A 71,355-nucleotide genomic window follows, 5' to 3' on the forward strand; every position below is an offset into this window, starting at 1 on the left:
GGCAACTGCTTTAAGGAGGGAGAGCAAATCAGAGAGCTAAGCGGATCATTTCACTATTTCATCTCATGCAATTGCTTCTTCGGGCAGAACGCAGCATCTCTTTAGCCATGGGAGAGATTTCTTTTTCAAAGAAGATGCAAAGATTAATTTAAAGAAAGGGGGCTTCAGAAACCCCTGAGCGAGGAGGAGGAAGAGAAAAAGAGAGGGAGAAGGAGAGGGGGGGGGAGGTATGGAGAGAGAGAGAGAGAGAGAGCACAAAAACAGGATCAGTGTTAAAACAAACAAGGAAAAAGGCTCAAAACTCAATCTAGTACCCAAAACTGGGAAGGGCAGAAAGAGAGAAAGGAAAAAGGTAAGTTTGGTGATGAAGGAGAGCATAAACTGAACACAGCAAGAGTTAGTGTGTTGTGTGAACATGGCTATTATGGTTGACCACAGAAGGGAACCGTCTTGGTGACAAACTGTCTACCAGTCATATGTCACTTTTTTCAGTGCTGTTATAACTTCAAGCAATAGCACTAGCATTTAGACTTATATACCGCTTCACAGTGCTTTACAGCCCTCTCTAAGCGGTTTACAGAGTCAACACATTGCCCCCAATAATCTGGCTCCTCATTTTACTGACCTCAGAAGGATGGAAGGCTGAGTCAACTTTGAGCCGATGAGAATTGAACTCCTGGCAGTGAGCAGAGTTAGCTTGTAATACTGCATTTTAACCACTGTGCCACCACAGCAGTCAGTAAACAAATGGCTGTAAGTCAAAGACTCCTGTAATGTGGAAAAGATTTTGGTATTACGTTTAGGGCATATATAATGATTTAGTTGCTTCTTCATTTCTGCATTTTCCTTCTAACCCGTTTGCACTTTAAGTATATGAAACATCAAATGCTCTCCGCAAACAGGGAGCTGTAATAAATCAATGCACTCAAGATCTTCAAATGCTTTTTAAACGAGAGGAAGAAATTGAATTATCCTCCTTTCTCGCATGATGAAGGAAGTGTAGGCACAGCGAGAGTTCAAGTGGTTTGACCGACTTCCCTGACAACCAAGTGCTTGTTGGTCAGCTCAAGTTTCTACTGACTGGTTAGAACTCAGAAATGGGCCAATATTTCCTCTACCAAAAGAGACCCCAATATTTTTTTAAATACAAACCCAACTTCACACATCCCAGGTGAATTCAAATTTGGAATGCGTGCTCAGGGTTTTTCTAGAATCAGGGCCAAAGGTCAAGTCTTCACATGTGATGTAATGAACACAGGAGAAACCTGGTATCCTTGTTGCGTTGCATGTACACCAAGAGCTTCTGTAACGGAGACAAATTTTATGTATCTAATCACACCTGGCCAATAAAGCTCTTCTCTTCTCTTCTCTTCTCTTCTCTTCTCTTCTCTTCTCTTCTCTTCTCTTCTCTTCTCTTCTCTTCTCTTCTCTTCCCTCCTCTCCTCTCCCATCCCATCCCATCCCATCCCATCCTTTCAGCTGGCAATCCGTTTGGACTTTGTGGTCTCAACCTAGAGGAGGACAGCTTGACAGATGCATACTGAAGTGTCACCTGCAGAGAAAACAAATCAAACTTATTCTTTCTCATGCATTTGATTGGCAACTGATTTCCAGGACAGGGGAAAGGGCCACAATTCCTCATTCAGCCCATGACAGTAACTGGCACCCATTTCCCTAGAAGTCAAATAGTGTCAGGCGCAAAGAATCAGGACCACGTTGTTGCAGTTCAGAATTTTTGTGATGCCTGCCTATACACAAGAATATAGTCAACTAAAGTTCAACACTAAAGTGGCACCAGACAGCAGAATAACAGAGTTGGATGTTTTCTAGTCCAACCCCTTGATCAGGCAGGAAGCCCTATACCAGGGGCCCCCAGCCCCCGGATCATGGACCGGCACCGGGCCGCGGCATGCCAGCAACCAGTCCGCACAAACAAGCAAAGCCCCATCTGTGAGATGCAGGCAGCACACAAAACCACACACCCTCCGGTCCACGAAAAAACCTCTCTCCATGGAACCGGTCCCTGGTGCCCGAAAGATTGGAGACCTCTGTTCTATACCATTTCCAGGAAATCCTATACCATGATAAGGGTCAATGGAATTCAAGAGAAGTTGGATTTAGACGGTTTGCAGGAACATAGCGACTCTAGATTAACGGCTTGTTTAACTCTGCAGAATTGGTCATAGTCATAGTCAATTCACCCAGTACTCTCCATCGACGTTCTGCCTGCCCTGCTATGAAAATGCTCTGCTGTCTGTTGATCCATGTGGTGATACACCTAGGCATCAAAATTAATCGCTGTCTTGTGTCATTCTCCAAAATGAAATTAAGCTTTCTTTGAAGATCAAAGGGAAATACCTTTTGTATCCATTATCTGGATTTTTCTATTTCTTTGGGATTCGGCGAGAAGGATGGGGCATGTTTTAGAAAGGTCCAAGTAGCACCCATTGACACACTGTGTTTTTTCCTTTAAAAAAACAAACAAACAAAGGTTTGTTGCTGTTCGCTTTAGTGTGGCTTCTTCACCTTCACCGTTTCAACTTGCTCACATGTGGGCACTCAGTTTTAAGGCCTCCAAAAGGGGATGATGTGCTTTAGAGGCAGTAAGAAGGATTTCCACATCAGGAGAAAGGGAGCCCAGCTTCTGCTTTTAAATTGGAGATTACATTTGGCAAATGCTGCTTTTGTCCATTTCTAAAAAAAAAAAAAAAAAAAAAAAAAAAGGAGGCTTCTCACATGATATAAGGCTGAAGGCTTATTTTCTTTGACATTTGAAAAGAAACGGCCTGTGATCTTCACTGACAGTGCTTCAAAATACTCCAGAAGTTAAATTGATACGCTCGCTCAACAAATAATATGATTGCTGTGTTATTCGGAGCCTTCCTTGTACTAGGGAAGCTGTAAAAACTGTAGCTTTTCCTGAGATGCTTGTAGGTGATGGATAAGATAAATGGAACACCAGAGATCTGGGATAAAAGCTCTGGAATAGAGACATCACCAGCAAATTAAATCTGGAAATGTTAGCTCACATAATTTATCCCATTTTTCCATTCTAGGCTTATTCTGCAGTATGTTTGGGGTTCTTTTTTTCAATTGATTTTTTTTTCAAGCTTCTTGAACAGAATAAAACAATACATATTTAAAGACAGAAGAAAGAAAAGCAAGAGAAAAAGGAGTGAATAAAAAGGAAAGGAAAAAAAAGACAGAAAGCAGAAAAAAAAGAAAAGAAAAAGAAAATAAGATTAAAGAACTGACTTCCAAACTTCTTTACGGCAGTTATACATTCATTTTGTAACTCTATCTCTAAGGTCACATCATGGTTCCCTACATTTCATGAGCCACTCTTTCTAATCATCAAACTTATAAATCATAAGTTTATTTTTTTCCTTTTAAGCAAAAAGTCCATAAAGGGTTTCCAGTGAATTTGCCTCTTGGGTTGACAATGATGGTTAAAACATCAGTAGAAGTCAAGACTTGTATTTAAACTCTTTTTAATTATTAAACCTTTAAATTACAAGTTTAGTTTTTTTTTTCCTTTTTAGCAAAAAGTCCATAAGGGGTTTCCAGTGAATTTGCCTCTTGGATTGACAGTGATGGTTAAAACATCAACAGAAATCAAGATGGTTTAAATCAGCATGGCTGGCTGGGTATTTTGGGGAATTGAAGTCCACACATCTTATAGTTGCCAAGTTTGAAAGATACTAGTTTTCATTTGTGTAAAAAGTGAGCTTTTTCTGCCAAACAACAGGACTAGAGTACACTTTGAATACTGTACACTTTTTAATTTTTCACAATCTAGGATTTTAGCTGCATGCAAAATCAAACCTTGATGTAAAATTACATCATCTTTCCTCTGTCTAAACACCTCCGCAAATAACTATTTTGATTACAAACATATAAAAGGACCGAATATGCATATGATATCTTCTCCAAGGGAGTTTTATCCCTATCTTTTCAAATAATTGTTCATCCTTGCCAACTGGCACATTGCATTTGTTTAGCCTCGTGTACATTCACAAACGTTCTCCATCACATTGGCTGGGTTTTATTTTGGAAAGCATTCTGGTGGACGGCATTCACAAAAGAATATTAAATGCTACAGAGGCTGGCTAACATTCCCCCCCCCCTTTTACTTCTAATCCAAACACTCTGAGAATGGAGGAGACAAAATACCTTGGCAGAGAAGGCCGCGCAACAGCACAACATTAAGAATAAAACCTTCCACTTAAATACTTGAATGAAAGCATCGAGACACTAATTTATCATTTTGCAACCACATGATTTAAGTAGAAGCAGGTTTAATTTCCTTCCCGTTTCGTTCATATTCCATAGCAGCCCACATTAGATTTCTGCGATTCCAATCACTTAAAGGTGCTTCCATTTTCTGGCTGATGAAATAATTGAAATTCTTGTCACTACCTGCACTTTCGGCGCGCACAAATTTTCGTGTAAGGACAAATGCAGTCCTCCACTCAACACACACACACACGCACGCACTCACGCACACCCTTTCCCCTCGCTTTCCATTTCCAGCAAGTTCTCCCCACTGTGGAAAAGAGGTTTCTTTAGGGGCCTAATTTTGAAAGCAGCTAAGCTTTCATTTATCAAACGGTTCCCTTCGCCATCCGCCTATTTGATGGATAATATAGCTCTCATTAAGTGATTGTTTGGAGGAATTAAGCAAACCCGCCTCGCCTAATTTAGCCACCGTGATGAAGAAGTGGGTAGGTGGGGGCTACGGCTATCTGCTGCTGCAGAAAAGGCAGAGAGAGAGAAAGGGGGGGAAAAGCCCCCTTTGGTTTATGGGCTGTTTTCTTCCACCTAATCTATCCATTAAGCCTTGATTGTTTTTATTTGTTTTGTATTTCAATATTTCTTCCAATTAGGTTAACAACTTTCTAATAACACTTCCCCGGGACCGACTCTGGGCAAAACGTACAAATGCTTCAGAGTCATTGAAAACAGAGCATCAATGTTTGCTACCTGCCCCGTAATAGACCACATGGTTCAAGTGCTTCTTTTATGGCGTTTAATATGGCCTTCAGCTTCTTTCCTGAGATGCATCTTAAGTTCACCTGCCCTCTCTCCCTTCCACTTTTTTTTAAATTTATTTACATCCAATTTGGGGCACTTTAGGATATGTTGTTTTTCTCCCCTGCTGAACTGGATGGCTTTTGAATAATAATTAAAAAAATGGCGATCTAAGCAGTGGCCATCTTTGTGTTAGATGGTGACATTTGGTAACTTGTGGTGGATACCATCTGTCCTTCAAGGTTGGGCAGGATGCAGCCCCCTCAGAAATTACTGGAACTCTGTTGAGATAGGCTACGCCAATTCCTTCCTTCCTTCCTTCCTTCCTTCCTTCCTTCCTTCCTTCCTTCCTTCCTCCCTCCCTTCCGTTCTCCTTCCTTCCTTCCTCCCTCCCTCCCTTCCCTTCTCCTTCCTTCCTTCCTTCCTTCCTTCCTTCCTTCCTTCCTTCCTTCCTTCCTTCCTTTCTCCCTTCCTCCCTCCCTTCCTCCTTCCCTTCCCTTCTCCTTCCTTCCTTCCTCCCTCCCTCCCTTCCCTTCTCCTTCCTTTCTTCCTTCCTCCCTCCCTCCCTTCCCTTCTCCTTCCTTCCTTCCTTCCTTCCTTCCTTCCTTCCTTCCTTTCTCCCTCCCTCCCTTCCTCCTTCCCTTCCCTTCTCCTTCCTTCCTCCCTCCCTCCTCTCCCCCTCCTCCCTCCCTCCCTCCGTCCCTTCCCTTCTCCTTCCTTCCTCCCTTCCCTTCCCTTCTCCTTCCTTCCTTCCTCCCTCCCTTCCTTTCTTCCTTCCTCCCTCCCCTTCTCTTCCCTTCTCCTTCCTCCCTCCCTCCCTCCCTTCCTTCCTCCCTCCCTCCCTTTCCTTCCCTTCTTCCTTCCTTCCTTCCTCTCTCCCTTCCTTCCTCCCTTCCCTTCTCCTTCCCTTCTCTTTCCTTCCTTCCTTCCTTCCTCTCTCCCTCCCTCCCTTCCCTTCTCCTCCCTCCCTGCCTCCCTCCCTTTCCTTCCTTTCTCCTTTCTTCCTTCCTCCCTCCCTTTCCTTCCTTTCTCCTTCCTTCCTTCCTGTGTGATCTTCAACTCCCAGAATTCCCCAGAAGTTCACCCATCATAAAAGTTGCCAAGGCTGAAAAGCACTGCCTTAGACTTAATGTTAAGAAAATGGACGTCACACGGGTTTTAGCCTTAGGAGATAAATCAGATGTTTTCAGGTCAGAAGCCAGAAAGTACGGGGAAAGCAAATTCATTTCAGATATTGAATTCAGACACGGAATTCCCCGCTGTTAGAACTAAATGATCTTCTGATTTTTTGCTCTAACCCCCAAAAGACATTAACTCTCCAACTTTTATGTTTATCAAAGATACTATCAATTTAGTTATGAAGACGTTATGAATTAGCAAATAAGGCGATTAAAAATAGAGCAGAGTTTTTTGCATTCTGAAGCCCTAGGTTGACTATTTTAACATTATTATCTTAGGGCGGGCGATGGATGATAATGATATAAGAAACTTGGCACTAAATTATATCTGGGACTTTGAGTAATAAAGTTTAGAAGTCTCATAAAACCAAGCTCACGCCTTGATTTCTGCAAAATTATATTATAATTCTGTTTATATTTGTATGCTATATGATTGGGTTCTGCTTTCAATCTTATTATTGCTTTGGAGGTCTGTAGCCTGCTGAGAGTGATGCGTGAAGTAAATAAGCTGAGTATTTTTTGAGCAGGGAGGAAAGAACGATATTTTGTAAACATCTAACTGCATCCTGTGGGTAATTACTACACAAAAGTCACCTATCTGGCTTTCATGCCTAAGGTGGGACTAGAATTCCCAGTCTCCTGCTGATTGGCCCAAAGTCACCAGGCAGCATTCATGCCTAAGGTGGGACTGGAACTCAGAGTCTCCCAGTGATTGACCCAAACTCACCTAGCTGACTTTGTGCCTGAGGCAGCACTAGAACTCACTGTTTCCTGGTGATGGGCTCAAAGTCACCCAGCCAACTTTTATGCCTAAGGCAGGAATAGAATTCAGTCTCCTGGTGGTAGGCCCAAAGTCACCCAGTCTGCTTTCATGCCTAAGGAGGGACTAGAATTCACAGTCTCCTGGTGATAGGCCCAAAGTCACCCAGTCTGCTTTCATGCCTAAGGAGGGACTAGAATTCACAGTCTCCAGCTAATTGGCCCACCTAGTCAGCTTTCATGCCTAAGGCAAGACTAGAACTCACCATCTCCTGGTGAGTGGCCCAAAGTCACTCGGCTGGCTTTCATGCTTAAGACAAGACTAGAACTTATGGTCTCCCAGCTTCTTGCCTTTAACTTTTTATGTAATATGCTAGTTCAATAGTATTTATTAAAACAGGCTGATATGTGCTGTAATACGGGATTTTTGATAGCTGATGAGTAGGAAGGAATCAATCTCTTTTTAAAGGATTGTCTGGGGATCTATATATATAGCCAAGGTGGCTCATGGTTTAGTTGAGGCTTGCAGCCGTAATCAAAAGAGAACTGTCAAATCTTTTAAAAGCTTTCCTTTTTCCCTTCTTTGCTTCCCACCCCTCCAGCCCTCGAAAAATATCCATTGCTGACAGATGTAAGCTATCAATAAGAAATTTAAAAACTCAGTATGACAAGTGGCAAGTGGAAGAGGTCTTGATCAACATCACAAATAGGATTTTACCCAGCAGGTAACTACTAGTTTATATTGGTAATTGTAAAGGGCATTTTACACGGGAATCAATTAAATGAAAATCTTTTAAACCCTTTTTAAAAAGGACTTCTTAAAGTTAACAGGTGATTTTAATTGGAACCAGAGGAGATGCATCTTTTTTCCCCCCTTCTCTGTTCTTTCTGAAGCATTCAGAAGGGGAACAAAAATCAATACATTTCCATCAACCGTTGATCTCCTAGTGTTTTTGTAAGCCAAATACTGAAACTTAACAAATACAATGCGGTTTGGTGTGTGTGTGTGTGTTTTAAATTACCCTCTTTTGGTGATAGAATGAGAAAGTAAAGATAAATTAACGGAAGAGCTGTAGATTGTAGATATTTTCCTTAACCGATCTGAAAAGGATAGAAGGAAGAATAAAGAGAAAACATATAAGTAAAGTGCTAAGGAAAAATGTACCAACAATATGGTTTAACCCATTTACTTCTGAAGCTATTGTTGCTTTCTATTCCTGCTGCAAAGAGGGTTGTTTTTTTTTTTTCCCTTATTGGTACTCCATCTTTACTTGTACTTATTTTTCAGCCTAATGCAACAGATGTGAACATGTAAGTATGCAGCGGTTAGTTGCTGCCAGATACAAAATACTATTGAAAAAGCACCTTTAGGACTTGGATTAAAAAATGACCTTCAAAGAAATTTATTTTATATATCTAAATCAGTTGTTTGCAATAATGATTGGTTGAGAAAGTTTACATATGCACCAATTATTTTAAGAAGATGCTAAGTTGGGATTGACTGCATGGATATATCCATTTAAATTTCTTAGCAACACACAGAAGGGGTTTTCCCCTGTCCCTTTCCAATCTCTCTCTCTCTCTCTCTCTCTCTTCCTCCCTCCCTCCCTCCCTCCCTCTCCCTCTATCTCAGGATATATATATATATATATATATATATATATATATATATATATATATATATATATATATCGTCTAGCCTACACCCTGTAGTGTATATAAAGAGATAAAGATATACAAAATATTTATAGATAGATAACATATATAATGAGAGCGTGAGAGAGGTGTATATGTATGTATGTATGTATGTATGTATGTATGTATGTTACAATCTCCTTTAAGTTGGGATTGACTGCGTGAATACACTCTCTCTCTCTCTCTCTCTCTCTCTCTCTCTCTCTCCCCCTCTATCTCAGGATATATATATCGTCTACCTTATACCCTGTAGTGTATATAAAGAGATAAAGATATACAAAATATTTATAGATAGATAACATATATAATGAGAGCGTGAGAGAGGTGTGTATGTATGTATGTATGTATGTATGTATGTATGTATGTATGTATGTATGTTACAATCTCCTTTAAGTTGGGATTGACTGCGTGAATACACACTCTCTCTCTCTCTCTCTCCCTCTATCTCAGGATATATATATCGTCTACCTTACACCCTGTAGTGTATATAAAGAGATAAAGATATACAAAATATTTATAGATAGATAACATATATAATGAGAGCGTGAGAGAGGTGTGTATGTATGTATGTATGTATGTATGTATGTATGTAAGTATGTATGTTACAATCTCCTTTAAGTTGGGATTGACTGCATGAAGTCATCCAGCTTGCTTTCATGCCTAAGGTGAGACTAGATCTCCCACCCTCCTGGAATCACCTAGCTGGCTTTCATTCCTAAGGCAGGACTAGAACTCCCTGTCTCCTGGTGATTGGCTCAAAGTCACCCAGCCAACTTTCCTAACTAAGGTGGGACTAGAACTCATTGCTTCCTGGTGATTGGTCCAAAGTCACCCAGCTGGCTTTCACGCCTAAGGCAGGGCCAGAATTCACAGTTACCCACTTTCTAGCCTGGTGCTTTAACCACTAGACCAGTGGAAACTTACCTATAAGGATTAAACCCAGGACACTTTCCGAGCTATAATCCCGCCTCTGAAACGTACACCTCCCACTCTTCTGGACCAATGCTGAAGCATCCAACTAAAAGCAACTTTGCCCTTCGGTCTCACTGCTCAGCAGAAGAAACTGAGGCATGGATTGCCTTCCTTTCCTCGCAACCTTGCAAATATCCAACCTCATTCAGCGCGGAAAGCAACTGTGGGCCACACCTATGACTAAGTGACGTGGATTTTGCCCATAAGAGTGCAGGGAGTAAAGTGTTTGGCGTTTTGTTTATTTATTTATGCTATTTTTTTTTCTCCTCCTCCTCGCCTTGGTTCCGACAATCTCAACAAAACCGGCTTTTAAATTAGGAAGTGATTTAACATGTAAGTGAGTGCATTTAAGCTGGTAAGAGAGGGAATGATCTTAATGGCTGAAATATTTGTCGCCTCACAAATAAACGGAGTATATCGGGACCTGCTAATACAGCTAATTTTGAGCAACTCCTTGCTTGCTCAAGGCTGAGAAATGAGGTCAGCACAGGTTGAGGCAACAGAAAATGAGCGTCTGTCAAAAGAGGAGGCAGAATACTGATAGCAAACTCTTCTCGGCTGCCTGACGGCCTCGAAGAAAGAGAGAAACCAACTTGTTCAAATTAAAGCGGTGCCTTTCTGCAGCGCCCAGGGTTTTGAGAACATAAAGGTGAAAATGGAGCTGTTGGCTCTTAAACAGAACCTGAATTCAGATGCCTTGTTTGCCACGGGTGGAGGAAATGGGCAGGCCGGTTTGCTCCATGAGGCCAAGATTTGGACAACAGTTTCACTGAGAAGAGGCCACCTCAAAGATCTGCAGAACAAAAAGGTTGGAAAAGAAGCATTTCTGAATTTTGATCCCACGACGATGGGGATGCTGCAATGGTCATAAGTGTGAAAAACAGTCATAAATCCCTTTTTCCAGTGCCATTGTAACTTTCAATGGTCACCAAATGTTGTAAGTCGAGGATTACCTGTATAGAACTTTTCCAAACCATCAACAAATGAACACCTTTAGAGGAAGGGTTCCGTAAAGGCCTCTTCCCAAACATCTGGCTGTCTATTGCAGTTTTTCCCAACCTTTACCATCTAAAGATAGCCCAAAGATGCTTTTTCAGAAGGCAACTGGCCTTTCTTGTTTTTCTTTGAAGACGTTTCGCTTCTCATCCAAGAATGAGAAGCGAAATGTCTTCAAAGAAAAACAAGAAAGGCCAGTTGCCTCCTGAAAAAGCATCTTTGGGATAATTAGGACCTGGAGGACTAGGATTTTCCATAGACATCTAAAGATAGATGGACTTCAACTCCCAGAATACCCTAGCCAGCTGGCTGGGGGTATTCTGGGAGTTGAAGTCTGCCCATCTTAAACAAATACTGGTCTTGGGAAAGCTCCTATCTGCAGCAGTCACCCAAGTTCAACTGATTATATGTCCTCAACAGAGCAATCCAAGGGCTCATATTTGATAACCATTAAGCAGCTTAATGAAATAATTATAAGCCAGGTGCCCAAGTCCCAGACAATCAATAGCCATGAGCTTCAAACCGGCCGTGCACCCTGCGATTTGCCGTTTGCACCGCGGGCTGCAAGGCCCAGCCCTCGGTCTCAAAATGCAATTGATGCTAAAGTTGCATTAAAACACTCCCATTGAGGGCCGGCGTAATTAAAGGCGAGCAAGAACACCACAGTTTGCCAGTCGATATTCTTTATTTGCTCCATCAATCCTTCTTGGGCTGTCTCCCTCCCTCCCCCCTCCCTTTTCCTTCTTTCCAGCTCCTTCTCTCCTTTCGCATGCTATTAGTACAAGTCAATTTGCTGTCAATGGGCAACCGAAGTCAAAGCGACATTAATGCACGCTCACAAAAGCCTGGCACGTGATCCGCTCACTTCACTCGCTTTCAAAATTACACTCCGCAGCCAACTCCGGAAGCTTTGTGACTTGTTAGCCCGAGCTGCGATTTGTCCCTCCCGAGCTTCATATTTCATGTTTAAAGATTTCATCGGATGCTTGATGACAGAAATAAACTGCCCGCCCGTGGGGAAATCACTCTGAATAATAGAATTAGCTATTGTTTGGGAAATCAAAGCAAGCAGGCACCAGAAAAGCACAGTGTGTTTTTATTTTTTAATTTTCTCCCCATCACCTTCCCTTTTATGGGCTAATGAAAAGGCTACTTATTAATAAATCAAACTAAGCGGCAGAAATTAGAAATCAACTTTCTTTTGCCCTGATCTAAACTGGAGGAAAAGTCAAACTGAGAAGAAGTGGAAGATGCAGAATTCTTCCTTGCCACCTGGAAAACCCTTTTGGCTTTTTTCTTTTTTTTTTTTTGCATCAAAAGTCGATGCAAAATCGTCGTAGTAATTGACTGATAGGAAATTTGTCAATGCCGATAGTGTTCAAGTAGTGCTCCTGTTATTTGGGAATTGCACCTATTACTATTAGTTTTGCCTTTGATGATGATGATGATGATGATGATGCATTTCACAGTCAGCCAGATGTTCTGGGTCGATTTGGTATTTTTGTCCATCTATTAGGTCCTTCCCAAGGACCTGGGATAGGCAGATATTGGTGTCTAATAACGAAAAGGATTTTGCTATTAGCATCTAATGATGAGAGGAATTATTTACTTCCCAGTCAATTCCTAATTTAAGATGCAATTTTCATGCAGCTTCCTTTTGTCCCCAGCTGAGCTATACTTCAAGAGGCTGTTTTGCCTGTAATCTAAAATTAATGCCTCTAGTCCTAATGTGGCTAAATTGTGTGGGAAGGCTGAATAACAGGGTGGTTGGGAATTCTGGCAGTTTCTTTTTGTAGAAACACAAAAGAGCCAAAACACTCACTTTTAATCCGTATGGCTGAAAATTGTGGTACAAGTAAAGGAGATGAAATGGTTCCAGAGTCCAAACTCAGCTCACTCACCAAAGTCCGACAGAAGAGAATATGTGTAGCTCAGGGTTGAGATGAGGGATCCTTGGTGCTCTCTGAGCTTGGTGTCATGGTTCTGATAGATGAAACTCTTCAAAGAACTTCAAGGCATTGTTTACCTTAAAGAATCTTTATTCGAGAAGCATAGCATTGGCACATATATAGCCAAAGCCAAAATCTGAATTTCCCTCCCCTGAGCACATAGTATCAAAGCACAATTCCCTCCTCTAATTTACAGTCATAAATCACATTCTCCAATCAGTTTGAAATGCAGACTCCCTCCAGTTCTCCAGCCCGGCCAATTCTTATCATCTCTTATTTCAAAAACCTTGATTCTCACACTGGTTACAGTATTATTATGTCTAACTAAACCAGCGGTTCTCAACCTATGGGTTGCGACCCCGTTAGGGGTCGATCAACCATTTCACGGGGGTCGCCAAGCAAGGCTGTCCGCCATTTTTTCCCCCTTTTCCGGCGGGTGCCTTACCTCCCTTGGGCTGGGCCAGCTGGTGGCCCAGCCGGTGATCGGCCTGCTCCGTCTCTGCCGCTTGCCAGCTAGGCCTCGGCTGGCACAGGGGTGGCACCACGCATGCGCGGCACTCCCGGGCAGGGAAAGTCCTCGACTTACGACCGGTTGGGTAGTCCTCGACTTATGATTGGTTTAGTCCTTGATTTACGACCGGTTGGGGGCCGCGGCATTAAAAAGGTTGAGAACCACTGAACTAAACTCTCATGCACATTTCTCCTCCCCCCAGTATCATCGAATTCTAACTTTAATTCTAAGAGTAAAACGTAAGAAGGAAAATGGTTGCATCTCCATATGTTGTCAAAGCAAAAACAAAATCCGATGTTAGCAGCATTGACACTTGGTGGTTTTCTTGTAGACATTTCATGACCCAACTAGGTAACACCATCAGTGTTAGAAAGGTGAGGGGTTTGTGGAGTTGAGAAGGAGGCGGACTGTGACTTCCTTGGGGCTCTCTGACCTTGGTTGTCTTGCAGACTTTCAAACAAGTTGTTTTGATACAAGATGGGAAGCAGTTGTTAAGTGAGACGTGCCCAGTTTTGTGACCTATTTTTGCCATAGTTGTTAAGTGAATCCTGCAGTTAAGTGAATCCGGTTTCCTGCATTGACTTTGCTTGTTGGAAGCTGGATGGGAAGATCTCAGATGACGTTTACCGGACCCTGGGAAGCTGCAACCATTGCAAATGCGTGCCAGTTACCAAGTGCCCTGAATTTTGATTACAGAAGCATGGAGATGCTGCAATGATGGTTAAAATGTGAGGACCCATCATAAATCACTTTTTTTCTGGTGATACTCGAAAAAGCTGCCATAAATTAACAACAGCTGACCTCTGGTGGACAAAAGCAGCATTTGGGCCCGAATTGTTGCAGCCAGATTAAACCAGCTGGACATTTTCACTTCTGAGCAATACCATCAGTGCTTAAGTGGGCCTGCACAATACAAAGTCCTCAATTTAGGACTCACAATTAAGGCCAGGATTTCAGTTGTTAAGCAAGATGGCTGTTAAGTGATTCACATCTGATTTTACAACCATTTTTGCCATATCATTGCCCCATTGACTGCGCTTGTTGGAAGTCAGCTGGGAAGATCCCAGATGTGGTGACTTGACTGTGGGATGGTACAACCGTCACAAATGCATGCCAGTTGCCAAACTTTTGTGACTGGGGACGCTACGATGGTCACGAGTGTGAGGATCAGTTGCGAGTCACTTTTTTCAATGTTGTTGTAACTTTAAATGGTTGCTCAATGAATGCTCTGTGTGGACAGCACCTGGTTTGAGCTGAGAAGCTAGATTAGGAAATCAGAAGAAATTCTGGGATTTTTTTTTTTGAGATGATCAAATCTCATATGTACTGCTGTTGACATCATTGGCCAGTTGTGTCTGTGCCACCACCAATTTCAATTTGACCCATGGTTTCTTGGACTGTCTTGATTTTTTTTTTCCTTCTTGGATGAGAAGCAAAACATCTTCAAGGCAAAAAACCCAAGGAAGTCCACTTGTCTTTTGAAAAGCATTCAAAGGTTGCCTTGGGGACAACCATGTCTTAGATGATCAAGAATCTCCATAGACAAATTTCAACTAGAAATTACCTTCTACATGGGGAAAGCAATCACAGGCACCAACCTTTGCTAGCAAACTTTTGCTAGCATGGACTATATTTTAACTTGCAAAAAGTTAAATCCTAGGGTTGAGAACATTCCCATTGTACAGAACTGTTTTGTGGGCTGGGAAGCAAAGCAAAAAGATCTCTTTAGAAGGGATGAAGAGTCCAAAAGTCCCTCATTTCCAGTCTGGCCATTTGTCTTTGAGAGGGAATTGAAAACTACAGAATGTTGAGGTTCTACAAGATGGATAACTGTATTAGGGCGCAGTTGATGTATCAGATTGCTGTTGGTGTAATGAACATAAATTTTGTTTTTTAGCATTGTTAGAGGTTTTGGAGGCATTTTAAGAACAGTTCTAATTACTGTACTTTGTCAGTCCTTTTCACTCACACGTGCTTCGAATTGGATCACTGTACTTTACTGATGAATATTTTGAAGGTCCTGTCTCAAGGGTTGTTCCCACTCATTGCTGCACGGAATTAAGACAGATTTGTACATCACAAAACTTGATTTTTTAAAATCATCTTGCTTATTCACGCATTTTGTATTGATGTAGCACTCAAAAGACTCTGAAAATTGTTATCTTTATGGATAGAAAAGATCCAGTTCAGGTTCTCAGTAAAAGAGCTGTGGTCCCTTTCATTAGTAGCTATTTTCTATTTTTTCCCTGCTTTGAACTTTTTAGCTCATAAAATGGGAAAATTCCATTTCAAGTCAAAAACAGGTATGACATAATGCCAAGCCTCCCTGCCATGAATTTCCCATTGTGATGTTCATCTGAGCTTGGTTGGATTCTGTTATTCTAAATGGTTCCAGTTATCTTTCTGAATGTTCTTTGGCATTCAGAAGCCTTTATTGGAAATCCAGCCCAAGACTGGTTCATTAACCCGTTTTATTTCATTATAGTCAATAAAGTTGTATTTTATTTCAAGCTAAGTTTGCAAGAGAATATACCGTAAATGCCGGCGTACAAGGCGACCCGGCGTATAAGACGACCCGTCTTTATAGCCGGGCCGCATTCCTAGAACGTCGTCTTATATGCCGGAAACTACCAGTATTTCTGGCGTGTAAGACGACTCGGCGTATAAGACAACCCCCGTCTTTGGCACCGATTTCAGCGCTCGCGGAAGTCGTCTTATACGCCGGCATTTACGGTACTTTTCTCAGAGTATTTTATTCTCCCAGACTAGTGAAAACATCAAACACTAAGCAGGCCCAATCCCTCCTGCCGCATTTTCAAGGAAACTTAGGTTTAAGCATTGGCACACATTGATGCTCTTTACTGCTAGCACCTTATCTAGCTTTGCCAGTTCTAGCCAAACCACGTATTATGGTTTATCTGCAGCCAGAGACCTAGCTAGTATTGTGGCCTTTTCTGATAATAGTTCTCCCTCCCAACAGCTACCTCCCTCCAATATGACACCGCTATCTAGAGGTTTCTAAAGCTTGACAGCTTCAACTAGGGTGGACTTCAACTGCCAGAATTCTCCAGCCAGCTTGGATGGATTCACAGCTGGCTGGTAGATTCTGGGAATTGAAGTCCACCCCAGTTGAAGTTGTCAAAAGCTTTGAGGAAACACAGATGTAGACTACTGTACATCCAACAGTTGGTACCATTCCTTCACGGTTGGGGGGGGGTAGACCTTTACTGAAGTGACCCAAAGCAAGGTTTAAAAAAAAGCAGAGCACAAGCCCCCCGTTGCCAATTAAATAAGTTTATTGGGATTGGAATTACATTTTCACTTGTTCCTTATACAGTACTGATACTGGTAAAGTGCAGTGTTTGCTTCCCTTCCCTGTGCACATATTTCAAAGTTATCAAGAATGCCCTTGGTTACGGTCTTCAGTCCTTCAAGTTCTGAAGGTGGCCCACGGAGTGCCACGTGTCTTGGACCTTCAGTCCACCTCCTCAATGGTTGGTCCAGAGGACGCTCCTCCGGAGGGGGGTGCCCCACCCCCAGGGAAGCTGCCAGGCATGCCACCGGGCATACCACCAGGCATCCCTCCAGCGCTCTGGTATAGCTTGGTTATGATGGGATTGCAGACCTTCTCCAGTTCCTTCTGCTGGTGCTCAAATTCTTCCTTCTCGGCAGTCTAAAAATACAGGGGAGGGAAAGAGAAACATGGTAAATTTATTGAAAAAAGGCCAATGAGGACTAGAATAACTGAATATGCAATTCTTTCTTTCTGAAAGACTAAAAAAAACACCTAGGAAAATCTCTTTCAAGTACCAGCACCCATCGCTTGATTAGTGACGCCCACATTGCTGTATCTCAGTAAGGAATTGCTCAGAAAATAATGTTACAGCTTTAACTTAACTTTTCTAGAGCAGTGGTTCTCAACCTTTCTAATGCCATGACTCCATAATACAGTTCCCCATGTTGTGGTGACCCCCAAGTGGGTGTGGCCACCGATAAGAGGGAGTAGGACAGCTAGGGAAAAGGGAAAAAATGGCGGACAGCGTGGTTTGGTGACCCCCGTGAAATGGTCATTCGACCCCAAATGGGGTCCCGACCCACAGGTTGAGAACCACTGTTCTAGAGGGAAGAGACTGGGTCCAGAAGTCAACTTAACTGGAAATAATGGGATATAACTAGGAAAGGGTCGCTCAGACATCCAAGGAAGGTGATTTGGCCAACACCGGTCTTTCAACCTTCTGGTGGAAACTACGAATGGTTTTGGAACCTTCATCCTCGCGACCACAAATTATCCCTTGGTAGAGATTCACTGACAACTGCATCATTGGGAGGCTGATGAACCTTTGCAAAGAAATGTCCCTGGTGGCCACAAACCTGATTTTTATCCAGCCAATTGATGATTTCATTGCATTTGTCCAAGATCTTCTGCTTGTCATCATCATTGATCTTCCCTTGGAGCTTCTCATCTTCCACAGTTGCCTTCATGTTGAAAGCATAGGATTCTAGGGAGTTCTTGGACGACACCTTGTCTCTCTGCTTCTCGTCCTCAGCCTTGTACTTCTCCGCTTCTTGGACCATACGCTCAATGTCTTCCTTGCTGAGACGACCTATGAAAAAGACAAGGATGCTTGGTCATTAATTTCCTTCCACGCTAAATGCCTAGCGAGTCCATAATAGTGGGACTATTTTAAGCAAAAAAAAGTATTTGAATAGAAATGGGGGACAGGCCAAAAGCCAACTTGTCAATCAAGTAGCTTTATTCACGCTGTCCAGTTTTGCTGGGTAAAGTTAAAGGATAAAACTTTTAAGGTCCACTGAATATGTCAAGGTAATGATTTAGAAGCTAACCAGCTTGTATAATGTGAGATGAATGATGCAATGACTCGGCAGGGGTCTGTATCCCTTTGAGAACTTGAGTATAAAGACTCCTTGCTGGAGTCTTTCTTGTCCCTTTCCTGCTGTAACTGCTGTGTGTTGGAGTTGGCTGTTTCACCACGTGTATGCATTTTATTTTTAGTGTATATTTGTAGATAGTATAATATAAACCACCATTTAAATACAAACCACTGTGTACTGTTATTTACTCCTGGGTTACCTCAGCGCAGTTAAGACTGTGCGTGCTCTGGCAGAAATACGTCAAGGCAAATAAAGTAGGTAAGGTAGCTCTTGACTTACAACAGTTCATTGAATGACCATTTAAACCAGTGTTTCTCAACCTTGACCATTTTAAGGCATGTGGACTTCAACTCCCAGAATTCCACAGCCAGCAATGCTGGCTGTGGAATTCTGGGAGTTGAAGTCCACATGCCTTAAAATGGTCAAGGTTGAGAAACACTGGTTTAAACCTACAATGTCACAGAAACGTTGACTTATGGCCAACTCTTCAATGGTGATTGGCCTTCCAAGCAACGCCGGGTCTCTCTATGGAGCTCACCTTTGTCATTGGTGATGGTGATCTTGTTCTCTTTGCCTGTGCTCTTATCAACAGCAGAAACATTGAGGATGCCATTGGCATCAATATCGAAGGTGACTTCAATCTGTGGCACACCTCTTGGAGCTGGAGGAATACCTGTCAGTTCAAACTTGCCCAGCAAGTTGTTGTCCTTGGTCATTGCTCTCTCTCCTTCGTATACCTGAGAAGGCAAAGCAGAAAACATGAGATTTAGGCAGGCCGTAGTTAAGCTGAATTCCAATTGTGGGTTACAATGGGAAGTTTCCCCACTGATGAGAAAGCCTTTCTCCCCAGGTCTTTTTGAAGTCTAGCCCGATCATTGGAGGATGGAAGTTGTAGTCCAGCTATTGGAAATATCTATTCATCAGCTGACTCCAACTTCCTACTGCTTAAAAGACGCAGCTCTGAAGGAAAAACGTCAGGACCTTTTGACCCAGGTAATCGGTCGCTCAGACATCCAAGGAAGGTAATTTAAGCCAACACTGGTTTTTCAACCTCTGGTGGAAACTACGAATGGTTTTGGAACCTTCATCATTGCAACCAAACCTTGGTCTACACATCCTGTTTTGGGAAGCTCCAAGAGGGAATGAATTACATCGCCTCTTAGCACATTTCAGCAATTATAACAAATTCTCTCCAATGCAAAGACTCCTGTGAATTTTGCATACCTGAATCAGCACACCTGGCTGATTATCGGAATATGTAGTGAAGGTCTGAGTCTGCTTGGTAGGGATTGTGGTGTTGCGTTTGATCAGGACTGTCATGACCCCACCAGCTGTCTCGATACCCAGGGAGAGAGGAGTCACATCCAGCAACAACAGATCTTGCACGTTTTCAGATTTGTCCCCGGATAGAATTGCAGCTTGAACAGCTAAAGAAATAAAAAAAATATCGTTTGTCATATACCCGAAATGTCCCTAATTATCCCAAGACACAAAACTTTGCTTGCTCTCAGTTTGTCATAATTACATTCGGATTGACATTATGAAGGATTTTAAGGATTCCTTTGGACAAGCTGACAGAAATTTCACCCATAAATTTATCTATTGTTAAGGAAGCTGTTTTAATGCAGCAGCCAAAGTCTAAAGCTTTTTGATCATTCCCAACTGGTAAGATGGAATTGCATTCCAATTTACCTGCACCGTAGGCTACGGCTTCATCGGGGTTGATACTCTTGTTGAGTTCTTTGCCGTTGAAGAAATCCTGAAGGAGTTTCTGGATCTTGGGGATTCGGGTGGACCCACCAACCAGCACGATATCGTGCACCTGAGATTTATCCAGCTTGGCATCTCGCAGCGCTTTCTCCACAGGGTCCAGCGTGCCACGGAATAAGTCGGCGTTCAGCTCTTCGAAGCGAGCTCGGGTGATGGAAGTGTAGAAATCAATGCCCTCGTACAGGGAGTCAATTTCAATACTGGCCTGAGTGCTGGAGGACAGGGTGCGTTTCGCCCGCTCGCAGGCGGTGCGCAGGCGCCGGACGGCACGCTTGTTTTCGCTGATGTCCTTCTTGTGCTTCCGCTTGAACTCAGTGATGAAATGGTTGACCATCCGGTTGTCGAAGTCTTCGCCCCCCAAGTGGGTGTCTCCCGCGGTCGATTTCACTTCAAAGATGCCGTCTTCGATGGTGAGGATGGAGACATCGAAAGTTCCCCCTCCCAGATCAAAGATCAGCACATTCCTCTCAGCACCAACCTGGGGATAAAAAGATGGAACGTTGTCAAGGGGAAAACCCAAGCCAGATCTCAGGGGTTTAGGATCCCCCCCCAAATATCATATATATTTAAGACGTCCCAAATCTTTTCAGGGTTCACCACTCACTTTTTTGTCCAAGCCGTAAGCAATCGCAGCTGCAGTTGGCTCATTAATAATTCGGAGCACATTGAGACCAGCAATGGTTCCGGCATCTTTTGTAGCCTGACGCTGGGAGTCATTGAAATAAGCTGGGACTGTGACCACGGCATTTGTAACAGTCTAGAGAGGGGGAAAAGAGGGTTATAAGAGCAGGGAAAGTGCCTAGAGTAGCGTATTTTCAACCTCAGCAGCTTAAGAGGTGTGGACGCCAAGCTTTCTGGCTGAGGAATTCTGGGAGTTGAAGTCCACACAGCTTAAAGTTGCCTGCTACAAGAGCTCACTTTACATCAGGGGTAGTCAGCTGGCTCAGGAATTCTGGGAGTTGAAGTCCACGAGTCATAAAAGAGCCAAGGTTGACTACCCCTGCTTTACATTATATCTATGCTTTCCCTTCCCATTTGAAGAGCTCACCTTTCCTAGATAGGCCTCTGCAATCTCCTTCATTTTAGTTAGCACCATTGAAGAAATTTCTTCAGGATAAAAGCTTTTGTTTTCTGCTTTGTATTCCACTTGGACTTTGGGTCTGCCGGCATCGTTCACGACTGTGAAGGGCCAATGCTTCATGTCCGACTGAACTACAGCATCTTCAAATCTTCGGCCAATCAGACGCTTGGCATCTATGCAAGATAGTGTAGATGTTATATCCTCTAATTAAAACGGCTCCTTAGTCCCTCTTACTTAAAACGTGCAAGTTAAAATATACGTTTCACAAAAACTGCATCCTCTTAAAATCAAGTCAAGGTTGTAATTTTGTGGCTTTTAGTTAACAAAGATTAAAAACAACCAAATTCTAAAAAAAAATCCATTTTCAAAACCTAGGCCCTGAAGAATGATAAATTAAGTCCCCACTGCTCCAGTAAACAGGAATCTGATTACCACTTTTGACAATAGCACCCAAATGTTAGAATGGTGTCATGGCCATGAACGCTGGCCACTGCAATTATCTATATTGACTGCTGCAGCAGAGCAGTGAAAAGGCAGTGTTTTTCGGTACAAAGGCGCCCCTCTTAAAAGGCTATGCTTTCCCCCCACACTAACCGTTTTGAGACATGTCCCCTTACCAAAGACTGTGTTTGTGGGATTCATCGCCACTTGGTTCTTTGCAGCATCACCAATCAGTCTCTCGGTATCTGTGAATGCCACGTAGCTTGGCGTAGTCCTGTTACCCTGGTCGTTGGCAATGATTTCCACCTTGCCATGTTGGAAGACACCAACGCAGGAATAGGTGGTGCCCAGGTCAATCCCAACAGATGGTCCCTTAGACATGGCGAACTGCAAAGGTAAAAACAAAAATGAGTCATTGAGAGAGAAGCATGCCTCTTGTTCCTCACCTAAAGCAACCTCACCTTGTTCAACCTGAGCACCTATAAGCGGTTGGGACTTCAACTCCCAGAATTCCCAGCCAGCAATTCAACCTGTGCACTTTTTAATGGTCTGGACTTCAATTCCTATTGTTCCCCCCCCCCACCCAAGTCCTCATGGTTGGTGAATCCCGGGTTTTAAACCTTCTCAACTTGAGCTTTTAAGTCACTAGGAGCGGTTTCTTGGCTCACTCTATGAACCAAGTAGAAAAGACTGCTCTTTTAACGCTTTAAAAAAAGCTTAAATTTAATTTATCCAAGTACTCAAATCGACTCATCTAACCCCCCCCCCATAAACACCTTTGCCATCTTGCAGTATTGCCAGGAAATATCGGAAAACCGGAGCAGCCCTTTCATAACCTTGGAGATCTCATCTTGGGCTCAAGAATTCATTCATATTCCTCGCTCCTCTCTTCCCCCCCCCACGGAATTTCATTCATATTCATTCGCGGGAGCGACCACGTGGCGGCGCCCCTGGAGGAAGCCCCGTGGAACGGCGGGGGCGGGGCTTCGACAGAAACCGGAACTGGCAGAGCGCGCTGCTGAGCACGTGCCAGGAGAAAAGCGGCGACGGCAGCTGGCAGACCCAGCGCTCTTTCGCCCCGGCGCTGGGTGGCGGCAGCGGCGGCGAAGACCGAGAAGCGCCTCTCCCGGGCTTTGAAAGCCCGACGAGGACCCGGGGCTTAGCGGCCGGCAGCAAAGCCGCCCCAGTTTCCTTCCTCGCTTTGTTCTAAACATCTCCCGCTTTTCCCTAGAGCCGCATCGCTATTGGAATATTTTGGGAATGGGGGGGGGGAGAAGAAAGAGATAGCAAGGCTCCTTCCTGCATTTACCGCTCGCCTAAGTTTCCCAAAGGGCGGGTAACGAGAAGAAGCCTTTACCCGGGAGGATTTGTTAACTCGGGATTTAAGGGGGGGGAGGAGAAGAGGGAAGAGAAGCAGCTTGGTGGTTTTCTTGCAGACGTTTCATTGCCCAACTACCAGGTGACATCATCAGTGCAAAAAGGGGGGGGTGGAGTTTGCGGAGAGAAAAGGGGGGAAGGAATAAGGATGGGGGTTCTTGGTGCTCTCTGAACTTGGGGGGTGGAGGGGTTCCTTACCCAGCTAGGTAGCCTAAAGAACGAGTATTAGAGTCGATGTTTAATAGGGAGCAACCCCCCCCTCCCTTCTAGCGCTCATGTTACCTAATTGGGTCACGAAACGTCTGCAAAAAACCCCGCCACGCTCAGAGAGCCTTCAGGCAGGCGGGAAGCTCGCCTCTTCCCCCCCCCCCGAGGCTTGAACCCCCCCTCCACCCCCAATTCCAGGCTAAGATTGATGTTAATCGCCTTAAGCGCCAGAAGCTTCGATTCCTCCCGGTCGGTCGATGGCCGGTGTGGGGGGGGGAGGGAGGGAAAGGAAGCTGCGATTGCAATGCCTTGGCAAAACGCTTACGCGGGGGTAAGCCAGCCTTTTAAAAGGGGGGGGCGGCGCGGAAAAGCAGCCCTGCCCGGGTTCCTGCTGCAATGCAACCCCCGCTGCCTTTTGCACGCGTCCCCCTCCCAGTAAGCTCCTTTCTGCTTGCGCGGGGGGGGGGGATTCAGACAAAGGCTTGGCAAAGAAAGGAGGGAAGGAAGAGGATCAAGGCAGGAAAAACGCAGGTCACCTTGAGAGGCAGCGCAGGAGAATTTGGAATTCGCCTTTCAAATTAACGCGTCTTTCTCTCTCTCTCTTCTCTCTCTGCATTGCACCCCGTAGACACCCAGCAGCCCCGGTTATTTCTTACCAAAAGGAGGGGGGAAAATAACCAGGAAAAATTAAAAAGGGATTTCTCTCTCCTCCAACCCTTAAGAATCACAAGCAGCTTCCAAGCAATTGGTGCTTCCCGCCAAGAAGAAAAAGGGAGAAAATAATTACCTGTTTCAACCGCGCAGACCAATAAATACAAAAGATGCCACGAGACCAGCCGGACACAAGCGGCTTTCCCGGGCTGGCCCCGGTCCTTATATACCTCTGGAGAACTTTCCAGAAGAGTCACGCCTCTTTCCGGCTAGGGAGCCAATCCCTTAGCCCCGCAGGCCGGCCTTCCACCAATGGCTGCGGCGGAAGATCGTGACGCAACAAAGCCGGGGGAAGAGGGCGGGTCAGGAGACGCGTGAGTCAAGGGGGAGCCGGCCGGCTTTTTCCTTCTTTCTTCCTCTTTCCTTTTTTCTAGAACGTTCATCCCTCCCAGAGCGAGAGGAGGGAGGGAGACTCGAACTCGATGACGTCTCCAGGAGCCAATGACCTTCCCTCATGGCGCGCCTTATTTGCATGAACAAGGCGAGACAAAGGGATTGAGAGGGAGAGACGGGACGTTCGGCGCCTGGGGTTGCTTCCCTTTGTGTTCCGAGAGGCAGCCAATCGCTTCCCAGAGTGGCGTTCCATGATCTGCATACTTTGCACGAAGGGAGGGAAGGGAAGAGAAGGGAAGGCGCGCGGGTGGGAGGGAAGGGAAGGCGCGCGGGTGGGAGGGAAGAGAACGTGTTAATACAAAAGGAGCCAATTGAATTCCAACGTAGGTCGACCGAGGGGCCCGCTGGCCAATCAGGTGTCGAGTTAACCGGCGCGCGGGAAGGCGGTGGGCGTGCCCGGTAAAGTCGAACCGCTTGAAGGAGAGCTGAGGAGAAGCCGGTGACAAAATGGCGGCCGAGCGAGCTGGGTTGCTGCAGGGCGTTGGCGAAGGGCCAGGGCCGGGGTTAGCGGAGGACGCGAGCGGAGCGGCTTGACGAAAGAAACCCTCGGGGAGTGAAGCCACCAACGCTTCTTCCCAGTTCACGCCAGGCCCCCGTTTGAACCGCCTCCCCATCCCGACTGATATTGGACTACAACCCCCACCAGCAAAGTGGGGGTGGGGGAAGATGTGGGGAGCTGCTGCGATTGGGGGACCGACCTTAAGCTCGCTGGGTTGTCGAAGCCCGTGTAGCTGAGAAGCAAGGAGAGCAGCACTCTACATGTGCTCAAGGGCACTCTTGCCCTAAGAGACGCTTCATGCAGGCCGCGAGCGCTGATGGAAGGGGAGAATTGCTGCGCAAGAGATCTCGTTCAGTCAAATATTCTGCCGAGATGACAGACGCCACATGGCCTTTCTTGACCCTGAAAGGATTCTCCTCCTTAATCCGAATAGGAGGCGATTGGCCATACTATTCCAAGAAGCAAAGGAAGATTATCTTAAAAAAAAAAAAAAAGCCAAGGGTTTGCAGAGACAGAAAGATTGGGAAGAGGCCTTGCTTCCCCTCCCGCCCAAAAGAAAATGGGCAATGAAGACTGGCTTTCAACCCAAAAAGAGCAGGTCCTAGTTCATCATTCAGAAATATTGTTCTGCCAGCCCATCTGGATTTACCCAAGATGCTGATCCTTGCATCTTAATATTGTTGAGTGCACTCCCCTCCCCCTGAAATTTAAAAAAAAAAAAAAGGAGTTTATCTTTGGATTTAGCTGAATTGCAGTTTGGCAGCCTTTATTTAAAAACAATGAAGCCTTAAAATTGTGGAGTCAGAACAGTTTAAAATAAATATTTACTTCCTTTTGTTTGCTTATTCTGAGCAAAAAATCATTGATGACGGCAGACTAAGATGTTCTCAGTTTTACCAGTTCAAGAATAAAAACAAGAGTAGGAATTTATACAACAGTACTACATTAGTAAATTGCATACAAGGTAACAATGTTTAAAGAATATTTTACAAAATAACAATTGGCTGTTCATAATATAGTGTTTCCTTGTGAGATACAATTTAACATCATGAATTTGAAGCCATTGTGCTTAAATATTCCCTTTTACAGTGAAATCCTAGTGATGTGACATACTATATTTTCTTGCACCATAATTTCTTCCCTCCTTAATATCTGAGAATTTCCCTTACATTAGATTTATTTTATAATCTCATTTATTCTCTTCAGTAGTAGAATTCAAATCGTTTGCAGAGTTTGGCTGGTAAATATACACTGGAGGCTCAAAACATCTGTGTATATCTATAATAAATAACTTGATTATTATCTCTCTTGCCAATGTAGTGTCTAACAGCTCCTTTTTCAAGCCTCCCCTGGATTTCCCTTTTTTGAAATAGAAAACATTTTGAAGACTTGTAAAACAACAAAATCAACATTTGAGCATTTGAGAGACCTAGTTGCTACTGTTCCCCTTTCTTTCAACATGCTTCTGTATCCCCATGAATAAAATACAGTTGCAGGAAGGAAAGAAAAGATTAGACAGGTAGATGGCCATAAATTTATCAGGAAAAAGGAAACAGGCTGCTGCAGGGGTAAGCTTTCAAAACTGAGTGACCTAAGAGGGAGTGGGGTAGGAAAGTAAATGAAACATGGATAATTTAAAGTAGCTATAATAAGGGTAGAGTAGGTGGTTTTAGGAAAAGAGAAAACACAAACCAGGGAGTTGAAAAAAATAAACATAAAGAACGCTGAAGGGATGGAATAATGTGCTTAATTGGCAAATGGGGTGCATTTTTGTTGATTTAAAAGGCAGAATCTTCAGGAATTTTTTAAAGGTGTTCTTGTATGTATTTATAGAATAGGATGTATGGTTTTGTTACATTTTACTACTGTTGAGCATAGGCAGTTTTGCGCTAATGTTTGGGATGGTATTAGGAGTAATCCATTTTTTAATTTGGTATATATTTGCATGTGATTTAAGGAAACTGGTTTTTCACTTCCTGTGCAGTGGATGTTTTATTAGAGTTGGAAATGAATACCAGTACAGTGTGTATTGTCAATTTATCTTTCAAAGAGCCTGTTGTTTCCATATAGTAAATTTTGTGATTCCCCATTCTTTCCAATGAGGATTTTGTCATGGTGCCAGCCACTTTTTCAGAAATTACACTATCTATAACCCCCTCACAAGAGTTAAGACAGGTCTGCTCTATTTTGTAGCAAATAATAATAATAATAACAACAACTTTATTGTCACTTTGAAAGTACACCAATCGGCATATATCAAAATGAAATTTTGTTGCATACAGCTCTCAAAGGGTCATCACCTCCAATATACACTCCTTGTTTGTGGCCAGCTCATAACTATAATCCTCATAACTATATATAATAGTTATGAGGATTATAACTATAATCCTCATAACTATATGATTTCTATACCTCATTCACTAAGCATCAATTTTAAAATAAGACTTAAATAGCTTTTTAATTCAAAAGATGGTGGAAACAGCTTGGGATAACTCACCATGATTTGATATTCTGCATTATACCAAGCTTTGATATAAATAAAGTGATGAAATAGTTCATTGTCTTGGATTTTACTTTCTTCCTGTTGAGTTCTGGGATTTGATGATAGGTTGTAAGCTGAATTGTTTTTTTAAATATTCAGTTAAGGTCCATGAAGGGATAAACTAGCTTGGTTGAGAGGGTGAAATAATCCTAACATTCTAAACAAGCAGACAGGAAACCTGCCATGTCTGGTTCTTAACTTCTGAGTGAGCATATATAAGACTCAGCTGAGGAATTCATGAAATGCTGACTTTAATCATAGTTGAATGTGCTTCAAGATGCTCCAGAAATTTTGTTACTGAGACTTCTAAATTAAGTGTAGCTGTTGTATAGATAGAAACCTGGTTCTTATTTCTTGTGAAAATAGCTTTCTGTCACAGTCTTATAAGATCTGTAATACTGACTGCCCTATATTAGCAATGCACATCCTACTTTTGAATCCTAAATCACCATTTATAAATTACTCTTATAATATATGAGTCTAGTGGTTCTCTTATTTCCTTCTTGCTGGCTGTGTTTAAGAATGTGATGGAAATAATCCCCCTGGAATAATATCAGTTTAAAACTCATCAGCATTGCAATCTAGTTGGCACTTGAAGTCAAACAACTTGCATTTTCTTATCGTTAAAGCTGGGTGATGCTAGTTGTGTCCATAGATGAGACTTTCCACTTTAGAGAGATGAAAGCATTCTTAACACCAATGCTGAAATCTACATTTTCAGCTCATTTCCATTCTTTATACCTCTTTAAATTTTGCATTTAGTTTTACAAGTTTGAGTACGCTATATCCATCTGAATGGTCACATTTTCTAGATTATTGCCTCAATCATGACATTGTGTTCTGACTAAAAATGCTCCCCACCCCCCAAAACCCTTTGGTACTACTCATCCTAAAAATAAATGTCACTATGTCCAGCATAGAGAACAGTATTTTAAAACTCTGAAACACCGTTTTTAAAAACTTGTAAATGGAATTCAGGATTTGATGCTGATCTCACATTCTAATGATCCATTAGGATATAATTCCCTTTCGTGGAATTGCTTATTATTTATGAATATATACATACATACAAATACATTAGCTTGGTCACAGTGGGCTAATGTCTATATTCTTTAGCCGTATTCAGTCATACGTACCTTCTTAAATTAATGCACTTCCATGTTCACAGAAAGTCCCTCCAGTAAAGAATTAAGTCTAATATTGCTTCTTGCTTTTTTTCAAAGTTACTGTTTTCAGCTTTGTTGGTGGTGATGTGTCCAAATATTGATAATTAAAAAAAAAAAAGACACATGCAAAGTCCTGTCAGTTTGCTTTTGAAGCTGATCAGACTTAACATTAGCAGTGAAAAATCGAGGTCACAACTGAGAAGACAACTGTATATGTATGCATTTCATTTTCCCTTAAGTATTCTGCTGGAATAACTGTATTCCACCGTATACTTTAAAAAAGCAAATCGGTTCAAAACTGCAAAATGCTATTCTCATTTTGTCAGCATTCCCTTTTCTCCTTGCAAGTCTTAATCACAAAAATAAAAACAAAATCTTAAAAAAATAGAAATAACTGTTTTTACAAGGTCAACATGAGTTCTGTTTTCCAAGTCTGCTTGTACCTCAAAATAGAAAGATAAAAAAATACCGAGGGTTTTTGTTCTTTGTGTGTATGTGCACGAATATAGAAAACAAATGTTGCATTGCAAAATAAAATAATTGCATAATGCTGGTGGTGTATGTAATTTATGGATATAGCTGGAGCCCAAATAGATGGAACAGTAATCAAATGGTTTGAAAAGCTCAACTTTGGGCAGACATCAGTGTAGGGGTTGCTTCTGATTTGATCAAACTGGTATAGTTACTTCTCTTTGGCTCAATTTTCCTGCCATTCATCTCAAGGTGGCTGTGTTGTGTTGGTGTTAGGTGTGGAGTAGCTTCTGTTGACAATGTTTGCTGGCTGCGAGAGGCACTGTTTTCTGTTGATCTTGTTGAGGAAGAACCAGAATGTGAACTTCTGGAGCCCAAAGAGGAAGAGCCAGGCTTGACCAGTCGGGCCTTGGGTGCCTCTGCATCTTCTCTGGGATTAAAAAAAGTAAAAATGATTAAAAATCTGAATAATAAAGGACCAGTAACAATCATACAACATAGATTCCCTAGTGTGTTTGAGATTTAACAAATCTGGGTTACCTGCCAGTAGTCTAGCCATATTTAGTTGTAGAGAGCTTTTCTAAGTCAAGATTGGTGAAAAGTACTATATTTTCTCAACTGCTTCAGTTGACAAAATACATTTCACCCATCATGGTTAAAAGACGCGGTTTTTTAAAATAATTTTCTCTGCAGTGCTGTTACATTATTTTTCTTGGTTGCACAAGCCAGATGTTTGGAGTAGAATTGGCATTGTTGCTATTGTTATTATTATGCTGTTGAATAGAATTATTTGATGTATGATAAAAGCAACTTGTAGAAGTGGTAGTATTATTTTGAAAGCTTCAGGGAGACAAAGCATTTGAACCTCTTTTTCATTTGTGACCGAGGAACAAGAAAGAATACTAGAAGCACTGACTGTGAAAATAAATCATTCTCTGGCAAGTGACCTAATTGTTGTTAATTTTGTGATGTTGATGTGCACACCACCCTTCAAAATCAAACACCAAAATGAACGGAAATGAACAATTAAAACAATACAATGAAACTTTGGAAAGGTGGATTAATTCTATAACAGTGTAACTAAAAGGTTATTCATTTCTCCCCTGGTCTTTGTCTGTATCTGCCCAAGGGAGTCTCCTTCACAGTTTGGGAAATCCTGTTCTAGATAATTTGGAGATATCTCTTCCTAACCACTCATGATAGAAAAAACTCTCCCTCAGTTGAATCATAGTCTTCTTCTTCTTTTTTTTTTTTGTAAAACCGTGATTAATAAACTGGTAAAGGCACATTAGACTGAGAAGCAGAGATTTTGCAAATAAATTATACTCAGAAATAAGCTTCTTCGTTTGAATAGGAATGCTCCTGACTTTTAGTCAGAGCTATAAGAGTCTTAAAAGACATTTATTTTAATTTCCTGATTATTTCCAGGAATGTTTTGCTATCATTTTTTTTTTCTGTAGTCCTAGTTTTCCCCTCATGATTGATCACTTGACTTTCCCAGACATGCTAGGTTAAAATCATTTGACTAATTTATAGGTTAATGGGTTTTAGGAACCTAGACACTGAAGTTACTTTATGACTTACTGCTTTGTGTGAATCTGGCAGTTGGGTTAATTCACCAAACCATAATTTAGTTAATCCTGGGCCAATGTACAAATAGAACCTTTGACTCTTCAGACTTTAAGCCTTGCCTTTAGAAATGGATTCTCCCTCCAGACCTCTGTTTGAATTCTGGGAGTGAATTTCAGATGAACTGCTATATGTGACCTACATAGTTGCCCTGTTTCTGACTCAACCGAGATTCACACCTACACAGAACATCATCTACCTTTTACACAATATTCTTCCTTCCAACATAATGGGTTGTTGGGTCAGACTAAAGATCCAAGTATTATTTAGAATTCTGTTTCCATAAAGAGCTGCAAGTTCACCTAAAATTGGTTTCAGCAGAGGTATTCAGGCTGGCTGCTACAGAAAAATGTGTCAATACTTTTATCTTCCATAGATTTGTCTAATTTTTAAAAGCTTGCCCTAGATCCATCTGCTACAGGATGCAGTTTGAATCAGTTTTTAATACAAATTAAGAATTCATTCCTTTCCTCCTGGTTCTTGGATTTTCCTCAAGTATTTTTTCCTGTGTTAAACATGAAAAAATCATTTGTGCTTTTTGTGGCATCACCTATTATGCCAATTAATTTATAACCCTTTTATGTGGCTTTCAGGAACTAGCAGTGAAATAAAAAGAAAAAAAATACAGATGTTGAAGTTGCGCAAAAGATGAGCAAAAAGAAGGTGATGGGGTGTGTGTGTGGTGGAACAGGGAAAAGGAAAGTTCCATGCAATTAAAAAAAAACTCCAAACTTTGGAGATGTTGATTTTAGGAAAATCAGTTTAGGTAAATCAAGGATTTAGTGAGGATTTTTAATGATTGCTCAAAAGCTGCAGAGGTCAGCATGATTAGATTGCAACAAGTAAAGGAATATAAAAGAGGGAAAGGTTATTCAAATAGAATTAAATTGCAGGATTCCTTTGAGTCATAAGGGTGTTGTCAGTTGAGTCATACTTTTGAAATGCCCCACAAAGAAAGTTCAAGAAACATCTAGTAAGAAGTGATGTGCTATGTTAGAGTAGATTCAACACAGAATATTGTCATATTTCAGAAAACAAGTTACAAAAAGTGTGCGCACCCTCCCATGTATGCTGATGACTAAATAGTTCAAAATGTTAAAGAGACCTCATTCCATCTTTGTAAATGTAAATTTGCTTTATATAGAAGAACAAGACTTGTATCAGAGAGGAAAATAGCCTTATCTTCTCCAGAGGACATTGCAGTTGTAATCCAGGAAAGGAAATGGTATAGTAAGTGTGTTCAATCTTTTAAAATAGAACAAAATATATATTTTTGACAGACTATTAGTTCATAGAGCACACTAATATTCCTCACAACTCAGATTCGCTTTACATGGTTTCAGAAAAAGATGTTTTGGAACCCTACTACGTGATCTCCTTTAAGACTGAATGTTAGTGACTGATTTTGGGATTGCACATAAAACATTCCCTTTATCACTGACTTATATTCTCCCCTCCAGTTCTGAGGCTGTTCTGTAATAAAATTAAGAGACTGCAGCTTTTGAATGCTTAAAGAGTGGTTTTTACAAGCAATTTACCTGATTTCATTTGGAGTCTCTTCTTCATATTTATTTTTTTCTTTCCTTTTGATAGTTAGCCACACAGCCAAGACAACTAGCAAGGATACTCCCATCACTCCACAGATTGCTCCAGCAATGATGCCAACATTTGGGGGATCTGTTGATTTAGAAACAAATGCTACATTTTATTTGTTCTATAGCCAAATACTGTTTTTGTAATTCTGGCATCTGTTGCATGGGTATTTTCAACCGAGTCTCCTTTCTTTTGTCTCAAAACAGATAGTATATTCCCATTGTTTTATGCCACAGGAGGTAGCAGCCCTGGGTAACCTTGGCTGACCTTGAAAAAGGTAAACCAATTGGAGCTGTTTTGTGATTTGAGACAGAGATTAACAGGAAGTCCCAGGATTTCTACACCGCTTTGGAAAGTTGCAAAATTACTCTGGAAGAAGTTGCAAACACACTACTTCTGTAGAATTAGCAAGAAAAAAAAACCCATAGACATATTTGTGTTACAGGGAAAAGAGCTTGATTCAAGGGAGACTTCATTTTCCATGGTTAAACTGTGAATAAAACTATAACAAAGGTTAAATTGAACTAACTCTACCCTGGAGCAATGGGCTGGTTGTTTTCTTCTCGTTTTTCTCAGCCAACGCATCTCAGATTATGCAAACGATAGTAGTTTATCGCTTCAGATTTTCGGCAGCGGTGTAATCCACCCAGTTGCACACAGACCATTAATTGCCCTGAATGTAGTTAGTGTTGCTTTAGCTTTCTTTTGCATTGCATATTTCACATACCTGACTCCCAAGCTTAGATTTAAAATGTTAAATGTTTTGGTGTTGGCATATTCTGCACATTAGAATTTTCATTTGTTAAAATTAAATTCCAGTCTTGAATACAAGTAGAGGCTGACACAGGTGAAGGAAGCACACCTCTCCCAGTCCATTGAAATACCTGACAAATATGGTATCCTTCTGGACTGCCTGTTGGGATTTGGAATCGGAGGCTATTTTTAAAGTTGTGCCACTTTTTTTTTTTAAATGAGCACTTCCAGTTGATAGTTGTGGGAAAAAGCTCTTAAGCTCTTAAGTCCCACAGGGCCAGCTACCATCTCCGTGTTACTTAACATCTACATGGAATTTTCTGGAGAGGTTTTGTAAAAGATGGGGTGGTGAACTTAATATTAATATTCTGATGATGCTCAGTTACATATCCCTACTTCGAACACAGCCAGAGATGCTTCACAGATCTCAGTCTAGCATTTTAAGTACTGGATGGGATGAAAGAAGCTCAAATGGAATCCTTGCCGAGGCGGTATTATTGATTGCCCAGAACTGTTTTGCTGCAATTTAATTGTAATAATTGCTTTCAATGAGGTCACTGTCGCTTCAAAATAACATCTCCCTCATTGAAGTGTTCTATTCAGCTCACAGCTCTGATGATGCCGTGGCTGGGCGTGTACCAGTTGCTGCCCTTTCTAGAACAAGGAGCCCTGGTGACAGTGACTTACGTTATACCACTACCCATTTCGATTATTCAATCATGTTCTACCAAGAACTGGGATAGTCCTACAAGGTAAAAAAAGGAAACCAAGTCCCTTGGAAGACTAGAACTATACAGGTAGTCCTTGACTTACAACAGTTCATCTAGTGACCGTTTAGAGTTACAACAGTATTGAAAAATGTGACTTATGACCGTTTTCACAATTATGACCTTTGCAGCATCCCCATGATTACGTGATCAAAATTCAGGCGCTTGGCAACTTGGTTCGTATTTATTGCTGTGTCCAAGGGTCACAGGATCCCCTTTTGTGACCTTCTCACAAGCAAAGTCTATGGGGAAGCCAGATTCACTTAATAACCGTGTTACTAATTTGTCAACTTCAGTGATTCACTTAACAACTGTGGGAAGAAAAATCGTAAAATAAGGCAAAACTCACCTAAGAAATGTCTTACTTAACAGAAGTTTTGGGCTCAGTTGTGGTTGTAGGTCAAGGACTACCTGTATTGTGGCTGGCTATAGTAACAAAATCTTACAAGTCTGATTGTGCCTTTCCCTCCCTCCCTTCTTCTTATACCTCAGGGAATCTTTTCTGAATACTTTCCGGAGCCTTAAGGAATGCATCTGTCCTTTTGATTTCTATAATGGTTCCTGAGCATTTGCTTCAAGGCCACTTCCTTGCCTCTCTGCAAGTTGCTGCAAAAGCCAGACATCTACCAGGGGAGGCTATCGTTGTAGCTGAATACATATATTCTGATTCCTGCACTGGTTATCAGTAGTTTTCCAAGCACAGTTCAAATTTTTCTAGAGGTCTTCCATACTTACGTTGCACTGTCACGTGTATAGCACAGTTGTCCTCTCCTGCCTCATTGGAGGCAGTACACTGGTAAGATCCTGTGAACATCCATGTGAGATTCTTCATAATAATTTGGGCAGGATTAGAGAGATCTAAAATAAATTAAGGGACAAGATTAAATGACATTTAGAGCCTAAGGATATCATTACATGATAGAATTAATTTGCTGGCATAATACACAGTGATATTAGCTTTTAAATAAGAAATAGGATAATTCATGGAGTTGCGGGATGGTTTAAACCGGCAAAACTTACTGAGGTGTGTCAAGGGTGGCAGAGGCTCAAGTTTTCCCTTTGCATCTACACGCTGCCATGTGTACATAATAGGGGCTGTGCCAGAGATGGAGTTACACTGTAAAGTGATTTCTTTTCCTTGAGATGCTTCCCCTTCTTTCCAGCATTTGGGTTTCGAAGGTTTTTCTGGAAAGGAAGAAAAAAACAATCAGTGGGATTCTCCCTGTGAGTCAGAAAAAAACCAGCATATTCAACAGAAAAGCTAAGTATTTATTTTGAAAATGTTGTGACTGTCTTACCCAGGACCTTCAGAGTGATGTGTGTCCATTCATACTGTCCAGCATTTTTAACTTTGCACGTATATTGCCCAGAGTCACTTGGCTGCAGAAGAGAAATCTCCAAAGAGGCATCTCCAGTCAGGAAATTAGAGGCGAATGAAACACGACCCTTTTGTTCTTCGATCATATCATGATAGATGTTGCCTCCTGCATAAGTGATTACCTGGGAGACAAAGTTGCACATCAGTTTAGCTTTGCTAAGCCTTTTGCAAACTTAGTTATTTAGTGATATTAAACTTACGGCAGTGTTTATCTGTTCACCAGATAATCTCCCCAGCTATGGTAACTCACTTCACACAACCAATAACAAGGCCTTCCAGTGGCAAGTTTCCCAAATGACTGATAACAGCGTGCACTGATTCAGTTTCATAATTACCGTATGCCTTAATGGTTCTGTTGGCCACACACTCTAAATAGGTTTGGCTGTAAATGCAGATTTTTAACATACTTCCAATTTAGAGAAGAAAAACATGTATTTTGCAAACAAGTTTAAAGGGATGAAATAGGGAGTTCTCTTCAATCTCTAAAAACCAGACTAATCATCTCCAAATGACTGTTTGTAATTGGAACTGGCAAAAGGATTCATTTTGAAAATCTGCCGCTTTATTTCACTATGTAAATAAAAATAACCTCCTGTGAAGTTTTTGGAGAGTAGGGAACTATATTCTTAGTCCCTGTTTTTAGCATTCAATCACTTGAACAGTTTCCCATAAAAATAATATATCTCTCTGTGTTTAGCTAATAGCACTTTAAGCCTTCAAGCTGTAGTCTGGAACTGATCATAACCTGATAGTGGTTTTTGTTTGTTTGTTTAAAGGATTATCTCACACTTCATTTTATCGGCATAGCTGAATGTTTGGGGGAAGTTAAGTTGACTGCTTTAGTAATTCAGAATGAGAGACTACTTGGCTGATCTTTTTAAATTCCTTTGAAAAGCTCAGCAGACAACCATGTATTTCTACTATCTTTGCACTGTATGAACAAAAAAAAAAAAAGATACCCAATCCACTTAACTGAGAGGATTGAAAAAGAAGTGATCCTCAAGATGGCTGTTGGGTACCAGAATTCCTGCTGGAGCCACTAATTTATACATTTGATGGCTTGTCATAATTTTGACTGTCTATCAGCCATTCTTGAGTCCAGTTGAAAAAATAAATATGTTTTCAACCCTCAGATAATTGCTATGAAAACTTTGGTAAACCTTGTAGGAAACCCAGTGTGTGATTCACATTTTTATAAGCTGATTATTTGCTTTTGAGTTAAAATCATAATGAAGGCAAATCACAATTATCTAGGGCTGTGCAAAAGGGAGATTTGTAGTAAGTGGGGGCATAACAAGACTTACTTGGTTTAAAGAGTTAAAGAGAGACAGGCACAATGTTTAAACACCTTTTTGCCTTCTTCTCCGTTCTATGTTGATTACTTCAGATACCTGTATAAAGATGCTATTTGCAGCATGCATCAGCAAAAAAGCCTGATTCACAGTCCTATAAACCCACATTCTTTCTCATATCTAAATTTATTCTATAAATATTGACAATCTTAGAAAGTGAGTCATACAATGATGATCTAGACTGAGGCAATGTATCAGTGTTCCTCAAACTTGGCAACTTTAAGATGTGTGGACTTCAACTCCCAGAATGCCTCAGCCAGCATGGCTGGCTGGAGAATCCAGGGAGTTGAAGTCCACTTGTCTTAAAATTGCCAAGATTGAAGAAAGCTAGATGAGACATACCACTTTGGGTTTAGCTTCAGAATTCTTTAGCAGCCACTCTATATCCAGACTTGCTGGCTCCAGAAGGTGTAGGCGATGATGACAGGGCAAAGTTACGTTGGCTTCGGCCACTCTTTTAAATTCTGTCTGAGCTTGTGACATCCAAGTAGAACAGGAGGCTGAAAGAGAACAATTAAGTCAGTTGGCTGATTTCTGATCATGTAAATATTGTTTTTCTATTTTCCTTTTTCGTTACAATATGGGCAATATATCAAGGACCTTGCTTTGACAGTGTGTGTGTGTGGGGGGGGAAGGCAGTCATTTTTTAAACAAGACAACTTTAAAAATTACACTTTATTCATTGTTGGCTTATTTTATTTTATTTTTTATTTGACTTATTTTGATGGTAGCTAGGATTGTGGAGAAGGAGGAAAGAATCAGAAATTAACCAGCACTCTTTCATTTTGTTATGTAGAGTTGATGTGATTGGGATCTAATCGTTTGTACTTGTATTTTTTTTTTTTTAATGGATGGTTTCACTTTTGAAAACATGAAGTGGGAATGTAAATCCTAGCTTAAAAAGGCATGTTGAAAATCTCTATTTTGGGAGGATCATTAACAAAAACAACAATGTATAATTCTTTACCTGATGCTGAATGATTAATGATATACATATGTATTTTGTTTACCCAAATAAATAGTACATCCTCTGAGTGCATCCGTGTAATTATGTGTTGGTGGACTAGTATTCAGATATACAATGGTTAGAGGGTGCAGCTCTGTCTCAAATTTGTTTGCATTTCTAAAGACATGAAAGGATAGCTTCTTTTTAAAGAAAAAAAAACATACACATTACATCAATGGGGAAGCTCACCATTTTAGTCTTTAGAGTCAAATATTCTGGAAGAATGAGGAAAAAACCCCATACACCAGCGGTTCTCAACCTATGGGTCGCGACCCCATTTGGGGTCGATCGACCATTTTACGGGGGTCGCCAAACAATGCAATCCGCCATTTCCCCCCATCGCCCCCCCACGCATGCGCGCTGCGCATGGGGCGCCGCCGCGCATGTGCGTTGCACATGGGGCGCCCCACCCCGCATGCGCGCCGCGCCACGCATGCGCAGCACGTTCATGTGACAGGGGTCGCCGTCACACAAATGTTGAGAAACGCTGCCATACACCTAGGCTTGGAATCACCTTGGAATATTGAGTTATTTTTGAACATTTCTCTCTTGATTTCCGCAGCATTTATCTCCCTCTCCTTCCTTTCCTCTACAACAGCGGTCCCCAATACCCGGTCCATGGACCGGCACCGGGCCACAGTATGCCAGAAACTGGGCCACACAAACAAGCGAAGATCCATCCGCGGGATGCAGGAGCACATGAAACCACTCCCTCTCCGGTCCGTGGAAAAATCTCTCTCCGGGGAACTGGTCCCTGGTGCCTAAAAGGTCGGGAGCCTCTGCTCTACAACACCCCCTCCCTGAGAAGGGCTGAATAAACTTCTCAAGTCTTGAATAGATCATCAAAAGAAACTGCTTTAAGGTAACATGGCTGCTTTTAATTCACCAAAAGAGAAGCTTCTCTAAAAATGAATGGTATTAAAGCAGTAGTCCTTACCCAGTGAACATATATACATGTTTTGCTATATACTTAGGATTGCAATGTATGCATAAAAAGGCATCAAGCTTTTTTTCATTTGCTGTTGGTAGCTAAGCAATGCAGTCCATATTCTCCACTGATCTGAGCTTTACTTTCCCACTGGGATTTCTTGCCTTTGAAAACGAAGCACTGTTTACATAGTTGCCTCTCTCTGTGAAAAATGGACATCAATAACAACGTATTTTTTCAAGAAATGAACACAATTTGTGAGTTGCACCACAAGAGGGCAGAATTTACTCAAAGAACAATGTGAAGCCAAGCATTTGAACTGATAACTTTTAAAATTATTTTTATTTTGGAGTTAATGTACTTGGCTGGAAATTCTTAAAACTAAGATGCAGACAAAAGTGCGACTTCTCTCCTTTTTAAGAATTTTTTTTCCCCCATGTCTATGGAAACTAAAAGTTTAAAACTCAAAAATGAACAAAAGCTTAATATTTATTGGGTTTAACTATAGAACTGCATATCATTATTGAGAAAGAAGAACAGAGAAGAGAACCATTGGAATTAATATTTGGCCCAGGTCTTCCCTGACTGTAGCATTTTACTACATTCCATAAAAAACTGAGATTAATTGAGAAGCAAAAACTACTTTACTAGCTCAGCCGACTATCTGGTTTTAATATTAGACTATTATTTCCGTTTACAAAAGTGCATTAGAGTTACTGAGTTTTTATTTTTTGTCAAGTGTATATAACCTGCGTCCTACTAATTACATCTACTTACTTCATCCTTTTTATGGTACTGAGTTTCAACGTTTGTGCTATGTATGCATTATTCTTTCATAGCCAGAAATTGGAAGAACATCTCAGAAAGTTTTTGTTGTAAAGAGAGCTGCCACCCCACTGGTTTCTGGCTTGCTCAATGCAGATCAAATGCTTCAGATCATAGACTCGGGATAGCTATCAATTAAGGTGGAGCATGTCAACCTCAGGCTGTATGGAGAGATGGAAATTGGGTCAAAGTTTTCCCTTTCTGACCTAGATTCACATGAAGATGAATTGGTAAAAAGAATCATCTTTATCACCAATAGATAACTCCCTTATACAATGGAAAAAAATGAGGAAAGTGGGCGGTTAAGAAATATGAAGTATAAATAAAATGCCTAAAAGAATGTGCTTTGCCTGGTTGTGTTTCCTTTCTCCCCTTTTGGGGTTCAAACTTAGAATAACAGAGTTGAAGGGACCTTGGAGGTCTTCTAGTCCAACCCCCTGCTCAGGCAGGAAACCCTATACCAGTGGCTCTCAACCTTTTTAATGCTGCGCCTCCCCAACCAGTCGTAAGTCGAGGACTACTCAACCGGTCGTAAGTCGAGGACTACTCAACAGGTGCAGCACCGTTTGCAGAATGGGACTTTTGGCGAGCTCAACAGGGCAGAGACAGTCTGGACAATTCCTATTGGCTTTTGAAAGCCAATAGAATTAGACTGTATTCAAGAGAGTCTATTCTATTGGCTTTCAAAAGCCAATAGAATAAAAGGGAGTAGCACAGCTAAGGAAAAGGGGGAAAAAATGGCGACCTCCGTGAAATGGTCGTTCGACCCCAAATGGGGTCCCGACCCACAGGTTGAGAACCGCTGCCCTATACCATTTTTGACAGTTGGTTGTCCATCTCTTCTTAAAAATTTCCAGTGTTGAAGCACCCACAACTTCTGGAGGCAAGTCGTCCCACTGATTAATTCTTCCAGCTCTCCTCTGCAGCTTCATAAACGGAACCAACAGAATTTGCACTATATTAGCACAGAAAGAATTGGCTAGGCTGTTCTGTCCTCTCATCTATCCATCCTGCCCGATTCCGCACATCTGCTTTGTGTATTCTTTGGCTCAGAGTAGAAGAGAGGCTATAGGTCACCTTGTCTCAAGGGTGCGGATGTTTTGAACCAGGCAGGCTCAGTCCCACAAGCATGATGCCTGCAGCCATTCGCTCCTAAGCTGCTCTTCCGTTTCAGGAATTTGGGGGAGAGGCAGAAGTGTCTGGCCTTAAAAGTAGTTCATGGCTGTCAGCTCCCAGTGGGACCAGCTAGCAGGGCTCATGGCAAAGAGCTCTAGAAATTTAATGCTTTGGAGACCCAGCTTAATTCAGATCTTATGTCTTTGGGATAAAGCTTTTAGGAGGCTCTCTTAGATTTGGGTGTGGGGAGGAAAGGTGGTGGGTTTTTCTCTCTCTTTGTTTTGCTCTTTTAGAGGATAAGAAGCAGCTGGAATCTGTATGGTGAAAGGATGAATAAAAGTCGACTCAAACTGCAGAAGGCAAAAATAAAGCTGAATGAAGAATTACACAGAAATGCCACATCATCAGAACACGGAATCAGCCCTTTAAGAATCTGATAAATGCTGAGCTGTGCCTGAAATGTAGACAAACATCAGAAGGTGTGTAGGTGAAAAAATTGTGAATTATATCCTGGATACTTGCTGCAGAAACCTCACAAAATGCAAGAAGATGGGCGTGTTGCATTTGTGTGTGTGTGTGTGTGTGTGTTTTACTTTGGTATCATCATCCCATGCATATGATATCCTTGCATCCTGGCCTCTGGCGGCTGAATTTTTGTGGCAAATTTGCATTTTTTTTTAAAAAATTAAAGGTGGCCATGAATGCTGAAGGGCTCTGGAAGATAAAGCATCTGAATTGCTACCCTTATCTCCCTCTGAAAAGTTTTCTGAAATTGTGTTACTAAAATGCAGCCATTTTAACAGCAAGAAATTGGCTGCAGAAGTTTACATATGTGTTTAATCATTTCTGAAGGGCTTTTTTACAATAAGAACGGAAACGGCTTTCTTCGCTGAAATTTCCTACAAACTCTTCCAAAAGTTTGAAAAGTGAAAGTTGGTCTCTTCAAATGAAGGAAAAAAAAAAAAGATATAACCTCCTGGGAACTGAAGAGACAATTATGATCCACAAGCATTCACACAATGCTATCCCCCCTCCTGCAGATGGAAATGAATGTTTGGGGCAGGTGGTGTCCTCGAGAAGGACCCCTGTCTCTGGATGCGGTCAATAAGCATCATAATTCAAGCCCTTTTTGGACTGAAATGATGGAGAATATTCTGTGAGATCTGAGGAGGGAAAATTGGAAGTTTTTTTATAGAGATGATGACCGCAAAATGGGTTCGCAGTGTCTATTTATCAGTTATGTCAGGGTGTATTGCTAGTGAAAGATGGCAGATGGAAGGAATCTGGAGACTAAAAGCAAGATGATAAGTTCTCCGCCTACTTGGTCTTCTCTTTTTAATGGTTGATTGAATGTTCATCTTTCAAACGTTGTCATGTCCTCTTTCCTGTGTCGCCTAGCAGGAAAATCTCTCCGGTGTTGTTGTAACATGCTGAATAATTCAGTTGGCAATTAAGGCCTCCGCTCTTCAAATCGGAATTTGGTACTGCAGGAAAAACTAAGCAAAAAATAAAAAATAAAAACCCCAACAACCACTAAACAAACAAAACTCGGCTCTACTATTCTGAGAACTTTGGTGGAACAAGAGCTGTCCAAGGATGTTTGTACGGTTGGCACATCTTCCCCAGAGTGCATGTATCTGAATGTCATCTAAAGAGACTTTAAGATGTTTGTTCGCTACATCTGACTATGGGATCAATTGAAGCTTCCAGTAGAGATAGGAGAGAAAGGATGGACCAGTGGAAGCTTTCAGTAGGAGTAGAAGACCACAAGAAGAGAGTTAAGTCCCAAAACAGACTGAGTGGAACACAAGTACAGATTGCTTCAGACAAAACTAGTGGCAAAAATCTCTCATGTAATTTAGAGATAACAAGTTTCTATCCTTCAAGGGTTTCTATATGGACATTTATGTCCATAAGCATGCATTTGGGCAACAATTGTTTCCAGTCATATATTACATATCCAGCATCATTTGGACTTCTCAACCATTCATTTAATGATTGTTCAGTTACAGTACTGAAAAAAGTGACTTATGGCCATTTTTCACACTTACGGCTCTTGAAGCATCCCCATGGTCACATGATCAAAGTTCAGACACTTGGCAATTGGTTCATATTTATAACGGTTGCAGTGTTCCAGGTCACGTGATCGTTTTGGGGACCTCTTGACAAGCAAAGTGAATGGGGAAGCCAAATTCACTTAACAATCACGTGACTTACCTCCAGCTACAGTGATTCCCTTAAAAACTGTGGCAAGAAAGGCTATAAAAGGGGGCAAAACTCACCTAAACAACTATCTCACTTAGCAACAGAAAGTTTGGGCTTAATTTTGGTCTTAAGCTGGCAACAATCTACAATGATGTCACCATTGATTTGCAAAGCTGACCATACTTAAGAACAATGGTCAGGAAAGGAGTTTGTTTTGTAAAGGTTAAAAGCTTGTCCTTTGACTAGAAGATGACATGTATTAGCAACCAAGAAGCTCTCCCATGAAATGGTCTAGTGTCATCACTTTGATCATTATCACAATATATGGATCAGGGGTCCCTAACCCCCCCCCCCCCGGTCTGTCGACTGGTACCAGGCCGTGGCATGCTAGCAACCGGTCTGCATAAACAAGCAAAGCCCCATCCATGGGATACAGGCAGCACACAAAACCACACACTTCACGGACCTGGTCCCTGGTGCCCAAAAGGTTGGGAGCCTCTGGTATAAACATTTTAGTGAGGCAAGTTCTGTATATACTCACGTGTAAGATTAAGTCCTTTGAAATAAATAGGTCTTACATTTATTTAATTTGATTTTTATCCTGCTTTTCCAGTAAAGCCGGCACTCTCTTCTTCCCCTACCCCCTTTCCCCCCTCCCCCAAAAAACCCAACAACCTTGGAGGAAAGTTGGGCTGATTTGTATGCTTATACTGAGTTCCCCCCCAAAATCCTACCTATTGTGAAGCCCCACCAAAGCGTTGCTTCAGACAAAACTAGTGGCAAAAATCTCTCATGTAATTTAGAGATATATTAGTCATATATTATATATCCAGCATCATTTGGACTTCTCAATAACTTGAGAAGAGCTGTACCAAAGTCCATGTTTAAACCCCATGTGTACGTTATATAGGGCAAAATTTTAGACTAATTCCAGTGTTTCTAGGATTCTCCTAACTGAATCTGCAAGGCCCAACCAAGAAGAGTCAAATACCTCTATCCCATTTTTAAAAATTATTTATATTCTGGATCAACGACAGCTGCTTTTAGGAATAGATGCTGCAAACCGATTTCTTAATTTAGAGGAATGTTTTGAAACAAAGGACAGGACCAGATGTTTCTTTAAATCTGTTTGGGATATGAATTGCATCCCCGGACTCGGGGGTCAACAACATTTTGGGATGGGGATTTTTGTGCCTGTGGTTTTGTGGCGAAGAGATGCTGCTGGAAGAAGGCAGCACTCAGCAACATTTGGAAGCTAGCAATTATGGGGTCTTGCGGAGATCTTAAGACACATCTCAAGAGATCTTTTCCCAAGGAAATCTAGAACCACATCTGGAAACGACCTAGGACATTATATGTTTCTTTCACTCAAAGAATTTGCTTATTGCACAAGACCTCTTGCTTCCCTTGAAAGTAGAACTTCTCCTGTTTCATACCTATGGTGGGAAGTCAAGGAATTGTAGGGTCTTTTCCTGCACATCAGAGAGTGCTTTTATTCCCATTTACCATGACTTAAATCTAGAGACCTTTGAGCGTAACACCATCTTGAGATGAATAAACAACCTGAACAAAAAGATGCTCTGACTGAGATCTGTGAAGAAATCTGGTAAATGAGTGCAATGTTTCCAACATGCTCAGCCAAAATGAACGTTATTGCATGTGGCCTAATAAATATCATCAACTGCTAATTAGATGTGAAAAGGCCAGCTATTTTATAGAGGAGCACTGACCATAAAAACTGGAGGGAATATGCATGAGACTTAGCCTAGGAGGAAGTTTTTATTGTGCCTAAAAAAAAATTGTCTGAATTGCTCCTTGTGTGTCTTGGAAACTGAAAATTTGGATTAGAAGTCATCACAACCATAACTTTGTTATTAATGGCTTTGGGTCCAGTTAAGAAGCTTTTTTTTTGTTCAACAGATGAAATCTAAATGCATATCAACAACATAACTCAGTATGACGACTGCGGCTCTGAATTGTTTCCAAGATAAACCTATACTACCCAAGAAAGAAATTGGTTGAAATCTTGACAGTATAATTTGTTAAACTGATGAGGGCAAAGTGAAGGATGTTTTTGCCATTCAAAAACTTTTGTGACAGGTCTACCAACTCCAAATAGTTCATGCACAAGTAGTCAACCTTTTTTTTTTTTCTGGGATGTTTTACTAGTGAACAAAATGGAGGAAAGAAGGCATGCCTGTTCAATCTGAATTTATATCTGACAAAATTACAGAATTGAGGCGATATCATTTGCAGTAAAACCTAGATTTAATGAACAACCGAGCTTAATGGAAGGCCCTTTAAGTTAGCAGCAAGGTCTATTAAATGGGAGTGGAAGGCAAAATAAAAAGTTGTTCCTTTGTGTCCAAAGTCCTTTAAACCAATGTCTGTTAAACATGAGGTTTACTATTTTGTAAACCGATGATCTGCATAGCAATTGTATATAAACATTTTTCATCATGCTGCTCAGTTAGCCTAACATAAATCTAGGGATGTTTGAAATTTTTGAAAAGCCTATTTGATGCCAGATTAACACTTGTGAAATGTGTGTTATGTATTTCCGCTCTTTTCTTTCTTTCTTGGTAGATGTTTTTTCCTTTTACTGCCTGCATCTCCATTCGTACTCTTTCTGGTTGTTATTTTACTTATGTCGCTCGTTTGTCTTCTCTTCTTTTGAATACTTTTAGTCTGACTGTTGAGTAAACGTTGGTCTAAAAAGACATTTTTTTGTGTGAATTGTTTATCTTTATTTGTTGTAAAAAGTTTTGACTAATGACTTTTGACAAATTTTTGTCTCTACCAGGTTTTCCTGATGAACTATCCTTCATTTTTTTTTTCTTTCTCCCTGTGTGTACCTTTGAGTCAGTTTTGCCTTCCGGTGAGTGCCTGGCCTGCAGTTTTCTTGGCAAAGTTTTCAGAAGTGGTTTGTTCTTGCCTTCCTTTTCCTAGGGTTGAGAGAGAGAGAGAGACAGAGAGACTGGTCCAAGGTCACCTAGATGGCTTTGTGCCCAAAGCAGGATAAGAACTAGAACTCATCATCTCCTGGTGACTGACCAAAAGTCACCCGGACAGCTTTCCTGCCTAAGGTGGAACTAGAACTCACAGTCTCCTGGTGATTGACACAAAGTCTTCTTGAGCCAAGGTGGCGCAGCAGTTAGGGTGCAGTACGGCAGGCCACTTTAGCTGACTGTGTTCAGCAGGTCAACGGTTCAAATCTCACCGGCTCAAGGTTGACTCAGCCTTCCATCCTTCCGGGGTAGGTAAAATGAGGACCCAGATTGTTGGGGGCAATGTAAATATATATATACATTGCTTACTGGTGTACACCGCTTAGAGAGTGCTTGCACTTAAAGCGGTATATAAGTCTCATAAATAAATAAATAAAGTCTCCCAGCTGACTTTCAGGCCTAAGACAGGAGTAGAACTCACAGACTCTCAATTTCTAGCTTGATGCTCTCACTGCTACATCAAGCTGGCTCTCTCGTGAGCATAGCTGTTTAGAAAACTCCATATGCGGAGTATCTTGGATTTGGTTACTGTATATATTAAATCTGTCTTGATTGTATTTTCTTTTCATTATGAGAACAAACGGAAGTTTTGGGCAGACTTCCTTGCAAAGACATGGCTAAAATGTGTGAAAGAGAGGGGTCCTTGGCGCTCTCTGATAGTAAGTATACTAATGATGTTTCCTAGTTTGAGTAATGAAATGTCTGCAAGGAAACAGCCAAGCTCAGAAAGCATCCAGGACTCCTTATTTCAACCCTATTACAAATATTCTCCTTTATATGGATGAAAGAGAATACTGCAGAATATAATTAGTTGTTGGTTTAGATATATTTGGGGATAAAAAAGGGTTCTTGAGGTTTTAGGATTTTTTTTTAAAAAAATTGCGGCATTAAAACTATCTAAAAAGTTGAGCCACTTCAGACTGAAGTGTGTAGGTGGCCCTACATTTTTATCAAATGTATCATTTCCCTTCACCAAATCCACACGTCCCTCAGCCCAGAATAAACTAAGAGTTGACTGAGTCAGGTATATTCGCTCACCATGTACGCCCAGTTTTGCACTTAGAATTGCTAAATATTTCTCAAATGGCGTTTCTCTGCTTCGGTTAATTCATCTTGGTTTTCACCAACATCTAGTTAAATTTCTCTACCTCCTTCACTGCTCTTCATGCATCTGTTCCCTTGGTCCACAATTGGACCTGGCAAATTGTTAACTGGCAGACTCAAGAAGGAAAACAACTTGTATTGTGGGCAAAAGTAAAGAAAGAGCTCACTCTTGAACAGGGATTGGCAACTATAGCAACCTTACGACCTGTGGACTTCAACTCCCAGAATTCCTGAGCAGCCATGCTGGCTCAAGAATCCTAGGAGTTGAAGTCCACAGATGATAAAGTTGACTTAGCTGCTCATCCCTGCTCTTGAATCTGGTGCCTTTTAGCTTCCTCTCAGAAATACTGATTTTAAAGTCGAGGTCATTTTAATGACAATTATTTTTAATATTGCTGTCTGATGATTTCCTGAGCTTTGTGCTTAATTGAGTTTCCAGGGATGTTGGCAATTAAGGCCAGGATCAGAAACCAATTGATTTCAGCTGAAAACAGAAAAATGATTCTCTGATACATGATCATCCAGGTTGCACTAGAAAAGAATTCACACTTCATGTGCCCATTTGTTCCACTGGCTCTCTTCTTGTACTGTCCTGATATCTAACTTGCATCTCCTTGATTCTGGTTCTGCTTTGTGGAGCAATGAAAGATATGTCCCTTGGGACAATCCTGCACAAAATTCACAACTTCTGTCGATTTCTTTAAGCAGACCTTTGTGGTCTCCTTGCTGCTGGCAAGTCATATGCAGATCTTGGGCTCCTGTTGAACGAAGCCTCTCCTTTTGACAGCCGCCAGGATCACAAGGGCTCATTCAAGATTGTGAGCATTAGAAGTCCCCCTTTCTGCTTAATTAGCTGGTTGGATGCTCTGTGGAGTCAGAATCCTGTCCAACCACTTCCAATTCCAGCTCTGTTCTTGCCAAAACAGCCACACAAGTTCAAACTCATCTGCGCTCATACTAAACACACTTGGTGTCAATGGTATATGGGTAAAAATGTGCATAACCACTGAAGGAAACAAAAAGGTATCTCTTTCTGATATTGCCCATGTATTTTAACCTAGGGAAACCCATCCACCTCTCTAAGCTAAACTTCACAGCAGGGTTGTTCAAACAAAATGAAAAAAATAAAATAAAATCCAGTTCAGGATTTAAACTCGAGAATCTGTGTGCAATCCCAGCAGAAGTCTTACCAGCTGAGTGCCACTCACCAAACTCTGCTTGTTTATGCATTTTTCTATTATGAGACACGCAGAAGAACACCCTTAAATCAACCGTATTTCAGCAGAACCTGTGTGCAATCTAGAGATCATATGAAAAGGAAACAGGCCAAGGGCCTCCATGTCCTTCACATTCCATTTACCCTGCAGCGATAAAAAAATTATATATAAAAACATTCCATCTATCCTGTGGCTGTGTGCAAGCAGCTTGTTTAATGTTTTTTTTGGGGGGGGGGGAAATCTGTTCTGAGCACTAGGTATAAGCATAATGTTTTTATGTATTTAATTTGATCGAGTATAGGATGAAAAAAAAAATCTGGTTTTGGCAGCCATGGGCAGGAAAGGATCTGGGTGACCCCAAGAGCAATGAGCTAGCAACGTGAAGCATCTGTGAAAATGGCAAACTCTGCCTTGGGGTGCATTAAAGAAGTACAGAGTTACCTCACGGGAAATAATTCTACTTTACTCTGCCCTGGTGAGACTCTATTTGAAAAAGTCTGTCTGGTTTTGGGCATCACAGTTTAAAAAAAGACAGACAATTTAGAGTATGCTCAGAAGATGGGTGCCTAAATCCGATGGGGAAGAGTTGATGGATCTGGGTATGTTTAATTCAGAACGGCGGGAAAGGAGATATGATAGCAATTTTGAAATCATTCAGAATAAAGTTGAAAGGGACCTTGGAGGTCTTCTAGTCCAACCCCTTGCTCAAGCAGGAGACCCTATACCATTTCAGATAAATGGTTGTCCAGTCTTTTCTTAAAAACCTCCAGTGATGAAGCACCTACAACTTCTGGTGGCAAGCTGTTCCACTGGTTAATTGTCCTCACTGTTAGGAATTTTCTCCTTAATTCCAGGTTTCTTCTCTCCTTGATTAGTTTCCATCCATTACTTCTTTTCCTGCCTTCAGCTGCTTTGGAGGATAGATCAACCCCCTCCTCTTTGTGGCAGCCCCTCAAATACTGGAATGCTGCTATCATGTCACCCCTAGTCCTTCTTTTCTCTAGTCTAGCCATACCCAATTCCTGCAACAATGAAACATATTTATTCCAGACTGAAACATCTGGATTCTGTTTCTTGAGGATTTGAAAACAGATCATGACAAAAGAAGGGATGGGTAAATATCTCCAGTGAAGCAAATAAAAATATTATTTAGGCAAAAATGGAGGGATAATTTATTTTGAGAAAAGTGCTTTGCTACTTTAAATTGAGGTTTTTGAAAATGTTTTATCTTTTTTATAGAGTTATTGGTTTACTTATATATTTTCTTATTTGCATAATCACTAAAAAGAAAGAAATGCAGTGATGCATTGTAGAGCACACAATATTTAATTTGTATAACCATCAAGAAATATTTAATAATGTATTAAAAATAACATTGATTCTCATATGACTAGGCCTTTAGCTTTTCAATGCAACAAACATGAAAATTATTAATAGACAAGGGATATTAAGGATGTTCAATTATAACACGTGACTGGATTGAAATTATTATTCCCTGGGTACATTTTGGAAACAGAAGTGGCTTTAAGATTTAATTGTACTTTTTTAAAAATACAGTACTTTTCTTCCCTAAATAGGAGTTTATACCAACTAAAGTCACCAATATGTTTTGGTGGGTTTCAAGATTTGAAGACTTTTAAAATCAAAGATCTTTCAGAACTCTTTAGAAACCCATAGGTGTGTTAAGCTGTTTGAAATATGGAATATTATTGAATTTTATTATTGATTTGGCATGTTTAGATTGTCTTCTTTGGTAGAATTAGCCCTATGATACAAGTTTTACAATCCTGGCCCAATAATTAACCATCTTCTCCTCTTCCTTATTATTGCATCTATGTTCTAGCTCTATTTTCTCCTCATGACAATCCTACTGAGTGGGAATATTTCTGGTATTGGAACCTAAACAGCTGCATGGTAGGAAACTGAAGGCTGCATCTGTGTGGCAGATGTGCTAACCACTGTCTCTCTGTGTGCATCTTATTTTCAGATTCTCTCCTCATCCTCCATATTTTTTTCCTTCAGTTTAATATGTGATCTGGGTTTGCAGATTGCAGTAAGCTTGGTTTGTTGAGTAAGCAACTGCCTGCTTTGCAGCTCACATTAAAGTGGGTATCAGCAACCTTTTACAGTCCAATATATACATCTCTATATATTTTCAAGTTCATGTAACAGTTGCAGGTACCCATTGCTTGTAGAACAATGTGACCTCTGGGTTGATGCTTATCGCTACTGGCAGTGACAGCAGCGAAAAATAAAAGGACAATTTAAAGCAACAAGGACAATTTTTCATGCAATTCAGTACATTTTCAAACAGATGCATTGCTTCTACAAATAGTCAAAACGAGGAATAAGAAAATAGGACAAATAGGAATATAGAAAAAATTTAAAGAATGAACTGCAGCTCCCAACCTCCTCAACAATATCCATTAAGAGTACTTATTAGTGATGTATCTTTATTATAGATACTTTTTATATTTCTCAAAAATAATCATGTCATCTGAATTTCTCTGTATAACACCACTAAAACAATGTAGAGCTGTGTGGTTGAGTGTTAATTTCTTTACTTTCAAAGCTCATCTGCATAAAAGGTGTTAATTTCTGGAGATAATTTAGCAGCCCTTTGGAAGTGTAACCTTGTTGCCGTTGTGTTAATTCATTATGTGTCCCTTATATGATTTATAATGAATGTGGAGCAATATAAGTCATCTAGACCTTGTAAGTGGAATATTATGCAAAAGAAATTAGATAGTACACTGTTTTTTTTTCTTTTTACAAATATAAGTAGGAATATTAAATAGATAAAACCTTTCAAAGCTTTGTCCTGCGCAGCAATACTTAAAACAGCATTTTACAGTTTGATTATTTAGTTAGGGAATTTACATAGCTGCCCATCTTTTATGCCATAACTCTGGGTTGTTCATAGCAGCAACAACAAAACATTAAAAAACCAGCATAAAAAGCCCAACATCCAGCCCTAAAGCCACACTTTCCAAACAACAATCATTGCTGAGTTGCCCGATTCCAATGTCTGGGGGAAGAGTTCGCTTTTAAAGCCCTCCCCAGAGGCTAGAAGGGTGAAGGTCTGTTAGATCTCTCTCGTTTTTGCATTTTCAAGCTTACCTTTTGGCTATATATATATGCAAATGTCTGGGAAACAAGACTTGCTAATTTGCAAAGCACCCTATAGCGATTTTGCAACATCCCAGTGACAGTACAGTAATACTCCAGAGAAACAACATGTTCCCAAAATAGAGAAGGTCCCTTCTCTTAGGGCCAGGATGCCACCAGAGTCTAAAAATATTTTGCCCATAAGATCTGCTGAGGCTGAAGGCCAGAAGAGAAGAAAAGATGTATCCAAGGAACAAAGGTCATGCTCCATTCTTCTCGTCAATGTAGAATATCGTAGGAGTGGGGGGCAGATGGAAATATTGTATGTGTATATGAATTAATTCCTCCTAATAAGATGCAAATTACACTAAGCTAGACTGAATAAGGAGAATATAGCTTGTTTTCTTTGGAAAGAACTAGGACACCATTGTTGGCTGGAACTGTACTATAAGCACTGTTGACTTAACCTGGGAGTAAAAAGGAATCTTAGCCATGTTGCTTTGGGGTCAAATAAATTCCAAATATTTAACTGGATGTTGTCTTCAATTAGGAGCGGTCAAAGTGCCCTAAAAGAGTGAGTAGAGTTTTAACAGAATAACCTTGGAGGTCTTCTAGTCTAACCCCCTGCTCAGGCAGGAAACCCTATACCATTCCAGACAAATGGTTGTCCAATCTCATCTTAAAAGCCTCCAGTGATGGAGCACTCACAACTTCTGGAGGCAAGTTGATCCACTGATTAATTGTTCCAACTGTCAGGAAATTTCCCCTTAGTTCTCAGTTGCTTCTCTCCTTGATTAGTTACCATCCATTGCTTCTTGTCCTGCCTTCAGGTGCTTTGGAGAATAGGTTGACCCCCCCTCTTCTTTGTGGCAACCCCTGAGATATTGGAACACTGCTATCATATCACCTCTCGTCCTTCTCGTCATTAAACTAGACATACCCAATTCCAGCAACCGTTCCTTATGTTTTAGCCTCCAGTCCCACAATCATCTTTGTTGCTCTTCTCTGTACTCTTTCTAGAGTCTCAATATCTTTTTTACATTGTGGTGACCAAAACTGGATGCAGTATTCCAAATGTGGTCTTAACAAGGCATTAACTAGGTGATTTTGATTCTTTTTTGAGTTTTGAGTTCTTCTGAACTCTTATACTGAAACTGAGCTTGTTAGATGAAACAAGATCTGAGATGGCAGATCTACGTTCATACATTCTTCCAATTGTTCCTTTCATGGGTGTTATGTTTAAAGTGTTGAAGGGAGATGTTGCTGAATCATGATGCTCCTTGATACTTTTGGTGCAAATCAATATTTCTTAGTTTAAATTTCACTGGACGGTTAGAAAAACAAATGGGTTGTGAAAAAAACTTATATGTCATATTGAACTTGAGGCCTGAGGTTAAAAAATGATAAAGGTTGGAAATAGGCAAGAGGGCATCTGCTAATTTTCCTATCTCCAGTTTTGACTTGGACATCCAGTGTTGTAATATCTATCTCAAATTTGATGTGTTAAACATGCTTGCGATATTTCTTCTTAAAAGGACTCCTCTGTTTATAACAGACAAGTTGAATAGTTTTGACAAATTGTGGCATTTCTTAGTTCCTTTACACTAGAGAATTTTATTTGTTTTCTAGCAGAGCTTTTTATTTGAAAGCTTCTCCAGAGAGGGAGAATGCAGCTTCAGTTAACATAATAATCATAATTTGGAAGGGGAAAAAAAATATTTTTGCAGATGCAAACCCGAGAGAGGGAAGTGGCTCCAGGAAATTGGAAAAATGAATAAATCAAAAATGGTTTTGCCTTGGTAAATTTGTATTTACACAAGAATCAGAGATATTTGTGCAATGTCATGCCAAATCTCCAAAGAGACCAGAGTTCACACAGTGTACGCTAGGTTATTTTCTTGAGTGTTGGCATGATTCTCTGTTGATTATTGTCTCTTTAATCTCAAGGGCACCACTGCGTTATGACTAACAATTCATATAGCTTCCAAAGAGACTTTTCTTTCCCTGATTTCACTATATTCCATTTGAATCTGTTCTCCATAGATGATCGAAAACCCTTGTAAAATACTGGGAGAAACCTCCAACTGGAAAAGGATGTGTTCTGTTTATTCTAGTGATTAATTTATAAATAGACATGTCTTCACTTCAATATCAACTATATTAAGGTATTTCTAGTTGAAGGATGAATGCAAGCAATTAATGGAAGACTTAATGTATATTATAGGATCATTTGCTTCCAAGCTAATGATGCTGAAGTCCTTCAATTTTTTCTTTACTAGTTCACTGAGTTTCTGCAGTGGTTCTTGGTCTCTGCATCATCTCCCTTGCTAGTTATTATTTTCTGCAGCAAATAGTGACAAATAGCTCTTTACTCCTTGGTAGCTTGTACCAGAATAAACAGATTAATCTTTAAGTTATCACAAGATTCTTTATTCAGTACTTTGGTCTTGCTGTTGCCATCCTAAGTTCACTGAAGTTTAGGTCACTAGTGGGGAAAATGTGGATTTGCCAGGCTGAAAATTATTCCCTTTATCTAAAATCATATTTATGCTAAATGCAAAAAAGTATGTTGATGTTGGATAGAGTTCTTGACATATTTCTACCAACTGCTCTAAAATGAACATCTAATAAGGTTGGGAATAATCAGATGGAAGTCATTTCATCTGAATGACTCAAGTGAATTTGCAATCTGAATTTAAAAAATCAGTTCTAATTATTGATTCAGCAAAAGAGTCCATTCAGTCCAATCTGGGCCTGCAGCTAAATCATGGTGCCATGTTGATTAAGATTAGATTTCAGATGCCGAGGCGCAACTGTGCATATCCAAAGGACTCTGACCTTTGGAATTCAACTAAAAAGCTCCTGACTTCATTGATGCATCAAATTGACTCAGCAAGTCTATTCAAAAGAGTGGTTTGATTAAACTAACCCTCTGCACAGCTCAGATATTTAAGACTGTAGTAATGGAAACAATTTTTTTTAAAAAGTTTCTATTTGCTTTCCATATTTCATTAACAGCATCAGAGGTGATGTATAATAGGTGAAAATATATTCTTTCTGTCACTTTTGAAAGGACCTGTATGTATTTAGATGAGCATTCCTTGCCTTGGGCTCTCTGGAAAGACAGTGGAAAGTCACAAGATCAGGGCCTTAAGTGGACTTTGTGTTGCTTACTTTAGACAGTTAATAGAATCGTAAAATTAGAAAGAATCACAAGGATGTTTCTAAAGCTTGGCTGCTTGAAGATTTATGGACTTCAATTCCCAGAATTCCCCAGCCATCATTAAACTATATACAAGATGTGCTTCTCCAGCCTCTTCTTCTTAAAAATCTCCAGAACCTCCTGCTCCAGAATAACAGAATTGGAAGGGACCTTAGAGGTCTTCTAGTCCAACCCCCCCCCCACCCAAGCAAGAGACCCTATACCAGGGGTAGGTAACCTTGGCTCTTTTATGACTCGTGGACTACAACTCCCAGAATTCCTGAGGCCATGGCTGGATCAGGAATTCTGGGAGTTGAAGTCCATGAGTCATAAAAGAGCCAAGGTTGCCTATCCCTGCCCTATACCATTCTGGACAAATGGCTGCCCAATCTCTTCTTAAAAACCTCCAATGATGGAGCACCCACAAGTTCTGAAAGCAAGCCATTCCACTGGTTAATTGTTCTCACAGTCAGGAAATTTCTCCTTAGTTCTAGGTTGCATCTCTCCTTGATAAGTTTCCATAAGTAGACTGTGGTGCTATTGTACAGATCTTACAGTACAGTGGTTTCAAAATGACCCTTTGGGGACCAAATGGCTAAGCTTGGTAGTTCCGTCTGTGGGATCTGTGGCATATGGGTTTATGAAGCAAGGAGCAATGGAAAACAACAGGGAAAGTAAATAGAAAATTTTCTGAGCCAAAAACAAGAATGAACTTTATTTAAACCTGTCAGTCACCATCCATCATCAGTCTTTATGGGCTTGTTTGCTCAAAGCAAAAGGACTTTCTTTGTGTCTTGATCGAAATACCACAGGATGCAGAATCAGACTTAAAATGCTGGAAAGGGTATGATGAGAAACATTTATCCTTTTTTCTGTCTTTGTTATCCCAAACCTCTGTAGTTGTGCTGGACAGACAGATGATAAAACTCGTTCCCAGGAAAGGTAATTATATACATGCTAAGACGTGTCCATTCAAATACACCTCTTTCTTGCTTTTTTCCCCCAGCAGCTGTTGCTTCTGGGAATCTCAGCATTGTTTCTTCTTCGTCATAACCTGATTTCAAAATGTGAGGTTCCTACTTTGATTTGGCAATAAAAACACTTGAGAAAGATCCTTGAGATAAAGACTTTGTCCCTTATTTCTAGCAAGGCTAACTGTATGCTCTTTCTAGTACCCTACCTATCAGCAGATTGAGGGGGATTGGTGGATGATAGTATCTAAGCCGGATGCTCCAAAGTAGTTTGTGAATCTAGTCTTAGAGAAACAAGGAATAAGGGTGTCTGAAGAAATGTCAAACTAAGTTCTTCACTCAGCTTGAATTTCCCTACTCTATAATCTGTCCCAATTCTGGCAGAGTTTAGCTTGTTTTGAAAAAAAAATCTGAGATAGCATCCCAGAGTTTTAGGAGCCAAGCTAGTGTCACACTTCTCTTTACATTTGACCAGATTCAAGACGTTGTGTAAGCAGAAGTTGTGATCTATTGGTCAAGTTAGTTTTGCTGAAAGAGTTATGTGGTTTAGAATTGCAACAAATGACCCCAAAATTGCTATGTGCAAGTTTTGGGAAACAGCAATTGTATAAGGAAGAACATATGGGGGGGGGGTAGACTTTCATCTTTAAAAACCTCATTGTGCTCATTTTCTCTAGAGTTTTATGTATGTTCTTAAGGTTTTGGCTCATCCAAGGAAGAGAGGGCTGCCTTTGGCTTGTTCCCAAGTATAAACCGTACTTTGTTTCTGCATATTAGTTATCTTCCTGGGTTACGGGAGTTTTAATTAATGTAAGATATTGAAGTCGTAAAGCCATGATTAAAGGAATAGGGCGATGCTGCTGTTTCTTATAATCTAAATCGCAAGATTTATAAACGTATAAATAAACTTATACATTTATAATGTTATAAGTGTATAATCCGAATTGCAAAATTGAAGGCCGCCAGCTAAAGAGGGTTGACTTCATAGAAGAGAGTCCAGGCCCAGCATTTTGATCATTATATCCTTCTAGTTTACTCTTCCTTGATTGTCCTTGCTTGGAGTCATCCCAGATATGCTCAGTGACAAGATTTACTTCTGATTATCTCCCTTTATTTTTGCTCCAGGGAGAAAATGCCCCAACAACTACACCCTGATGCTAGAGAAGTTGAGCCTCTTTGCTTCTTGTCTCTGGAATAGTGATAGGAAATAATTGGAAAGGCCCTGGAAGTCATTCAGAATGACAGTCCCTGGGCTTTGCAGCCTTCCTTTGCAGTTTAATTAACATCCCCCCCACCCACCCCAAGCCCCCATTGCCCACCCTCTAGATTTAAACAAGTCAGAAAGTGATTTGCCTTCAAGGCTGAAAACATATATTTTAAAAGCATTTGGGTCAGAAAGGGGTGGGGAGGAAAGAAGGAATACTTGACTATACATTTCAGCTCAATTACCAATATTTTCTTTGGTGTGGGACAAAGGCCACCTCAGAGCTCTGCTTCCTTGCTGTAATGTGGAATTTTGTTCTGTCTGAATCATTTCTAGAGCCGTTAATATTCTTTCAAGGCTGCTTTAAAGAAAACCCAAAAAATCCCCGTCCTTGGCTGGGTGGGTAATATTATAGCAGCGGAGTATGGCTCATACATCTGGCTAGAATGAAAGAATGCATCTCCACCCATGTAGTTCATCCCTCCAAAGAAGAAACAGCCAAGGAATGAAATCTCTGTTTATTTTCTCAAGTAGTGCTCTGTTTACATACCAGCTGAAATCCAACTGTCATACCTTTCCTCAGACCATTAGTATTGCAATATGCCATGTCCGGGATATGATAAACTACTAGTTTACATAATTCTGAAGGAAAGATGGAAATGAGGGACACTTTTATAAGTATGGGTTTTTAACGTCATTTGATTTAGTTTAGTTTTGGTTTTGTTATGAATGGTCCTAATAAAAATGCCAGATAATTGTTAAAAAAAAAAAATCAGAAATACTTGTTTGTGAATGCACTGTGTTCACGCACTTGACAGCATTGAGAAATAATAATAATAAAACGATCCTGAAAAGATTATAATAACCTTTTGAAGTAAGTTCTGACTGAGATATTTGAGATGCCATACATTCCCCCCCCCCCACTTTTGGTGTCTCTTTCTCTCTAAGTATGGTGGCAAAACTGGCCTTTTTGATTTGACACCCCAAGATTATTATTTAAAAGTACAGCTTACTGATTTCCTTCCAAAATGTCATGACTAATGCTGCCATAGTTTATTATGCAGCTGGGTTTATTTCCCCCCCTTTTTTCATCAACTGGGAACATTTCATTAGGCAATAGTCAGTGATGATTTTTAAAGGGGCCTTTTGAAATGCATACATACTACGATATTGCACGTGGAGTATTAAGAATCAACTTCATTCCTCTTCTCAATCAGTTTTCTATCTCCTCCAAGGTTTGTCAATGTTTTCTGGCCTCTGGGCATGTTCAATCTGCTATGGGTTTTTTTTTTTTCTTAAAACCCTTTTGTGTTCTTTTGCAAAGGTAAGGTTTTTCTAAGCCTCAAAGAAGAGACCATTTGCCTACTTTAAGATGGTGCCGTACCGTTCTGGCTATATAAGTCTCTGGTATTGAGATAGCTGCTAGTGTATCTGATGATACATATCTGTTGAAGTATTCTACTAATTAAAAACCAAGGGAGAGATAAAATATGCTCCATTGTCATTTCAGATCATAGCTTATATGTCTTTATATTAATATATTTGATTTGTATTCCCAGATGTTAATGGATTGACTTCCTGCTATCGCCGAAGAATGTGCTTCTTTGGGCATTGCTTAGTTTCTCAGTTCCTTGATTCTTGTTTGGGGGTACAAGATGACTACAAATTGCTTGATCTTGTCTGAAAGAAGAAGAAGAAGAAGAAGAAGAAGAAGAAGAAGGAGGAGGAGGAGGAGGAGGAGGAGGAGGAGGAGGAGGAGGAGGAGGAGTCTCATACCCTTGATTAAAATTTTCACAAGATGAGGAGGCTATTTAAGATGACTACAAATCGCTTGATCTTGTCTGAAAGAAGAAGAAGAAGAAGAAGAAGAAGAAGAAGAAGAAGAAGAAGAAGAAGAAGAAGAAGAAGAAGAAGGAGTCTCATACCCTTGACTAAAATTTTCACAAGATGAGGAGGCTATTTAAGATGACTACAAATTGCTTGATCTTGTCTGAAAGAAGAAGAAGAAGAAGAAGAAGAAGAAGAAGAAGAAGAAGAAGAAGAAGAAGAAGAAGAAGAAGAAGAAGAAGGAGTCTCATACCCTTGACTAAAATTTTCACAAGATGAGGAGGCTATTTAAGATGACTACAAATTGCTTGATCTTGTCTGAAGAAGAAGAAGAAGAAGAAGAAGAAGAAGAAGAAGAAGAAGAAGAAGAAGAAGAAGAAGAAGAAGAAGAAGAAGAAGAAAAGAAGAAGAAGAAGTCTCATACCCTTGACTGAAATTTCCACAAGATGAGGAGGCTATTTTGGAAGAATTCTATATGCAAGATAAACCTCAGAAATCAGATTCTAGTTCTGGTTAGCCTGGCAGCTTCTTTCCTTTAGTGGCCAACCAACCACTTCCCCAGATCCTAAGAGCAGGACTTGGGTGCCTCATAAAGACATTTGGATCCTTTTCCTAAATCTGTTTACTTCATCTGCCCGCCTTACCTTTTCTGCAAGAAGAGCTATGGCTGGTTTATTTGTGGTGCCATATTTAGTTTTGTTGTAAGGAGCAACTTTTAGCTTGCATTTCCACCCTAGATTTGTTCCAGTATCATTTTCTTGCCCTTGAGATTCTTTCCTTATAGCGGAGACCCCAAACATGGAACTGGCAGAGATGAAAGACTATGTCGATTGGAAGACCTAGGAAAGGCTAGTGAATTAGGGTGTCCTGCATGCTTAACAGAATTACAGAGTTGGAAGAGACCTTTGAGGTCTTCTAGTCCAGCCTCCTGCTCAAGCAGGAGACCTAGACCATTTCAATCAATCAATCAGAATAAAGCTGGAAGGGACCTTTGATGTCTTCTAGTCCAGCCCCCTGCTCAAGCAGGAGACCCTATACCAGTTCAGACAAATGGTTGTCCAGTCTCTTCTTAAAAAATTGCAGTGTTGGAGCATTCATGACTTCTGGGGGCAAATTGTTCCACTGGTTGATTGTTCTAGCTGTCAAGAAATTTCTCCTTAGTTCTTAGTGCTTCTCTCCTTAATTAGTTTCCATCCGTTCTTGTCCTGCCTTCAGGTGCTTTGGAGAATAGCTTGACTCTCTTTTTTGTAACAGCCCGTTAGATATTGGAACACAGCTATCATGTCACCCCTTGTCCTTCTTTTCATTAAACTAGATATACCCAATTCCAGCAACCATTCTTTATATTTTTAACTTCCATGTTAATTTTCTTTTGCTATCTTTTCTGACGATGATCTGGTATCCATCTATTTCATCCTTTGCAGAGCACCAACATTATGAAAACCCTCTGCGATAATTTTTTCATGCATATTAAAAAAAAAAAAAACCCTCCAAGGACTTTTATTTTACATGCTCTTTCCTTGGCTTTCCCAAGGGAGATGGCCAGTCTGATGTTGAGTCAATTCTAAAATTTCTGAGGTGGAGAGAGCAGGAACTGGCAACTCTCATGAGGCCCTAATACATGGTTTTAATTTTTTGGTGGAGCTGCCTGCTTGTCAGCCCAATGTAGTAAGAAGAACTGAAGGAGAAGCTGATTCTTCCACATAACATACCTCAGGAGAATGTATCTAAGGAAAGAAGCTGAAAGAGACAACAACTAATTGTCTCACACAAGTGATGAGCAGTTGACTTTTACTCCAGTCTACCTTCCTTAATAATTGTCTCCATCTTTTTTTCCTCTCCTCCATTTTGTAAAACCTTCTTTAAGGGAAGAGCCATGAATAATTGGTAGAGGTAATTCTTTTTATCGGAAGGAACTGCTTTATTTATTGCTGGCTGTAGCAAATGATCAATCTTGCATTATTTGGCCGAAGGTGCTCCCTGCAATGCATCTGTTTCCTCTTAACATAGTTTATCACACAGTTTGATAAATTCCATTTGGTTCCCCGTATCTGGGCATTCTCTCTTTCCCTTCTTTATGAGCCATCATGGCCATATTTAGCTAAACTGGAACCCTTCAAAGCCCCGTTAATTTAAGCACGTGTGTAATATTCCGTGAAAGAAGTAGTGCTTCAGGATGATTAAGGGTGGACTAGATGACCCTACTGTGCCTACAAATGGAAAATGTGAAAGCAGCAGCCACACTTTCATAACCGTATGGATTTTACAGATCAGGAAGCCATTTTTCCCTCTGGATTTTAGAGCAACCTTTGTTTTCCTCTCCATGAAACCATTGTTTGTTTGTTTTTAAATCACTTTCTTTATCTTTAATCTCTCCTCTGCACCGTCTTCTCTTTCTCTTTGGTTGACTTTTTGGTTCTTCACTTTCTCTCTTTTGCCTCTTAGCCCCCTTCTTTCAATCCTTCTTCCCCCCCACCCTCCACCTCTTTCCAACTGGTACGTTGACACATCTGTTTCTAATTTAACTTTTTTTTAAAACAGTATCAGTTGGAAACAATGCACTCCTTTAAAACAGGAGAAATGAACTCCTGCGCAAAATGACCCTTCTCCAGAAAGTTAAATAAATTGGACCTGAGCCCTAAAACAAGGATTTTTTTGTTCAGGTTTGTGAAAAGACAAACGAATTTGATATGTTTTTTTGACCATCCCCTCCCAAAAAACCCAAAAAAACCCTCAACCGTCTCCATGTTATATGTGCGTTTGACAGAGGCAAAGAAAGAAATAATTAACCTGGTTAACAGATTATGGTGTTTAAAAAAACCCTCCAAACCTTTAGAAGAATAGAGCTTTACGTGTGGGATGTGTGGGAAAAGAAAAGTGGGCTTTAACTTTTTAATGCTCGCATTAATGTTGAGAATCGTAAAAAAAAGCACAAGCAATTGAAAGCAGATGGTCTTGCTCAGCAAACTTTAATGCCAGCAGTTTTCCCTCCCAAAGCCGCTTACTGTTGCATTTTGGTAACTTTAGGCTGTCTTTGCCAATCAAATTAAGGACAAAGCAAAATTCGTCAACTTACCTAGGAAAAGGATGGAAAGCACCGACATTCCGCCTCTGGGAGAAAGACTTTTCTTCCCCTCCTTTTTTTTTTTTTGTTTTCCCCTTCACTTCTTCCCCACTCAGGAACGACAAGCAGACCTGCTCAAAATTCAAAGCAGCGCCTCTGGAATGCGCTCTGGGTAATTGCCTCCATGTGCCAGAAAAATATCCAACTTCGTTTTTTCTGCCCTTCTGCCGTTCATCCCCCGTTCAGTTTCCATGCAGATCGGAGAAGAGACCTTCCTCTCCAGCCGCCGATTCAGTTTGGAGCCTGTCAACATCTGGAAGGGGAAAGTCAGAGGCGGCGGCAGCGCAGCCGAGAGACGCATCCAGGGCTGCCAGAGTGATTTTGCATGTCTGGAAAGAAGAGGAGAGAAGAGAAGGGAGTGGAGTGGGGGAGAGAAATCTCAGCGTGCAAGTTTCACCACATGGCTGTGTGTGCGCGAAGGCAGCCCCTCCCTACCAACCACTAGGATTAGCCAGGAAGGTTGGGCGTGCAGAGAGCTGTTCCTTACTTCTGGCTATTCGACAGCCCAACCTTGTGTTGGGGGGGAAGTAAATAGGCTTTCCTCGTGTCAGAAATGGTTAAAGAGATTAAACATGGAGAACCATCCTCATTCCGCTGATGCAAAGAAGAAATGAAGCTTCCCTTTGAAAAATAAAGCAAGAAACAGGGCCTTAAAGATGAAATGTTGACTGCAGGGATGACTCATGATAGCAAATACAAGCTCCCTGCAAACCCCCCCCCCTCCTCTCTCCTCTCTCTCCCTGCAGCCCCTGGAGCAGTCAGATTGAACTGTTGAATTGTGATGGCACAGCGGCCAAAAAGATGGGTGGCGTGGTTTCCCCTTCATTTGGAAGGATACAAAGGAACCGAAGTATGTCCTAGGCCAGGGGTAGGCAACCTTGGCACTTTTATGACTCGTGGACTTCAACTCCCAGAATTCCTGAGCCAGCACAGCTTCCCACTCTAGCCCACAGCCTGGTGGTCTCCCATCCTCATGATAACCAAGTCACAACCTCCTTAGCTTTTAAGGTCAGCCAAACTGCTCAATGCTGCCGTCTAGCAGGGCCAAAGATACTGATATACTGTAACTAAGAAAAGGAGGCCATCGATTGCCTATATCAGTGATTCTCAATCTTTCTAATGCCGTGACCCCATCATACAGTTCCCCATGTTGTGGTGACCCCCAAGTGGGTGTGGCCACCAATAAGAGGGAGTAGGACAGCTAGGGGAAAGGGAAAAAAATGGCCGACAGCATGGTTTGGCGACCCCCGGGAAATGGTCATTCGACCCCAAATGGGGTCCCGACCCACAGGTTGAGAACCACTGGCCTATATGGATGGAGCTGTCTCTCCTTGTGTTGGGTTTATAACTCTGAAATAGGCTCCCGCTACAGCCTTCAGCAATACAGGTAGTCCTTCACTTCCAACCGTTCATTCGGTGACTGTTCAAAGTTACAACGGAACTGAAAAAAGCGACACCACCATTTCCCACAGTTGCAACCTGTGAAGCACCCCCAGGATCCCCATGTTGCAGGAGCCCTACGGTCACGTGATCAAAATCCAGACGCTTGGCAACTGACTCACATTTATGACCGTTGCAGTGTCCTGGATCTTATGTGGTCCCCTTTTGCAAAGTCAGGCAGGGAAGCCAGATTCACTGACCAACTTGGTTACTAACTTATCAACCGCATGAGTTCACTTATCAACTGAGTCAAGAAAAGTTGTAAATTGGGACAAAGCTCACTTAACAAATGTCTCACTGAACAACAGAAAATTTGGGCTCAATTGTGGCCGTAAGTCAAGGACCACCTGTATTCCAACATGGCAGTCTTAAAAGGTTTCTGTAGCTGGGGGCATTCATTTAAGGGAATCAGTGAAGTTTTGCTATGATCACCTCAGCAAGGTACCCAAAGTGGGTTTAATTCTGGATGCCCTCTGTGCCAATCTCTGCCAGCCCATGTGACTGACCTTCAAAAACAACCACGCTGACTCTGCACCTAGAATTGATGACTAACCTCTTGGTGTCCCTATTGATGAATGTCCTGGTTGTCGATAAGAACTGCCAAACTCGATCAATGAAAAGAACAAAGATCAGGAGATGAGAATTCTTTGAGTGAAGAAAAGCACAGCTAATCTAATTCCTATTCCTTTGTTCTTGTGTTGGAAAAAAAAGGGCCTGCTGATCACACGAGGTGACAGAATTCAAGGGGAAATTGCACATACAGTATTTCACTCTGTTTTCACAAAGGCTCCTCTGGTTTAGCCTTCTTCTCAGAACTATTGTACTTCAGATCTCCAAAGCATCCTTGGTTTCTATAAATAGAGAGCAGAAGATGAGATTTTTTTTTAAAAAAATATTTAATTAAGTACATTCTACAAAAGGAGATGAAAAATGTGCATCGTTTTACTTTCAGGTTTGATTAATGGATGCTTTTTATCTTGGAAATATCAGTATTTTTATAGTTAATAAACTTGGGATAGTAAGTCTACTTTAACTTCACATGTTTCAAAAGCAATTCCCTTTCCCTTTCCAAAATCTCTGTGTAATATGTCACACAGCTATACTCACTTTGTTGTACTATATTGCCCCACCATTCATTCATTCATTCATTCATTCATTCATTCATTCAGTCATTCATTCATCCTACCATCCATCCTACCATCCATCCATCCATCCATCCATCCATCCATCCATCCATCCATCCATCCATCTGTCAGTTGGTCAGTCAATCAATTCATTTATATGGCTACCCACTTGCCAAAGGAACTCTGGCACCCAACAAGGCAAAAATCAATTTTATCTTCTTAAATGCTAACTAAAACCTCTGTTGCCAAAAGGTTACAGGGTATTCCTTTTGTATAGGATAGTCCTGAAAAAAACCTATCGGGAAAACATCCTAGCAAAAGAATTCTTTTCTGCTTGATCGTATGCAGTGTTTAATGTTGCTCTAAGGTTGGGGGAGGGGAGGGTTGGTGCCCCATAAATAAATCAATAGGAATGGGTTCTTATTGGATGAACTCATTGAACTGTGAGTCAAAATGGTCTTTTAAGGCAAAAAGAAGCATGCTTTTATCTCTCTTCTGCCCAGTCTGTTCTGGAAGAAAGAATGTTGGTTTCCAGAGCTGTTTGCCCCACTGGAAAGGGAAGGAATGGACAAAGAATGCAACCTTAATCCACCAGACTTTAAAGAATAGTTGTAACCCAATTTTCAACTCTCTTGTTACCTTTAATATTCACTTTAAGGCAGGAGGATGCTTATGCCTTCCTGGATCAACCCAGCCTTTTCTGTGGTTGTAGCTTTGTTTTAATTATCTCTTTGGAGAAACAGAAGATAAATGGACTGGGATGAAAAAAAAAAAAAACAAGTAGGAGCCAGTATACTATATGAATCAGCTTTTTAAGTGTTAAGCAGGTCACGGTAAGTTAATGTTAGTACTTCCTTAGCAAATGTCATACCTCAGCATTTCCTTTTGCTTTACCTTTGGCATAAGTAGATGCGAACCAGAATTAACAGACTAACAGAGTTGGAAGGGACCTTGGAGGTCTTCTAGTCCAACCCCCTGCTCAAGCAGGAGACCCTGTACCATTCCAGACAAGTGGTTGTCCAGTCTCTTCTTAAAAACCTCCAGTGTTGGAGCACCCACAACTTCTGGAGGCAAGTTGTTCCACTGATTAATTGTTCTCACTGCCAGGAAATTTCTCCTTAGTTCTAGATTGCTTCTTTTCTTAGTTGACATCCCACTGCTTCTTGTCCTGCCTTTAAGTGCTTTAGAGAATAAGTTGAGCCCCTCTTCTCTGTAGCATCCCCTCAAATATTGAACACGGCGATCATGTCACCTCTAGTCCTATTTTTAATTCAGCTTGACCTATACGATTCATTGATACGAGATGTTTTTGAAGGTTCTAGAAAAGGAGGATTCTAAAACTCTATCTTGGATGAATAGTTTATTAAAAAGGAATCCATCCAAAGTCAGCAGAGTCTAGTGGGAAATCTTAACTCTTGCTAAAAAAAAAAATAAAAAATGAAAGACCACCAGCTTCTTGGCATCCTGCTCTAGCAAATGAGCTTTGCTTTAATTTCCAACATTTACTCTCACTTAGTTGAACAGTTCAGACATACAAAAGGACTTTGGCTGGATTTTCCAGGTACGCAACAAATCAGTGGAGAAAAAATGTGCTGCGTTTCATCCCTCCCCCACCCTCAGATTCCAGAAACACCAAGCGTGTCATGCGCCATTAGGGCTTGGACAGATGAAGCTCTGTCATCAATGCTCCCCAAATGCTTCATGGCTTTAATAGAATCAATGTGTCAGGAGCCAAGGGAAGCTGTGTTCCCTCCAGTGTCCCTTGAAATCCTTAGAGGTTCATGTAAGGCAGAGAATCAACTCTCTGCTTATTTGCCTGAGCTCGCTTTAGCCTTGCTGAATTTAATGCAGCTTATTTTTCAGTGGATGCAGATAGAAGTTAGAGCAGTGGTTCTCAACCTTTTAAATGCTGCGACCCCCAACCGGTCGTAAGTCGACTACCCAACCGGTCATAAGTCTAGGACTTCCCCTGCCTGGGAGCGCCGCGCATGCGTGGTGCCGCCCCCTGCACTGGCCAAGGCGTAGCTGGCAAGCGGCAGAGACGGCGCAGGCCGACCACCAGCTGGGCCACCAGCTGGCCCAGCCCAAGGGAGGTAAGGCACCTGCCGGGTCCCACGTGCGCCAGCAACCCTCCCTGTGCCCACCGGCCTCCCACCTCCCACCCCTGGCCCTCTTTTACTTACATTTTTAGTAGTTGCTCAGCAGGGAGGGGTGGAAGTGTCCAGACAGACAACTTGTAGCACCGTTTGCAGAATGGGACTTTTGGCGGGCTCAGCAGGGACAGCCTGGACAATTCCTATTGGCTTTTGAAAGCCAATAGAATTAGATTTTATTCAAGAGAGTCTATTCTATTGGCTTTCAAAAGCCAATAGAATAAAAGGGAGTAGCACAGCTAAGGAAAAGGGGAAAAAATGGCGGACTGCGTTATTTGGCGACCCCCGTGAAATGGTCGTTCAACCCCAAATAGGGTCCACAGGTTGAGAACCGCTGAGTTAGAGCTTTGTAACTGCTCCGCATTTAGCCTGGAGTTCCATCCTGATGGGGCTCAAGGTTGACTCAGCCTTCCATCCTTCTGAGGTCAGTAAAAAGAGGACCCAGATTGTTGGGGACAATAGGCAAAACATTGTAAACTGCCCAGAGACTTCTGTAAAGCTCTATGGGGTGGTATATAAATCTTAGTGCTATTCCTATTCCTGAGAAAGTTGAATAAATTAATGTACCGGAAAGAATTATGGGAAGCGACTGATTAAATCATTTATTTTATTTATATTACCAGCCATCTTACCAAAGCAACTCTGGATGGTGAAAGAGTTAAAACATCAGTATAAGAATAAATAACGCAAGGTATACATAATAAGGAGAAGAGGGGGAAAAATGAACACTGAATTAATAAAACCTCACCAGGTTGATTGACTTCCTGAGCCCCACACCTGGGAGAAGGGACAGGGCTTAAGGGCCTTGCAAATTGCAGGGTCTGGCCAATGCAATTTGAGTTAGGGTGGAGTTCCAAAGAGCAGGCACATCAACCAGAAAGGTGACTTTCTTGGGTCATGCTAGATCAGTGGTTCTCAACCTTTTTAATGCCGTGACCCCCAACCGCTCGTAAGTCGAGGACTACTCAACTGGTTGTAAGTCGAGGACTACTCAACTGGTGCAGCGCCGTTTGCAGAATGGGACTTTTGGCGGGCTCAGCAGGGCAGAGACAGCCTGGACAATTCCTATTGGTTTTTGAAAGCCAATAGAATTAGACTCTATTCAAGAGAATCTATTCTATTGGCTTTCAAAAGCCAATAGAATAAAAGGGAGTAGCACAGTTAAGGAAAAGGGGGAAAAAATGGCGGACTGCATTGTTTGGCGACCCCCGTGAAATGGTCGTTTGACCCCAAATGGGGTCCCGACCCACAGGTTGAGAACCACTGTGCTAGATGATCCTCTTCAATAGCTGAGATTTCAAATTCTGCATTCAAAGCAGAAACATTTTGTGTCTTTGGGTATCTCTCTATTACTCCCGAGATTTAAATCCAGGGCTTATTCCTTGCATCTTTTTGAGTCGAGGGCCATTTGACTCCTCTTCCCCCAGTCCTTGAAGATTATTTCCCCCCTACCGTATTAAAACGTATGTTATTGTTAAGAAAGAGCTTGCTAGGTGTGTTAGCGGTGTGGTTTCTTCTATCTTCCCTTCAAATTTGTTTTAAGCAGGACTACAGTCTGAGACAAATGTTTAAAGAAAAGGACCGTGTTTCCCCGAAAATAAGACCCGGTCTTATATATGTTTTGCCTCCAAAAGAGACAATAGGTCTTATTTTTGCGGTAGGTCTTACCCGCTTACTTCAGGACCGCTGCAGCCAGACTTCCCACACTCAGACTCCTGTCACACTGCTGGCCCACTTTTTCTGCAGCCGTTCAGTGAAACGGAGGCTGGGGGAAATGATGTGCATGAGCGGCGGTGAGCGACCACAGATGAGGTGGGGCAGCAGCAAGACTCCTTGATGGGGCTGTTAGTGCCACTGCCATGAGGTGTGACAGGTGTCAGGGTGTGGGAAGACTGGCTGTGGGGGCCCTGAGGCAAAGTAAGCGGGTATGGGGCACATGGGACAGCTGCCCCCCACCTTACCTCACCTTGTGTGTAGCAACCAGACGGAATGGGCGGGCAGCAGCTGCACAGGCTCTTAAGTAGGGCTTATTTTAGGGGGTAGGGCTTATATTAGGACTACCTCTGAAACTCAAGCTAGGGCTTATTTTCGGGATAGGCCCTATTTTCGGGGAAGAGAACAAAGACCTAGAAGAGAACAAAGAAAGCCTGGGGAGGTCATTGGAACTGATGCAGACTGTGTGCTAAGAATGTTGGAGGGCTTCTTCCCATTTCGTCCTGGATGAGGGAGAGAGAAAACAAAACAGTAGTGAAGGTTTTCCTTGCGAGTGTTTTAACAAATCTCTCCCTAACTGAATTTGCCAATAATTGGGATTTAAAGAGAAAAGGATATGGCACCTGCATCAGCAAGTTTCATTCAGTTAATTTTGAACGGCATTTAAATGTTTGTTTTTTGATATACTCTTTGATATTTTTCTTCTATTAAGGATTTTGTTATTCAGTCCTTGCATGAGTAGAGCTAAAACTGGACGTATCCTGCCAAGTCACACCAAATGCTTCCATGTATCATTTTTCCTTTTCAGCTTTTGCCCTAGACATTTGTTTTTGAGTGCTTGCAGTGACTTACAACATCCAAACAGTTTCATTGTGTGCCTAATATTGCTTAAGAAAGTGAGTAAAAGGCTTTTGGGGAAAAAAAAATCCTAATTTTCCCCAATGTTATGTAGAAAATAATGTCCTTCATGAGGTACAAGGAAAGAAGTACTTGCAAAGAACTTATTTTGTGCTTACTCAACATTATCTCATCCATTAGTTATAGAAGGAATTCATCCCTAAAATTTCTTCTTGTTCACTTGGTCCATTGCTTGATCCATTAGTCTTGGTCTAGTAGACTATGTGTACGTGTAGGTAGCAGCACCAGTTTCAATTTATTGTGGTCAAAGACCAGTACATTAACAATCTTCTCTTTAAGTATTTGTGGAGTATTTGCACAGTAGTGACAAACTTACAAACCCATTGCTTATATTATTCATAGTAACAAAAAGTTAAAGTTTTGGAATTGAACTCAATTCCATGTTCCTACATGAACACGTCCTTGTAGTTTTCTTGGCAACGGTATGTAATTTGCCTTGGATCAGGATGTTTTCTTCAATTCTCAGTCTAGTCTACAACTCCGCTACTTCTTGGAGACCTCAGTAAGATTAAAAAAAAAATCTGTAATGGAATGGATCCTATACTATTTTTATGACTGACCACTGATATAATTTTACAACATCCCCTTTTTATTGAACAGAATCTTTTGAAATACAAAATGAAGGGTTGACATTTTAAAAGCAGGGATTAAGCAGTTTCTCCAATATATGTCCCATCCTAACATTTTTGAATTGAATAGCATCTGTATTTTATATTTAAAAATAAATTTTGAATGTTTTTTCCTTAGTTTCCAGTAGAGGTCATCTATAACAATTAATCATTAATATTTAACCCAGCAGTTTCTGATTCAGTTGCTGTATTCAATCTTTACCAACTAATGTATTCACCATTTGAGTGTTTTGCGATGATCCAGACCATTCACGGAAGCCATTTTGTGCAGATGTGATGATATATTTCTAACGTAAGAATCAACTGAAAGAGGCTGCTCATGCAACTTTAGAAGAAATAAATACATTATTATGGTTGTTCACATAGCCAGATGTTTAGCCAAGATTTGACATTTTTATCTACTTATTAGGGCCTCCCTAAGGACGTGGATGGACAGATGTTATTGTTTTATGGTGTCAAAGGTATTGGAGTAGGATGTAAGCTCTTTCAAGTAAAGCTACCCTTTGCAATTGACAGGTGGTGATTCTGTCAATGCCAGTGATGTTCAAATACTGCTCCAGATGTTTTGGGTTGCACACAATACCTTTAAAATGCCAAATCCAGTCTAAACATCTGATTGACTGTGTGACAAACCATAATAATAATGAAACTGAAGGTTTGATTTTGGCCGCACAAGAGCAAGCTGTTTGAACTAATGCAATCAAGGCAAGAACTGGAAAACAAAATCAACACACAATTCCAAGTGCAGATTGGAACTGTGCAAAGAAGCAGAACAAGCAGTAGATCATAGCTCATGCAGGAAGATTCCTTGAACTGATTATAAATAAATTGACAACATCGCCAAAATGATTCACTGAAACATCTGCAAAAATTATCATGTCCCACTAATGAAAAATTGGTGGGAACACAGAGTTGAAAAGTAGTCAAAAATGAGCATGTTAAAATATTGTGGGATTTCCAAACCCAAACAAGATTACTGTAAAGTCTTGGCTCATAAACACCTGATATAATTGTGGTTGGAAAAGAGGAAGGGTGGCTAATTGGTGTAGCAATACCAGGAGATAGTAGCAAAGAAGGGAAAGAATTGGAGAAGGTCACAAACTATCAGGATCTGAAATTTGAAGTTGCACGATTGTGGCTTAAACTGGCCGGGTTCCATACCAAATCTTGGATCACCCTTTGCCCAATCTGCACGTTGACAAAATTTCCCTCTGTCAAATTGCAAGAAGCCACACTTGCTTGGATCCACACATACGCTAAGGCGACACATCACATCATCCATTTTCCTTGGGAAGAACCCAGTGTGTATGACGGGTAACACCGGCTGCAGAACTTCACATTGTTGCGAACAGACAACAATTGTAATGCATCATTGTTCCTATCCTTGAGCAGCATTGTGAACCTTCTGTTCCAAATCTACCCATCTCTTGTCTCTTACTTGTTTCTTCCAAAAGGCATTAACATAATCAAACACCCAGAAATGTCAGATTCAGCTGCCTACTAGCTGTCCTTGTTTCCCTTGCCTTTTCAGAAGACCCCCGTTGTAGGCAATTTATGGTCAGCCTGTGATGACACAGAAAAAAAAAAATTGCAGTAACCCCAAAGGAAGGGAGCTTTCTTTGATGAAATTAACACTGGCAGCCTTATCCCTTCCCCTGTGCCAAATGATTGATGAAATGAGTAGATCTGGTATTTTAAAAGGTTGTGCCTCAGTTTCAGCTAAGTGTAGCTTTGGGAAGCATTAAAGAACCCCCAAGAAGGGAGATGTGAGGGTGGGCGGGATGGGGAATTCCTTTAAATATGCATCCACCCAGGGCTGAAGATGAAATATGTATAAATGCTTGAAAGCTGCAGAGGCATTGCGGTTCATGAAAGACCTTCCGTCAATTAAGTGTGGGGGTGTCTACATGAGCGTGAGATTGAAGTCCGTTGAGGCCCTTTCCCCCATTTTTGAGTTATAGCGCTCCGTAATGAAACTCTACCAGCATGGAATTTGCTTTCCCCATTGATCCTATCTCGCCTCTGGTCTGCTTTCGAATCACTGCACTTGCCTAATTCCAAAGTAATGGATGAGGAGCACATTTTTACCCACTTTGCAGCTGTCCTGATATGGTGTTTGAGTAGGGGAAAGATATACTTCAGCCTCAGTATTGCTATTGTACATGTCTTGAACCTCCCTCATTCTTTGCTGGCCATAAATCATATGTGATGTCAGGAGAAAACTGCAAGGGAAAAAAAAGGGATATTGATGGGGTCTCTGTGTGTCAGGATTAGGTGCAAGTAGTGAACAGGGCCAAATAAGAGGTCAAAGTATGAAGGTCACTTGAGGAGACCACCCAGGCTGCAGAGAACAACATTCAGAGAGCAAAATGTCAGGCAGAACCTCTGGAAGTAGCAGAATTGACTGTTCTCAGCAGCA

At 41.2% G+C, this 71,355-nt stretch overlaps 2 protein-coding genes and 1 non-coding gene across 3 annotated transcripts; all 3 read right to left on the reverse strand.

Annotated features, from left to right (window-relative positions):
• Positions 1 to 16,368: 16,368 nt before the first annotated feature.
• HSPA8 (heat shock protein family A (Hsp70) member 8) lies at positions 16,369 to 23,789 on the reverse strand. The gene is made up of 9 exons (XM_039364087.1): positions 23,648 to 23,789; positions 21,453 to 21,663; positions 20,803 to 21,008; positions 20,359 to 20,511; positions 19,677 to 20,232; positions 19,209 to 19,411; positions 18,523 to 18,721; positions 17,463 to 17,695; positions 16,369 to 16,764 (listed from the first exon to the last, which is right to left on the reverse strand). The coding sequence occupies exons 2-9, from the start codon at positions 21,655 to 21,657 to the stop codon at positions 16,567 to 16,569; spliced, it is 1,953 nt and encodes a 650-aa protein (XP_039220021.1). The 5' UTR covers positions 21,658 to 21,663; positions 23,648 to 23,789; the 3' UTR covers positions 16,369 to 16,566.
• On the reverse strand, positions 18,986 to 19,080 carry LOC120317449. Its single transcript, XR_005559241.1, has one exon. It is a non-coding gene; the product is annotated as a small nucleolar RNA SNORD14 (small nucleolar RNA).
• Positions 23,790 to 25,212: 1,423 nt separating the features above from the next.
• LOC120317442 (CXADR like membrane protein) lies at positions 25,213 to 41,445 on the reverse strand. The gene is made up of 7 exons (XM_039364086.1): positions 41,311 to 41,445; positions 36,457 to 36,614; positions 34,683 to 34,884; positions 34,405 to 34,569; positions 34,120 to 34,242; positions 31,810 to 31,948; positions 25,213 to 29,072 (listed from the first exon to the last, which is right to left on the reverse strand). The coding sequence occupies exons 1-7, from the start codon at positions 41,345 to 41,347 to the stop codon at positions 28,796 to 28,798; spliced, it is 1,101 nt and encodes a 366-aa protein (XP_039220020.1). The 5' UTR covers positions 41,348 to 41,445; the 3' UTR covers positions 25,213 to 28,795.
• Positions 41,446 to 71,355: the final 29,910 nt, after the last annotated feature.

Source organism: Crotalus tigris, unplaced genomic scaffold, assembly GCF_016545835.1.
Source record: "Crotalus tigris isolate CLP2741 ecotype Arizona unplaced genomic scaffold, ASM1654583v1 scf7180000019649.48550810456:505611, whole genome shotgun sequence".
Classification (NCBI taxonomy): Eukaryota; Metazoa; Chordata; class Lepidosauria; order Squamata; family Viperidae; genus Crotalus; species Crotalus tigris.

What these genes read in the sequence shown, in the direction of transcription:
- HSPA8 (XM_039364087.1), bottom strand. Translation starts at nt 21,657, where the DNA reads ATGTCTAAGGGACCATCTGTTGGGATTGACCTGGGCACCACCTATTCC. An exon ending in AGCCAGGTGTGCTGATTCAG is followed by an intron (nt 18,722 to 19,208) that starts GTATGCAAAATT and finishes TTGCCTTCTCAG; the next exon opens with GTATACGAAGGAGAGAGAGC. An exon ending in ATTGGCTGGATAAAAATCAG is followed by an intron (nt 16,765 to 17,462) that starts GTTTGTGGCCAC and finishes CTGTATTTTTAG; the next exon opens with ACTGCCGAGAAGGAAGAATT.
- LOC120317442 (XM_039364086.1), bottom strand. Translation starts at nt 41,347, where the DNA reads ATGAACATTCAATCAACCATTAAAAAGAGAAGACCAA. An exon ending in CTGAAGCTAAACCCAAAGTG is followed by an intron (nt 34,885 to 36,456) that starts GTATGTCTCATC and finishes TTTGTCTCCCAG; the next exon opens with GTAATCACTTATGCAGGAGG. An exon ending in TATACACGTGACAGTGCAAC is followed by an intron (nt 31,949 to 34,119) that starts GTAAGTATGGAA and finishes CTAAATCAACAG; the next exon opens with ATCCCCCAAATGTTGGCATC.